Consider the following 72,089-nt stretch of genomic DNA (forward strand, 5'->3'; position numbering starts at 1 on the left):
GCCTCTTTTTTTTTTTTTTTACTAGAATGAACGGCAGCGTGGAGACACACTGCTTGATCTCTCGAAGCGTATTTTTCCTTAAAGCCTGGTTATCTGCGAACGAAATCTTTGGATTTTACACCCCTCGCATCTAGCCCCCATTGAAATATGGCTGCCATAACAACGCATAGAACCCATGTCCTTACGCCTTTGCTGCACAGCACTTTAGCTCCAAGGTTAACACCGCAGTGAAATGAAGCTTGCGTTAAGCAGTACCCTTTTTAATGTGCTGGGAGCATACTGCTAGCTGGCCTGTGGACCATCTTAAACACGTGCAAACTTCCATTGGCGTCATTCACGAAGGTGCATATCGTAATTGTACATTGTAAAAAAAAAACTAAATAAAGCGGTAGCACAACTACAAGATTGTCACAGGACAAGATGCCGAAGTGCACTGCGCCGTTCTATACGCCTCGTATTGCCTTCTTATCGCGCTGCGTTCAGCATGATGCACAACCAATTAGCCGAATTTTGCACACTATTTTGCGATTCGCCACGTTTGATTGCCCGTGACAGAGCCAGACGTCCGCTTACCGGGTGAACATGAGCCATGTTTTGAAAAGGTTCAAGATTCCTCTGTGGGAACTGAAACGACCGATGTCCGCCGGCCCTCACTCGAGCGACCCGTCGGGCGACGCAGTTCTTCACAGCGACTTAAGCCGCGACGGTCGTCGTCACTGCTTCGAAGACGTGGATCGCAAGATAGCCTGTCGCAAAGGGTGAGATAATAAGGCAAAAGTTCATGGGAACATGCAAACTTCAAGAGAATAATAACTTTTAAACATAAGTTTCCGCTGCAGGAAGCATTTTGTCAAGCAGGCATGTCTTCTTGGAGCCCTGCAACACTCTTTTAAGTAACCATGCAATGAATGCAATAGAAGAGCTTTTTTTTTTCTCGCGAATTCAACGCCACAGAAGGTTTCAGAATCCGTCTAGTGTGAGTGAAGGTACAAAGGGTATCGCATGCTGCAGTTTCATTCTCTCTTCTCTCGTCCCGATGAAAGGGCTGGAAGCTAAGTAGGGAGGGGTGGCAGGGCCACAGAAAAATGTCAGGCACGCCTCATGACCTTGAACACTTTTTTTTTTTTCCTTCGAATGCACGGCTTCTTCAATGTGATCGTGCGCGCACGCGTGGACAAGTAGCGGCCTCCCTTGGCGATCTCTGTAACGAGTGAGCGCGCCATGTTCGAATCAGCCAATTGCTGATAAATGGGCCGGCTACGTGGGATTTTTGGGCATATTCCGTGATTCGTCCAGAGTAGGGAAAGCACTGCAAAAGAGTGGCCACTTGGGCTGGTTGGTATTGCATTTTTGAAGAGAAAGCAATTTTTAGCTGACCATAATAATTTATTGTGAATTACAGGCCGCGTTCTGCGCTCTAATATTGGGCTCGCGTGTTCTCGGGAGCCTCTACTACCTGCATTAAAGAAGAAAACAGTGTTTGTTAAAAAATTAGCTCAGACACATTCCAGTGCTCAAGGCTATCTTGTGCTTAATAATGGGACGATAACACATACGTGGACTTGAAGGACAAAACATGTATCAAATTCTGACATATTGAGGCAAACACGCGCGCTTTCGGATGCTTGCATACATCTCGTAAATAGCAGAAACAACAAGAAAAAGACAGACAATATCATTGAGCCCTACCTCAAAACCAATCATCATTGATAGAGGTACAATAAACAAGCAATAACGCACTGCGCAGCCTCCATATTTGTGTAAAGCGCCTCTATCAATTTTCGGTATATAAGGTCGCAACTTATCACAAAAACTTAGTTATAACAAACGGTGGTTCACGTGTGGAATGCTACAGTATATATGTAGGCTGACGTGAGCATGATTCATTCTCTAGGCAAGCTTTTAGACGTAGCGAACGTCGTTTGCGAGATACTTTGCGTGTTCCGAAGTGAATACAAATAAGAATACCGTCTAAGCGCACACTTCTATATTTAAAACGACAACATTGCAATGCGAACGAGGCAGAATTGACGAGGCGACCACCGAAGACCCGGGCACGGTTGCTGGGGCAGGCGTTCTTGGTGCATAAACTGATCCTATCGGCGAAGGTGCGGGATGCGATAGATAGATAGATAGATAGATAGATAGATAGATAGATAGATAGATAGATAGATAGATAGATAGATAGATAGATGGATGGATGGATGGATGGATGGATGGATGGATGGATGGATGGATGGATGGATGGATGGATGGATGGATGGATGGATGGACGGACGGACGGACGGACGGACGGACGGACGGACGGACGGGTGGGTGGGTGGGTGGGTGGGTGGATGGATGGATGGATGGATGGATAGATGGATGGATAGGTAGATGGATAGGTAGATGGATAGGTAGATGGATAGGTAGATAGATAGATAGGTGGATAGATAGATGGATAGGTAGATAGATGGATAGGTGGATAGGTGGATAGATGGATAGGTGGATAGATGGATAGGTAGATAGATGGATAGGTAGATAGGTAGATAGATAGATAGATAGATAGATAGATAGATAGATAGATAGATAGATAGATAGATAGATCTTGAGATTGCATTACACGAAGAATCGCTACGCATATATTAATGTCTCATAAATTTGTTTACGTGTGTCATATCATCATGCAACAAGCATGATAATAAATACCACTTTACGTCCCAAAATTATGATATGGTTATGGTGCTACATTTCGCCTTCCATTGGCACTCATGCCCCAATATTGTATAGACACAAGAATGGCCCATTGATAGCGTGTCGCTGGTCTGTAACGATGGTAAGCTGGAAAAACGAAGAATAGCGCAGGAGTGTGCTGTCTATCACTCCAAACGAAATGCTGCTGTTTACCCAGTTATCTTGCGTGTGCGTCACACGCCTGATTACAATTTAGCAAATTAGCAATAAAGAATCTGTAGTAGTATTGGCTGGAATAAGCTGAAACAGCTGTTTTTTCCAGTTGGTTTATGATTAGGAAAGATATACCAGATCAAAATAATAAACACATTTTTTTACTTGTTTCGGCATTTCGCGCTGGTGAATGTCTCTAACTGTGGCTTGGGTTCAGCAAAATGTGCTTGAATATTGCTCAACTTCATGTTGATACGTTGCGTGTGTTACATATTTGATGCGTGGCGGTTTACTTACACTGATTCCTTGAACGTTTTTTTGACAAATTCATTCGACTTCCCATAATATTCGGTTTTGAAGCTATTTTGCCGCTGTTTTTGTGTTGCCGCTCATATTGGTAACCCTTGTACCAACTAATGGCCTACAACGCAGCCCTTCAACATAGAGAAAGAAGGGGGTGGAGGGCACAGTAAAGAACACTTGTCCCTTTTTTCTTTTTTCTTCGTGCACTGTGTGAAACGCCTCATGCACTGATGCCAACTCAGCCAAGCATCTACTCCAATATTATTTGGGGCCCGACGTCCTCAAAAACACAATACGATTATGAGAGACGCCGTAGCCGAGGGGTATTTGCACAACTTGAGGTTCCTTAACGAGCAGATATTCTAAGCTCACGGGCCTTAAAAACTTTCCCTTCATTCAAAAATGGAGTCACCATAGTCGGGTTTTAAACCCGCGACCTGCGGGTTAGCAGTCCTGACATGACATGTTGAGTTTAACGTCCCAAAACAACCGTATGATTAGGAGAGACGCCGTAGTGGAGGGATCCGGAAATTTCGACCACCTGGTGTTCACTAACATGCACCCAAATCTGAGCACACGGGCCTACAACAATTCCGTCTCCATTGAAAATGCAGCCACCGTAGTCGGGATTCGATCCCGCCAGCTGCGGTTCAGCAGCCGAGTACCTTAGCCTCTAGACCACCTCGGCGGGGCCGGGTTAGCAGTCCAGTGCCATAACCGCCAGAACGCCGTGGCGGGGGCAAGCTTCTACTCTTGTACCGCATCAAGCGGTCCAGGAGTACTGTCTAGATAATAATCCAGAACAAAGAAGCCAATTTCAGAAGCGATATTCGTTGCATCACCTGCCTTGCAGCCATCCTGTACGGTCGACCAGCTCTCGGTGAGTGTCGGCAAGCGCAGCGTCTCCGGCGGAACCCTGACGTGCGTAATGCTCGGATTCGTGATGGTGTTGGTGGCCCTGACGATGTACATCGCGAACCACTTCCTCAAGCCACCGATCGTCGCCGACCGTAGCGTGTGCAGCACCGACGACTGCGTCCGCCACGCTCTTCACATCCTGCGCCGCCTTAACACGTCGGTTGATCCATGCGCGGACTTCGGAGCGTTTGTCTGCGGCGGGGGTAACGGCGGGGAAGCCCAGTCTGGCAACAGCGGCAAAGAGCCTGATGAACAGATAGGAAGCGTAGGCGAGATCGATCCGGCATGGAGGTGGGTGCATTACCACTTCTGAACCATGAATATTTCGAACTCCACGCACCATTTCCATCTCGCATAAATCATTACCTACTCTGATCCATATGTGGAACAAAGAACTGACTAATGTCGTTGAATGGTGTCGCTTAAACAACTTAATTTTAAACCCGCTCAAAACTCAGTTCATGGTTTTTAAAACATCACAAAAAATGCTACCTTTCATTCCACAAGTGTTCATTGACAATCATTTCATTCCTGCGTCTAACTGTGTGTGTTTTCTGGGCGTAAAATTAGACCCTCATTGAAAGTTCACCAATCATAATCTTTACGTCAAACAAAAAACAGCATTTGGTATCTGATCACTCATCAAATCTCGTCCTTTTTTTTTTCACTTGAAGCCTTATTGTCTTTATACTTTGCCCTCATAAATAGTCACATCACCTATAGCATTACATCATGGGGAAGTATACATATAACATTCATATTTCGTCTGTACAGCACATTCAGAATCAGGCCATTCGCATTATTACCAACAGTTCATCTTATTTTAATGCTACCCCACTCCTTCAGGCTAACTGTATTCTTACTGTGTCTGGCTTATTTAATTTTCACTTAATCATATTGTTATATAAACAACTTAACAAACAGCTTGTGTTTGATTTAATCGACGCTAGTTTACTCACTAACACCAATAGCACTAGATTCGCCCACAGTCACAACTTCCTTTTACCTAAATGTAACACCAATTATGGCAAAATGACGTCCGCCTTCGCGGACATTAAATTGTGGAATAACCTGCCCTATACACTAAAATCATCGTCATCTTTTCATGCATTCAAACGTGATCTTAACAACTTCATCTTGCATACCAAGGTTGACAACGATGATTACTTAACGATCCTCATGTATCCGGGCATGAAATTGGAAAGACTTTGCAAATTTAAGTTATTGCTTTATGGCATGATTATGTTTTACTTGTATAACTTATTACTATTGTTCCTGTGTCGCATTCTGACTGCCTTTTTGTTTACTTGATGTTATTTTATGTAAGTTCACTGTTTACTTTTCACATGTGTTGCGTATTTAACGTGCTGTTATAATTAATAATTTTATTGTTATTGTTAACCGAGGGTCCCACTGCAGTCGCTTGACTTTGGGACCCTCGTCTGCATACTACATTCTACGAATTTTGTATTTTGAATGATTGAATAAACTGAATGAATGAATGAATGAACTAATAACTAAATGAACTAAAAAGTACGCCAGATTTTGTGGAGGGGTATTGTGTGTTGCCGCTGTTACTTTTTCCTCAGGTACATATATGGACCCAAACAAATACAGCCGCACAGCGCATGCAGCGACTATCGGCAAAACTATCAGCAGCATTGCGGTTGAAATAAAAAAAAATCTCAGAACACATTGACGCGTTCCATCTATCAATCAATCACTTGTGTAGCCTACACTAGAAACAGCAATTTCTGCCTTTCAGTTAATTTATACACTTTTTGAAAGAATAATATTGAAGGCTGGCTCAATCATTGGTTTGTTCTTCAATCATCGAAAGTTAAGCTTCTTTAATAAAGTGAATTTCTTCAATTTGGTTCATATGTGCACTTTCGGTAGCACAAATATGTATATTACACACGACTGGTAAACGAACGAGTAGGATGAACTATCTACTTAGCGTGCCAGCACTGCAGTGCTACATGTTGTTTTATAAAGTTCCGATCATTGTATTGCTACTTAAAAGCATTCAATAATTTCCTTTCCTTCGTGAGCAGAAAATTTTTAGTGCAGGGACAGCTCGTAATATGGCTAGTTTACTTTTCGGCCCTATTATCGTCCGCAAAAATCTTAGGAGCACAATCAATTACAGAAATCCGCATCTGCGCATATTCCTATCTTGACATCTTTGGATTTCATTTACCTTCCCTGTTTTTCGCTGCCACTAAAACAGACGTTTTGACCGTGAAAGTACTGTCTTTTACGTAATGCCGAAGGGGAGGGGGTTGAGAATGCCCGATATGTGTTTGACGTAATTCCAGTATAATGAAGACGCTAAGTGATGGTAATGCTGCTGAAGTAACGTGTGCCATTGCGTAAGTGGGTATTCCGTCTGCTCAGCGTGAAAGTAGGCACGATCCACACAGAAGTGACGAGGAAATTCAGAGCTGTTGGCCAATTCTACGTTTGCTATGCATCCTTTTTGCAAAGAGCAGTTTAACAAAGCAATGTTGACAGATCTTGGCCACTGGTTGCCAGCCGGTTGGTAGTCCATGTTTATTTATTTTTTTTATCACTTATATTTGCTGCGGTGCTACTCCGCCGACCCTCGGCTCAGCTGCTTGGGCACATTAGCCCCAATAACACATCGGCTGACTACAGTTGAAAAAAAGAACAAAATGCCAAATCTTCTTTATGCAATATCCTTTATCTTCAGTTGTCTTTTATTATGACCTCTACTTGATTATAGCTGAATAACAAGTGATATTGCAGTGAACTCTTTTATGACATCCATGGTAACCTACTCGATTTTTATTCGCAGGTTAGCGCGGTCCTACGCTTATCAGGTGAACAACATCTTAGGCACTCTTCATCAGCTGGTCCCCATCAAGAGGACTTCGGAAACAACGCTGAAAGCACTCGCTGCTCTCTCTCTGTGCCTGCAGAGGGAACGCAAGCGGCACTCCAATGCGTTCGCGGCGTTCATGAAACAGCGAAGACTTCCGTGGCCCGCTAGTCCATCGAAAGCTATCGGGCCTTTCGATGTCGTCGACATTATCTTGGACCTCAGCATCAACTGGAGGGCGTCTATTTGGATCGATGTTCGACTATGGCACTTAAAAACGCGACCAGACAAAGGTCCCTTTGTAGTACTCGATGAGCCCGGTCACGTACCCCTGATTCGAATGGAACAAGTAAGCACGCTCAATGCCGCCGAGTACGTGAGTGCAGTTGAAACAATGGCCCAGTTCATCGGAGAGGTCAGAAATAGCAGTGATACTGAAACCCCGGGTGTTCTGGATGGCGTGGCGATAGATCAGTTGAAACGAGACGAAACGGACTTCCGTGACGCTCTCTTGTACGCACTGAGGGAAGATGATTCGTACGACATGCTGGTACCGTTGCATATGCTGCTGTCAAATCTGGATGTCACACTCGAGGAGTGGATGGCACTTCTCCGGAGATACTTGGCACCTGCTGGGCTCAACGTTACCTTCGACACAGCATTGTTGATACTGAGGTACCCTCAGTTTAAAACCGTCACTGGGCTGCTAAGCAAGATTTCACCGCCGAGGCTGCTGAACGTCTTGGGATGGATGTTTGCCTACTCGTACTCCTGGTTAGAGAACGCTGACTTTGATGACCTCAGCAATCAAGACGGGCAAGGCCATGGCGGCTTCTCGGGCAACGGCTTGTTCGTACACGTACTCTGTTTCGCGGCCGTGCACGAATCATTTGGCGTCGCTCTCGGGGCAGCACTGTTGCTTCACCACCTACCAAGTGAGGAACGACTCAAGGTGACAGAGATTGTCAAAGCTACAGCTGGCGCTATAGTCGAAACAGTTCACGGCTCTCAGAGTGTCTCGAGCAGTACGAAAGCCGACGCGGAGGCGAAAATTTTGTTGGTCGCCTCTCGGGATTTGTGGACGCCCAAGCCTTTGTTCCACCTCGACCATCTAGACGCCATGTACACCAATTTCCCGTCTACGCGTGCCGAGAGTTTCTACGTGTCCTGGTTAGGGTGTCGAAAGGCTCTGAGGCGTTCGCTGTCCAATCGCTACCACGGGACTGTGATGACGGCCAAACTGATGCGCTATGGCGGCGACGTTCTCTACTTGTACTCTCTAAACATCTTGCTCCTCAGCATACCTGCTGTGTTCCCGCCCAACTATCTAAAAAATGGCAACTCGATCATGGCATACGCTGGCCTGGGATTCCAGTTGCTCAGGCAGATAGTCAAATGTGTGGACGAGCGTGGAAGAGTGCTAGACTACGACACTAATAAAAGGATGAAATGGTGGGAGGAGAATCGCATGTGCAAGATCGATGATGCTGTGTCATTGAAGGAGCGAAAAGAAATCAAGGACATCTTTGCTCTTGAATTAGTCTCGGCAGTGGCACAGACTGCCGCGGCCTCTGACAGCAAACCAGCGCGGCTCAAGCACCTCGAGAAACTGACGACCACGCAAACGTTTTACGTGAGTTATTGCAGCCACTTCTGCGGGGAAATCGGAGAGCAAGAAATGTGCAACCTTGCGATGAACAGCTCCAGATTTGCGGAAGCCTTTCCTTGTCAGCGGCGTGGCGCAGACCCGCAGTGCCTGTTTGTTTAGCACGATATTAAGACTTTCGTAATTTGTGTTCCAGAAACGGTGTTTCCATGCGTTTTTCTCTTTTATTGCTAAGATTACAGTTGCTGGTTTTTTACTCTAAACTATAAGAATTTAGTACAAGCAAGCGATCTGGCTATAAGTAGATTAATTTTTCCTTGGAAGCTGGTAATGTGCAAATACTCATACCTATTGTTTTGATTGTTCTTCTAACAGTGGGATTCTAGGAAGCTTGCTTCTATCCTTTTATTGCACGTGGTCTTGTACCACACACGAATTTTCCCTTCACTTCACTGTAGCTGACAAGCACAATTTTTCGCCATGTTGTGCATCACGTAAAGCGTGCTACGTCGGCATAAAAATAGCCTCATACCTAATATATGTTTTTATTCTTCGGAATAATCATGACACTGTCCACATGTCACAAAAGGAAAATTCTATAGAAGCGTATCTTGTTTGGCGCATATACAATATAAAGCGCAGCTGGCTTCAGCCCCAACATGTCCGCTATCACTATGCACAAATTGAGGTCACGAAGGAATGAACGTTTCATGCACCTCAATGTTGCCCTATTTTTTAAATGCGAATCATTTCTTAGCGAACTTCGCCGACTTTGAGCATATCTATCTATCTATCTATCTATCTATCTATCTATCTATCTATCTATCTATCTATCTATCTATCTATCTATCTATCTATCTATCTATCTATCTATCTATCTATCTATCTATCTATCTATCTATCTATCTATCTATCTATCTATCTATCTATCTATCTATCTATCTATCTATCTATGTATCTATCTATCTATCTATCTATCTATCTATATCTATCTATCTATCTATCTATCTATCTATCTATCTATCTATCTATCTATCTATCTATCTATCTATCTATCTATCTATCTATCTATCTATCTATCTATCTATCTATCTATCTATCTATCTATCTATCTATCTATCTATCTATCTATCTATCTATCTATCTATCTATCTATCTATCTATCTATCTATCTATCTATCTATCTATCTATCTATCTATCTATCTATCGAGCCGCCTACGACTTTTAGCTGTCCTGGCCGTTTCGATAACGCTATCGATATTAAACTTGGTATGGCATAACATGACTGCATGACGAACATATTCGACTAGTCATAACATGGAAATCATGACATGTATGCCATGATTGTCATGATTTACATTTTATTGTCCTGCATCACTTGCGGGGATTTCATTCGCATGGCATGTTGCAAAACTGGTATGGTATGACATGAATGCATGGGGAACACAAAAGACAGGCGCTAACATAAAAATCATGGCATACGTATTATTTAACAACATGACTACAAGCCACGCTCATGATGCGCTCGCGGCCGTATCGCAAGCGTCACATATACCAGTTGTGGTATTACGGTACGTGAATGAATGACGAAGGTATGTTACTGGTGAAAACATGATAAACATGATATGCGTGTCATGTAACAATATGAATACATGCTACGCTCATGATTCGCTCGCAGCCGTTTCTCTAGCATCACATGTACCAAACTCGGTATTACGTGACGCGAACGGACGACATAGGTAAAGGACACATCGGAACATGATAATCACGACACGTGTGTCATGTAACAACATGACTACATGGCGCACTCATGACGCGCCCGCGGCCGTTCCGCTAGCTTTACATATGTAAAATTTGATATTACGTGATGTCAGTGGATGACGAACGTTTGTAACTGATGCAAACATGATAATCATGAGATGCGTGTCATGTGAGAACATGACCGCATGCCACAGTCAAGGCACCAATACATTTAGACGCGACGCGGTGTGCGTGCTCGCCAGCATTCATTTCATCGCGTCACGCCAGCGTTGTCACGCAAGGCGCCGGTCCTGCCATATACTGGCAGGCGCGCGCCGTGCTTCGTTGCTTTGACGCATGCGCGTTGCAGCACGTCCGGAGTCCCTCCGTCACAAAAGGAGGGAGACGCAGTGTTGTCTGTGTAACGCATCGGCTCGAAATGCAGCATGTCGCATTTCACGCCGGTTGCCGCCGAGCTGCGCCGACGGACGAAGGTCGTGCCGGTCGCACCTGGCGTCGAACTATAGGGTGCTTGCTTTTCGCTAACGCAGCGTTGCTGCTCCCAGTGTGCGCACTTCAACGCTACATTGGAGTATATTGCGCCCTTCGTGATGCAGTCGTGGCCGTTTTGATAGCTCCACATATGCCAACTTTGGTGTTACGTGTCGTCAATGAATGACGAAAGTATATGACTGGTGCAAAGATGATAAATCCTGACACGCGTGTCATGTAAGAACATGACCACATTCCATGCTTTCGTGACCGTTTCGCTAGCTCCACATATGCTAAATTTTGTATCACTTGACGTGAATAGATGCAAAGGTGAACGACACATCCAAGCATGATAATCATGACGCTGAAATCAAGTACGGCATCATGTACCTGCACGGCGTAACGTCCTGCTGACTCGAAAGTGACATATAAACATTTCTCATTCATGCTTCGCATATCATCGATTCCCACTGTACGTGGTATCTGCCAAATTTCTAGCTGCGAAAACAATACTTATGTTTCACAGTGGCTGTGTTTTGCGTCAGCCGTAAACAATGAGTTCACGTTATAGCTTTCACATACACAAAAAAATCACAGCATATTCACGGATGATGAGTGGGGCGAACCGCTGGAGGATTTCATAGCTAAGTCATAAACCATCGACGAATATCGCCCACTACGTCTTCAAAGACGTGACAAACACTGTATGTATTTACACAAGAAATTTTATTATTCGTAAAATGTAGCTCTACCTCACTTCCGTTCCCCCTCGGTGAAGTGGTGATACGGTGATGGGGTGTAGTGGGATGTTGCAAGGATGAAGTAGTGGGCAGTTTGCAAAATTGTAACTACAAGCGTTCACTTACAAACAAGAGATGAACACAGTGGGACAATCTATGGTTGTTTAACGCGCGTCTGGATACAAGTACATGACCTTGCATTCCATTTTGTCTATATCCCAACAATAATTGCTTTATGGTCATTGAAGTGATAGATCGGTGATGTGGTGTAATGGAATGTTTGCAATGACGAAGTAGTGGACAGTTGGCAAAGGTGGAACTATAGGTGGTTACGTACATACATACAAGGAATACACAGACCCACGCCTTTAGGAGCTTCGCCCCCAAAACATGTCGCAAAGTGCGGCTTCAGTATATACTGTCTGTTCTTTGCCTCAGAGGTCAACTTCGCGCTACCAAGCTTTCAATTTGTGCGTTGTATGCAAAAGCAGTAGAATCCCCGACTCCATGCGCTGTCTTCCTCTGTCATACTAAGTATATTGCTCGCGCGCATAGAGTCATTTCTATAGGTGCTTCAATAGGCTGCATTTATATTACACTGCATGTTTTTTTTTCTGTGGATATTCGATATGCAACTTATCGCAATATCCTACTAAGGGCTAGTAACCCACTCCTGGAGTATCTAATTCGTGCTCTTCCGCGGGACCGAACAGATCAGAGTGCTTCATCTGTGATAAGTCGCACTCGTCTGCAGCGTTCACAAGTGCCGCGCCACGGTGGTATAGTAAAATAGTCGGCTGCTGACCTACAGGTCGCGGGATTAAATCTCGGTGGCGGCGGCTTCATTTTAGATAGAAGCGGAAATGCTGTAGGCCGGTGTGCTCACATTTGGATGCACGGTAAAAAAGTTGCGGAGCCCTCCACTACGGCACCACTCCTAATCATATGGTGGTTTTATGACGTTGAACCCCACATCGTAATAACCAGGGTTGACAGTATTTCTAAATAAATAAATAAATAAATAAATATCAATTGACCAAATCAGTGTTCAGAAGCTTTCTTTCGTTCTTTGAACTTGGCATGCGCGGGGCGTGATGACAGAACTTGATGACGGAAAAAGGGTGCTTCGAGTGTTTTGTAATGGCTAGCACTTCATATTTCGTGGGAGTTGGGTGGCAAGCAGGAAACAGTACCTTGATCCTGTATTTCATGGTTTATAAATGCGTTCCCTCGAATGCAGAAAACAACGCATGCGGTATACAGCGTATATTTTATTGCCATAAAGCTTACGTGCAATACGTAAACAATATCAAGATTTCTGTATCAGGTCTTTCCAGTACTAAATACTCTAAGAATCTTTGATATGGTGTGAACTTATCCAAGCCATTCACAGTAGTTTCCCATCCGAAGTTCTAACTTCTCTCCCCGTGGTTTATTCATGGCAATTATTGGGTGTATTATTCGCAATTTCCTGATATTCGGGGCCCATATGTTCGCTTCTTCATTTTTAGCGAACCAGTGGCAAGTAGTAGGGCTTGCCCTGTTCCCGTGGCATATGGCGAGGTATTTTCAGTCATACAAGATGCCCAAATAAGGAGCCTGCTCACCAAGCTTCTTGTGCCCAGGGCATGTTCTTGTTCTTGTTCGCCTATTGACCGTGGCGCATACCCACTATGAAGGATTGGCCAAGAATCGAGTGGTATTAAACATTATTGTTCTGGTTTAGAATGTCCTTTGGCATGTACGCTAGATGCACAGCTGTGCAACGTACCCAATACAAACCCACTGCAACTTTCATAAAGTAGTAAAGCATCCTCCGTGACACTATGGCATTCGTAGTTCTCCTGATAACCGAGGTACCCACTGGACATTTGTGAGACATTATGCGCGATTTATGCGGCGGAGAAGGCTCGTTGACAGGTGGACATCGAAGTGAGAGACCGCGAAGCAGACGCGGCCCGTAAGCGGTGGCAAGAGGACGTCCATTTGTAACCTGTATTGATATTGTCACGTTTCTTAAGACAAACTTGGTTTATTGGGTTCGTTGAGTCGACTAGCCAAGCAGCAGCTCAGACAGATCGTCTTTGTCTTCTTCCACTCCCGGATCTCACCCAAGCATATCAGGTGGCATTAGTCCCCCCTTTGAAAGCATCGACTCGATGCTCGTAACGAAAAAAAAATGAAAGCATACACACGCAGATACAGAGAACCAAAGGAGGGAGAGTGCCAGTACTCGCAGCGCAAATGAGGAAATTGCGCCAATGCTTGCGCCAAGCGCAAAAACAAAAGGCATAAAAACACAGGAGAACACGAACAGCAGCAGCAGCAGCACAATGTCACGGCTCGTCGCAACACGTGAACCACAAGGGCTACTGTGTGAAGTACGGCTTCAGCCTAACGACATGCACGGTTTCGGGCCGAAGCTGTGGACAAGAAGACGCTGCGCCGTCCGGAAATACCTCGTAGGTAAGATCGGTGACACGTCTAAGAACCTTGTACGGTCCAAAATAACGGCTTAGGAGTTTTTCGGATAAGCCTGGTCGCCGGACAGGGGTCCATACCCACACTCGGTCCCCAGGGTGGTAGGTGACGTTTCGATGGCGGAGGTTGTAACGTCGTGTGTCTTCATGTTGTTGGCGACTGGTGTTTATGCGAGCTAGCTGACGAGCTTCTTCTGCGTATTGAGTGTATTCCTCAGCGTCTGGAGCGATTTCATTGCTTTGGTCACACGGAAGCATAGCATCGAGCATGGTTCGCACGTTTCGTCCGTAAACGAGTCGGAAAGGCGGAAATCGCGTTGTTTCTTGCGTTGCCGTATTGTATGCAAACGTGATGTACGGAAGAATTTCGCCCCAGGTTTTGTGTTGTACGTCAACGTACATTGACAGCATGTCCGCTATGGTCTTGTTAAGCCTCTCTGTCAGTCCATTCGATTGCGGGTGATAAGCCGTCGTTTTTCGATGAGTTGTGCAGCTCAATTTAAAAATGTCCTCCATCATTCGTGCTGTAAATGACGTCCCTCTGTCCGTAATCACGCATGACGGGGCACCATGCCGTAGGACGATTTGGTGCACGAAGAACTGCGCGACTTCAGAGGATGTGCCACGGGGTAACGCTTTTGTTTCAGCATACCGAGTGAGATAATCTGTCGCAACTATAATCCATTTGTTCCCAGAGGACGACAAAGGGAAGGGTCCAAGAAGGTCCATTCCCACGAGGTGAAACGGTGTCTGTGGTGGTGCGATCGGCTGGAGCAGGCCTGCGGGTCTCACAGGCGGAGTCTTGCGACGCTGGCACTCACGGCAGCCTTTCACGTATCGATGTACACTTGTTGATAGTCGTGGCCAGTAATACTGTTGGCGTACTCTGGCGAGAGTTCGCGAATAGCCTAAATGTCCTGACGTGGGCTCGTCGTGGCACGCAAGGAGGATCTCGTCCCGCATTTCGGTAGGAACAACGAGTAGGAAGGCTTTGTCGCTACCACGGGCGTTTTTTTTGTAAAAAATGCCTCTTCTTAGACAAAAAGAGGACAGTTCGCGAGCAATGTGTCGAGGGACCTGAGAGTTCCGGCCTTCCAGTGAATCAATAGCTGGGCGTAATTCGTCGTCTGCCCGCTGTTTTGACATAAATTCCGAATCGCCGACTGCTCCGAGAAAGGCATCTTCATCCTCGGAGCCCCTGACAGCCTGCCCCACAGGCGCTCGAGAAAGCGCGTCGGCATCTTCATGTTTGCGCCCTGACCTGTACACAATCGTAATATCGAACTCCTGCAAACGCAAACTCCACCGAGCGAGACTGCCGGATGGATCTCTGAGATTTGCCAGCCAGCAGAGCGAGTGGTGGTCAGTCACCACTTTGAAGGGACGACCGTAGAGGTAAGGCCTAAACTTGGTCGTCGCCCACACGACTGCGAGGCATTCTTTTTCCGATGTAGAATAGTTGGTCTCGGCTCGAGAAAGAGTACGACTGGCGTAAGCTATTACATGTTCAACGCCACCGTGTCGTTGTACAAGGACAGCGCCAAGTCCGACGTTGCTGGCATCTGTATCAATTTCTGTAGCAGCGTCCTCATCAAAATGGGCAAGAACAGGGGCTGTTTGCATTCTCCGCCGTAGCTCTGTGAACGCTGCATCTTGTTCTGCGCTCCAAGTAAAAGGCACGTCATCCCGAGTGAGTCACGTAAGAGGTTCAGCTATCTTCGAGAAGTTGGCGATAAATCGGCGATAATACGCGCACAAGTCGAGGAAACGGCGTACTGCTCTTTTATCTGATGGAACAGGGAAGGCGGCGACAGCAGCAGTTTTGTCTGGATCAGGTCGCACACCATCCGCACTAATGACATGCCCCAAAAATTTCAGCTCTTCGTAGCCGAAATGGCATTTTTGGGGTTTCAGCGTGAGTTTAGCTGTGCGAATGGCGTCCAGAACCTTTCTCAGACGCTTCAGATGTTCTTCGAAGCTCTCGGAAAAGATGACCACATCATCGAGGTAGACAAGGCAGCTTTGCCACTTCAAGCCAGCGAGAACTGTGTCCATCATCCTCTGAAAAGTGGCTGAGGCAGAACAGAGGCCGAAGGGAAGAACACGGAATTCGTAAAGTCCGTCTGGAGTCACAAACGCAGTTTTTTCTCGGTCTCGTTCATCCACTTCAATTTGCCAATAGCCACTCTTTAGATCGATGGACGAAAAATACTTCGCGCGTCGTAATCTGTCGAGAGAGTCGTCGACCCGTGGAAGCGGGTAAACGTCTTTTTTCGTGACGCTATTAAGCTTCCTGTAGTCAATACAAAATCGCAGCGTTCCGTCTTTTTTCTTCACTAGAACGACTGGCGAGGACCAAGGGCTGCTGGATGGTTGAATAATCCCGTCATCGAGCATATCCTTCACTTGTGTCTGAATAGCCGCACGTTCTTTGGAAGAAACGCAATAAGGCTGCTGCCGGATGGGGCGGACGTCATCGTCGGTAATAATTCGATGCTTGGCGAGGTGTGTTTGATGGACTTTGGAAGAAGAGGCGAAGCAAGACCGAAACTCCTTTAAAAGGTCATGAAGTGCAGCCTTTCTCTTGTCTGACAGCGTCGAATTAATGTCGATGTGGTCTAGGAATTCTTCATCCTCATGCGTTTCCTCGGACGCGAAGCACTCCGTGACGTCGGCAACAGGGTCTCCATAGGCAACGGTGGTTCCGCGGAAAAGATGCCGGTGCTCGTAGTTGAAGTTCGTAACTAGTATTTGTGACTGTCCGTTACGGACACGCACAACACTTCGGGCAGCACATACACCTTGGAGTAGCAGAAGTGATAGGTTGCTTTCAGCCACCACGTCACCGTCCCGGAGGTCTTCACAAATGACTTCGATGGGAACAGTCGCTCGGGGCGGCAGCGTCACACTGTCATCAGCAACACGCAGCGCAGGTCTACGGCAGTTATCAGCGTCTCGATCTGTTGCGCCTTGAGTCGAGAAGGTCACGATGCGTTCACGGAGATTTATGATGGCACCGTATTCCCGAAGGAAGTCCATGCCGATAATCAGCTGACGTGAACAGTCGCGCAGAACGAGGCAGCTGAGCACAAACGTTGACGCACGAATTTTAACTCTTGCCGTACAGCGACCCAGTGGTGTTACAACGTGTCCTCCAGCAGTTCGAATTCGCGTTTCATTCCACGGCGTAATCACTTTCCTGAGATCTTGTGCTAGCCTCCCGCTGATAATCGAATAGTCTGCACCAGTGTCTATCAATGCATTGACCTGAAAACCGTCAATCAGCACAGGTATGTCAAGTGACACGCGGTCACTGGGTTCAGATGTGGATTTCGGCGTTCCTTCGGTACTGCGATTATTCTCTGGTTGAATGTCTTCCGTGTTGCGTGCAAGCGTCGATGGGAAGTCTTCCGCACTTTGAGTACCAGCGACCTTGCCCCCGAAGGCCGCTGCCTTCAGTTTTCCCGACGAGGGCTTGGAGAGCGTTCCCGTGCCGTCACATCGAAACGTGACCCAGTGGCTGCGGGTCTCCTCGGAGATCGTGACCGTGATTGACGTCGTGTAAAGGGTGCACGCTGTTGCGCGAGATATTCTTCGATGTCCCTCGGCCTTTGACAAATTTGGGGACGAGGTGAATTGACGGAAAATCCACGCAGGCCAAGTTGCCGGTATGGGCATTCGCGGTAAATGGGACCAGCCTCACCGCAATGATAGCAGAGGGGTCGTCTGTCCGGCGTACGCCAGATATCAGACTTGCGCGTCGGTGCACGGTGACCATCGATGTCCAAACCAGCGTGCGCCGACTGAATCGCGACTGACGGCATCATTGTCTGGATCGGGACGTATGGAGCTGTCTGAAGCGGAACGTGCGGCACTGTCTGGATCGGGACGTGCGGCTCTGGCTGGGTCGGGACTCCTTGACCAGAACGAGGCGTGGCAGATCGCAAGGCTTCCGCGTACGTACGACGGCGACTGTCAGTAGACACAGGAGCCGTTTCCAGATCAACCGACATCAGCGGAAAACGATGGGCGTGCAACACCTGTTGGACCTCGTCACGTATGACACTGGTGATAGAACCAACATCGATTGGTCTTGTCCCGTACATCTTTTCCGTTTCTTCCCGGACGACAGATCGGATGATCTCGCGAATCCATTCGGGGCTCTTGCTCCCAGGGGTGGCGAAAATTTCGGGGGTTGAGGCAGCATTCACTTGACGGTCAAACAGGGCAGACCGTTGGTGCAGTACTTGCTCCATTGTTGCCGCTTCAGTAAGGAACTCAGCAACACTCTTAGGGGGACTACGCACCAAACTAGCAAAAAGTTGTTCCTTCACACCACGCATGAGGTGGCGCAACTTTTTTTCCTCTGCCATAGCAGGATCCGCTCGCTTGAAAAGCCGTGTCATGTCCTCAACGTACATCGAGACGGTCTCGTTTGGCATCTGGATGCGTGATTGTAGTGCACGCTCCGCTCGTTCGCGGCGGTCGGGACTCCTGTAGGTCTCCAGAAGGCGACGCTGGAACTCGCGCCAAGATGTCAGAACATCATCCCTGTTCAAAAACCACGTCTTGGCACCGTCCTTCAGGCAAGTGTACACGTTCCGGAGCTTCGCGGCATCATCCCAGTAATTTATCGCGGCGACACGTTCGAACTCACTCAGCCAGTCGTCAACATCTTCATGCTGCTCTCCATGAAAAGGGCTAGGCATGAGCGGGTTCTGGACGGTGCAGTAGATCGGCGTGGAAGGTGTCCGAGCTTGCACGGGATCTTGTGTCGAAGTCATAGTCGCTGCGTCAGTGGTTGGTGTCTCAGGTGGTAAGCCTCGTTGGCGGCGGCTTACTCTGTGAACAGGAGTGTCCACGGGTGCAGGGCTTGTGTTCCGGCTGCTGGACGGGGTCTTGGGCATCGGGTGGATCGTAAGACGTTGTACCCAGCAACTCCACCAGTCTTGTCACGTTTCTTAAGACAAACTTGGTTTATTGGGTTCGTTGAGTCGACTAGCCAAGCAGCAGCTCAGACAGATCGTCTTTGTCTTCTTCCACTCCCGGATCTCACCCAAACATATCAGGTGGCAATATTCCCTTCTTCAAATTTCATTTGCAGCCTCTAATTCGAGATCTCATGGCCATATACTTCACTCACCACAAAATTTAAACTTCAGAGGAAAACCAATCTTACAGCTTCGTAATGAGTCATGTAATCCCTGTATATATTTCCATCAATATGTTATGATTATGTCCTGTGAATATATAGGTGTATATACAATCATCCCTATAACTACGTGTCACGTATTTGTATGATAGTCAAGAACTTGTACAGATGATTCACGGGGTTTTCCGGTTAGTTCCGAGCAACCTCCTTCATCACAGTTCACTTCGTAGAGATGGCAGCATGTCTTGCTGCCGCCTGGACCACGCACAACTTCGCAGTAAAAAAAAATCACCCAGAATAATCTTAGTCTATACATCGAATCTGAATATCATGAAGTAAAACTGCCTTGCCTATGATGCATAGGAAGTCAAATTCAACTTAGAGCTTGCAGACTGCTGCATAAGTTTCTATGATCGATTCCTTTTTGACAGTCCTGCGCTATTAGACTACGTGAATTTCATCACAAAGCGAGTTGTCAAAGGGAGGGGGGGGGAGGTGAGGTTCTGTGGGTTAGTAGTTGCTTTGTGGAGTCCAACTATTCAGCAGAACTGGCGCAACTGCAGTAGATTACTAATGTGTGAATACAATCATTCTCGTAACTAAATACACGAATGGCTTAGGCCGGATGCTTAGTTGAAGCGAAGGGGATGTGCAATCGGTTAGTCTGCTTGTGCTTAAGACAGCACGGTGCCGTCACATTTTCTGATTGTGTGCATGTCTACTGGCTATTTCATTGTTTTTGAGGGCATGTGAAGACGTTTTTCAAGATTATAGCAGGTATGATTTCCTTGAATTCGTTGAGGTTCAGCGCAAAAAATAATTTTGTATGAATTCAAGGATGCTGCATGGGGCAGCGGCTCGCGCTGAATGCTGCGAAGTAACAAAAACTTGCGATTATTCAGGCAAAAGAAGAGAACATGCAACAGCGCTGCTTTTTTTAAATCTATTTGCCATCACCGAACAATCTCTTCGTTCGCGATGTCATTGTTTTAACCTACACGTTGCAGCGTTTCTATGTATTCAAATTATTCACAATGTTAATCAATCACTCTCTAACATGTCTGAATGTCCGAGCTAGAGAATAATTCGTCGTAAAATGTAGCCATTGAACAATGTTTTACATAAAGTAGAAAAGGCCAGCACTGTTGAAAACAGCGACGAAAGTTGGTTCTAAGGGTAGGTGCGACTTGGTATTGTTTGTACGTGGCATAAAAGACCTTCTACTCATCAAGGAGGGCCCCTACGCCTCGTGCGTCGGTTTCAACATGGCGAAAATTATTAGCCTTAGTCTACTGGCCCTTTGTGCGTTGCTTCTTCCTACATATGGACAAGAGGTGCAACCACTATTAGCGAACCTAAAAACGGGAGGAGCAGGTGGCGGATCTGCAGGTTCGGGTTCAACATGGCTGCCCAGACCAGGTTTGGGAAGAGGTAAGCATGAAAAGAGTTTACAGTGGCAGCCCTTTACTTCGGAGCACTTTGCTTTGGAGCTTTGGAGCTTAATACGACCGTAGATATGAAACTGTCCTTGGCCACTACTGCCAATCCACCCATTATTGTACGGGAGTAACGTCGAGGAATTCTGTTCGACATTACGCCAAGCAATATGTGTTTACACCCCATGCATCACACATATCATCTGGGCCTTATTAACAACATCTATTAGCAATGATGAAACTAACACGTATGATGAACGTATCTTTCTCCTGCTAGTGATACTCAGAGGAAGCATCGGCTCGCGAGCCCGTATGCCGATACAAAAGAATGACCTAATGTTCTTATCAGCACAGACTGGACAGATTTCAGCATTTCTTTTCGCATTAAACTCAAGCAGACACAACGTGCGGTGATTGTTGCAGACATCTTCATTGTTCAGGTTGTCACTGTAAAACAATATATTTGGAGATGATTTTTTCAACTTAAATAAAATGCTCATCTATTTGTAGATCAGCAACATGTGTGATGTCAAAGCCTCTAACGGGCACTTCCAAAAATAGTTTGGCCACTTACAAAGTATAGACTATATGCAGCAATATATAAAACACAGTATGGTTATATCTTTTTTGAAAGTGTGTCGGGACGTAACAAAAGCAGATCCAACAGTTCCTGCCAGTGGTTATGGGAACACTGACCGCTGTCTTAACTGACAAAGTAGCTCTTAAGCCCAGTTGGTTAAATGCAGCAAACGTTGTAACAGCAGTAGCAGACAGGGACATTCAAGACACGCTTTAAAATGAAGAAGTGGGGCATGGGCTTGCAGCATGGCCCTAGAGATTTAGAGAAAGAGAAGAACGAGGCAGGAAAATGTGGAGCAAGCCCCCATCGAGTAAACGTAATGTTCCCGACTTACGACTAATATTTGTTGCCGACATCCAAAACCCCAAATTTTAAGAAGCAAGGACCCGTGGTTGTAGGTCAGGAACACAGCATTTTCTCAATGGGCCTAGCTCTGTATTTTTTCACTTCGTTTTTTTCTTTCTCTGGGTCTCTCGGGCTTCGCCCCAAGCCCATACCCCACATCTTTATTTTCAACAGATACAAAGGAATTAGCAATAATTTTCGCCCCAAGCTTTATTCTCAGAAAAAAAATCTATACCTAGATTCTAACAAAAAAAATCAACACACAAGTAAACTCCCTGTGTTCAGAAAGTCCAATTCAAATGCAGGCAGCACGTGTGTAATAACTAAAGCCCGCTGACTCACCTATTATTGGGCCTCGCCATGGATTGCTTTCAGCAATCTCACGAGCACTTTATACTCCATTCTTACAAACAAAAATGTGCTCTTTAAAAAAATCTTTGCACAATCACCATAATGCACTGCCGTGTCAATGTCCCCATGTTTGCTGCATTCCTGCTCTTAGCATATCAGCTTGCCACTCCAGAATTCGCCCGACTGTGTCCCTGTTTTTCGTTGTCATTCTGATAGCACTTTCCTGCATGCATGGTATAACTACCATATGCGAGGTTTACAGTTGAGAGAGACAAAATGTTGTGCTGTTCTTACCCTAATTTTATTTTTCATTGATCCTCAGTTGTTTTATAGAGGCTATGGTGGTCAGATACTGATCCAGAATAGCAGAGCTCAAGTCCAGTCACGCCTTTTGATTGCTTTTTATTTGTCGCCTTTTGTAAGAGGCGGAATACGAGGGGCTCGTGTGCACATACTAAGGTGCTCGTTAACAGACCACAGGCAAGCGACAGCTATACAGCCCTACATATGGAGCATCTCAAACGAAATCGTACTTTGGTCACGTAAAACACCTGAATCAAGGGCTTTTTTCTCTCTCAGTGGCTTTTCAGTCACCGAGAAAGCAAAAAAAAAAAAACTTTTATGCATTACGGTTTTTCACAAGAAATGGTAAAGCAAGCACACTTCGATATATGCCCGTATATTTACTGATCTACCTCAAGATATCTTTTCAACTAGTTCGAGAAAGCACTGGAAGATGTTATTCTTTGAATCATGAAATGTAATTTGTTATTCTGAACCACTTCTAGGAAATATGACAGTGGTCTCTTTTCTGTTCTTCTTTAATTTACGGCCGATGAACGAGCATTTGTTTCAGTGATTAACCTGTTCGCTGGAGAACGTTAGGAAAAAATTTAAAATGAATGTACGAATAAACTTTCTTTAGAGCCCCGCCATTTCCTTCAGACGAGGCGTACATATATAAGAAAAACATTACCATATATATCTTGTATATCACCAAGAACTGCGATTAGTGTTTGTTTATTCACGTACTCCGAGAACCGCCTTTTTGAAAGCATGCATGAAAAGCTGCTTTTTATAACGTCAATATGAAACGTGGATAGTTCTCTTACTACGTTGTACTTAGCCGTGTACTTTGCCATCCTGGGTACAATGGCGTCCGGGCTCTTAATGCTTGTGTAACGGATGTTGCCTGCCCTCCTCAAAACTTGATCTTGTTGCTGAATAAAATATCTATTTCAATATGAATAGCTTTATTAGGTGGGGCCGTTGTCTCATCGCTGTAACCGGCTTTCCCGGGCCTATGCACACAAGCCTTGGCAGCCCCGGACAGGCCCGTTTCTCTGTACTCTTTCTAGATGTGAATTTTGAAGGGAACACAAATATAATAAAATTATAAGTTATTATTATCAATATTATTATTCGCAATGTTTATTATCATTGGTCACTGACAAAAGTTTTTCAATTCCAGGTTGCCGGCGACGTCGGGAAATTGTGAAGAGGTGTGTGAGCAGCAGCTGTGGCGAATACAAATGCTCGGATCTCCACCGCTTCCGCCAGAGAGTGTGTACAGCTGACTGCCAAACCGGGTGCTTCTGCGCATGGCCCTTCTTTAGAAACAATGACGGACGTTGCGTGCACTTCTGGCAGTGCTATACTTACAGACGTCCCAGACGGCCAGCACTGTCTGGTAGCATAGGCGGCGCAGTCGGACCGCAGCCTGGCGTGGACCAGGGTGATGGTGTATCGGGTGCTGGGTGGCCCACCACACAAGGCTTTGGGCCTGGTGGTGCCTGGGGCGGCCCAAGTGGCGTACCGAGCAGTGGCTGGGGCTCAGCATATGGGCAATATCCCGGTGCCTGGGGTGGAGCGGCATATCCTCAATATCCTGGTGGCTGGAGCTCTCCAGTCGGTAGTGGGGTTTTTGGAGGGGGCAACGGCGGTTTCGCAGTTGGCAGCGGAGGCCTCGGAAGTGGCCCCGGTAGTTTGGGAGTTGTGAGCGGTGGCGTCGGAGGTGGCAACAGTGGCTACGGAATCGGTAGTGGCAGCTTCGGAGTTGGTGGCGGTAGCAGCGGGGTTTTGGGGAGTGGAGCCGGTATCAGTGGAGGCACAAGCGGTGGCCTCGGCAGTATTACTGGCAGTGGGGCTTTCGGAACTGGCAACGTGGGCGCAACCAATGTCAAAGTTCAAGGTTGATGAGCAACCGCATTTATGAGTCCAGTGACCGTCACGAGCGATTCTTTCAGCGAGTTGTAGTGCTACATAAAATAAATGATGTTGTGGTGCAGCGTAAAATAAACGTGTTTCAAAAGCCTCTTTTTTGTCGTCTGAAACTGTATCAATGCAAGATTCTCAAGTGGAAAACGACCAGGGTCTTGAATTCAGCTGAGATTTTAAGCAAAACAATATATCGTGAATATCATTGAACATGATGTACGGGGGAACCCGGTTGCGAAATAAAAAAAAAAGAATAATGACGAGGTAAAATACTAAAAGCTAGCTTCAAAACTAAAGTGCGAATTTCCAACATAGTTAGACAATAGAGGAAATGAGTATATACACCATGTTTTAACACAATTCTGCAGTACATTTGAGTGTTGTGTGGTCGTTTCACTAAACGTGCGCTTTTATTAGCCACTGCGCTTATGCCATAATCGGTAGCGAGGAGTCGTAAGTTCTACGCCTTGTGACGAACCTTTTCCTTCTATCTCTAGAAAATGTTATTGAATATTTTATAACGTCATATACATGACAAAAATACTTCAGTAGAGATGTAGAGGACACGGCTAAAACACTTCTGCGTTAGAATTGTATTTAGGCAAGTACTGCTGTTTAGTATAGCGGTTAATCAAGACTGGGTTATCACACGTAATGGTTTGAAGGGGGCTCTAGCTATCACCTGCTGCTAATTTGGTGACTGATGCGTTGTGGGAAAGGGGCTCTTTGTAGTCTTATCCGATTTATTTGCAGCCCCAGCGCCACACTACGCGGCTCTGCTTGTGAGTCCTGGAACCACTGTATCAGCCTCCTCGTTGGCCATAACAAGTGCGAAGGCGCCCAGTCAATAGGCAGAAAGCTGTCACCATGAAACTAAAACAGAATCAGTAGTGCTTTCAAGGAAAAGTACCTGTCTGTGTAATTTAAAACAGAGATCGTTTAAAATCACAGTGACCACAATGAAAGCCATTGTAAGAGGAATGCAAATATCCTGAGTCAATTCTCATTTTTCTCATACAAATCTAGCAGCATGGCTCCCTCAGAGTACTGCTTCATTGCTCAGAGTAGTTCATTGCTTTTCACTGGAGTAGACCCCCGAGTGACCCTGTAGGAACATTCTTCTTCCTTCTCCAAGTATGTGCTGTCGAGCACTTACTTCCAGGTTTCCGAATATTCTTAAAAACCCGAAAACAATATTAATAGAGAGTTCTGGTTTATGTTAATAGGTCTGTTGAGTCCGTAAAATCCCTGAAAACAACTTTACTTAAGAAAGAGTGAACTAACCATCAAAATCGCAATAAAGATAACTTGTTGACTTCCCGCACAAGTAATGAGTAGCTCGGATAGCTGTGATACTTCGTGGAGCAGATGTCAACCACGCACTTTTTTTACGTGACCTTTGAGATCCGCTTCAGTAAACTGTGAAATTGTTGGTTTGGGTTCAGGTTGGGAGTTATCTCGAAAACATATATTGGAACATAAACTCACCTATAGAGAGGGTAATTAACTTCCATATTACCTAGGAAAAACAATCGAGTTGCTTTAAGGAGTGAAAGCAAGAACGAAACAATTATTCGTTCTTTCAAATAATAAAAACAGCGAGGAAGCTTCTTTCGTTCGTTATTTCATTCGAACTGTCAACTTTCCTGCCATTTTTCTTAATCAAATCTCTATAAACTCTTAGCGAAAGCTAAGAGACGCTTATTTGAAGCCTACAAGCAGGTGGAGTCGTTTCGCCATCTGGCGGATCTGATCCCCATCACACACTTTTTTGTTTGTTTGGCCTCTGAAATCAGCTCCGGGAGTACGTGAGGTACCAAAGTGAGCCAGGCAATGCGCAGCAAGGTCCTTCGCCGCAAGATCCTTTCGGCGCAAGATACACCTAGTCGGACATTTCTATTCTTTGTGCAAGTAAATCGATGGCTGGTTTATGTAGGCGCTACCACATCTATGAAGATGTCACGCATCACTATCAACACGTGTTTCTTCATAGTACAGTGAATGCGCCTTAATTGTGAGCATGTAGAACAACGCACATCCATCAATATTTGGCGGGCATTTACACTCTCGAGAAAGCAAAGGTAGACTGAACTGTGAGCGCCTAGTTTGGGCTTCGAATCTTTCAATTTGGCATACCGGCCCATCTGCCCAATGTGGGAGTAGCCAAAGATAACATGTACCCTATATACAAAACATCTACGGCAACCGGATGCTTTTTTTATGTGTGTATGTTGCTTCAGAATTGTATCTCTGTTCACCTTTCGTCTGTTGCTTGCTAACTGTTCTTTTTTTACCAGAACCTAACCTATTCAAAGCAAGTAACAGACAAAATGATTTTATTGCACAAGTAATTATACTGGTTTTTAAGAAACACTGCAGCCGGCAGTGGCTCGGACTGCAATTTGCTAAGCTAGCGCCAGAGACGACTAGATACGTAACAAGAAAACCACAACGAAGCTTTTAATTTTTTTCCTTCTATGTGACCCATTAAACAATAGACTCGTTCACAAATTCAGTATTTTTATCTGAAGGGCATGGCATTCGTATTTGTTTAAGTAATTTGACATTTTCTATCAATCACCGCCCACAGAATTGCCCTTACGAAAGGTACAGCCGAACATTTATAGGAAGGGAACAATGTTTCCCACAAAGAAGAAAAGGCAGCAACTGTAGAAAGCAGTGGCAAAGACATTGGCGGAAGGTACATGGGGCTTGGTATTGTTTAAACGAGTAATAAAAGCCCATCGAGTGGTTTACAAAGGCTCCGTATTATCGCACGTGTTCTGTGCAACATGGCAATAATTTTCAGCGTTAGCCTGCTGGCGCTTTGTGCGTTGGTCTTGCCTACAAACGGACAACAAGCGGAACCGCAATTGGCGAGCGTAAAGACGGGAGGTGGAGGTTTGGAACCACAAAACCCGTGTACACAGTTGCTGCCAGGACCAGGCAGAGCTCCAGATTTGAGAAGACGTAAGAAAGTGCATGTTTCTATCATCTTAGTCAGATAACAGTCAGTCAGGTTAGTTACTCCCCATGCAAGTGGTAGTCACAATCATATTGTCTTGTTGATGACATGAAAATGAGTTCAACCAGCATTCCATAGCGTTTTATTGTAAATCTTTCTTCTGGCACTTTGGTCTCTCACTTTAAAGTCCAAGTATACCGAAGGCTGTGGTGAGGAATGAAAATGAAACTTGCATATGAAGTGCTTGTCTCCTTAATTAAAGTGACTATTGGTGGTAAGTTTAAGCAGATAGTAGTAGTACACAGGAACAGTCATTATTGACACTGAGTTACGACAAGTTCATCAACTTTGTGTGCTTCATAGAAGTTTATACAACAAAACGTTAGCGTGCACACTTTTCTCGTTCATTTCGTTATCACAGTGCCTTAATTACGACGTTTTGTTAACTACAAATTCGAAACAACGCCACCTTTTCACCAGACGCATAAAATCTTTGCTTATTTGCACATATATCAGCTTTGGTGTCTGCATCCAGCGCAACGAAAAAGGGAGATAATAAGTAAACTTCGATACTGAAAGCGCATTATTTTACCGATTTATTCTTCGAATGTGTACGTGGCTTTCCTGCAACTCTTTTCAAGATGTGCAGAGACGTTCACTTTGCGTTATGTTGACGCACGAATAAGAAGTTTTGAACTCTTCAGAGAGCCCAAAACGTGGTGGTGGGACCCGCATTGTTTTTCTCCCCATAAGTAAGGCCCACAGTCGAGCCTCCACCATGACGATGGTGGGTCGATCAAGTTCTTTGATTAACTTACTGAGTTTGGTAATATTTACATGGAGGCATGTTTCATATAAATATTCACTTACAAATCTTACGTTGACATCTGTTCAATCAGCTTCTTGCGTACGTGTCATTTTGTCACGCAGATTTTTTAACGCGTTTACGGATCTTCTCAAAATGCCAAAGTTTTCTATTTTTCGACAGTGTGAAGAACGTTTATCAAAGCACACACTATAACAAGATGGCGTGATTTGTCCCAACTTTAGGTATGTGGAAATCAGGAAGACCAGTGGAACGTTTCAAGTAACATTACTCTCAAAACGTACAGGTAGATTCCTTCAGCATTAAGTAAAATCGAAGACCTATGTTCGACCTATACCATTTTCTGTGTCTTGATTTTTATGTAGGCACCTACTTCTATGAATAAGCGTTTAAAAATCTACTAGAAATGATGACTATTCCACGTTTAGAAAGTGTTGCATGTAAGTGATGCGATTGTGTTCATAAAGCTTCACGCTAAACTTCACTAATCCGCGATATCAAATTTCAGGTTGCCCACGCGGTAAGGTCTACAAGGAGTGCGTGAGCAGCACCTGTGGCGAGTACAAATGCAAGCACCTTTACCGATTTCGAGAGAGGAAATGCACAGCTGACTGCCGGTCTGGTTGCTTCTGTGCATGGCCTTTCTTCAAGAACAATGACGGACGCTGTGTGCCATTCTGGCAGTGCTACACCTACACATTTGGCAGATGGTTCGGACGACGTCCTTCAGTTGGCAGGAACCAAGGCGGTGAACAACCTGGCAGCTCGAGCTCAGCTACTGGACCCGGCCCTTCTGGTGCAGTGTCAGGACCGCAGCCTGAGATTTCCAATAGCGTGGTTAGCCAGTTGCCTGGTGCGTCAGTCCAACTGGCTGGTCAGAGGCCTGGTAGTCAACCAACCGTACCAGGATTGCAGTCTGAAGGCGGTTGGAACAGCATGAATGGCTTAGATAATGGAGTTTGGAGCGGTGGGCCTGACGAATACCTTGGAAGAGTTTGGGGGGTGCCGACGCCAGGATATGCTAATCGTTGGAGCTTCAGCAATGGCAATGTAGGTTCTGGAAGTATGGATGGCAACTTCTTAGGTGTGAACAGTGGCCCCTTAAATGGTATTGGTGGCGCCTACGGGAATGGAATTGGTGGCATCGGAAGCGTAACCGGGGGCTTTGGAAGTGGCAGCTCGGACTTCCCAAGTGGTAATACAGGCTTCGTAAGTGGTGCTGGCGGCATCCCAAACGGCAATAACGGCATTGGAGGAGGAAACAGCATTTTCGGAAGTGCCGGAATGGGCCTCTCAAGTAGAAATACGGGCTACGGGACCGGCGTTGTTGGAGCTGCCGCTGGCAACATGGGGTACTCGTCCAATGATCTCGCAGTAGGTCTGGGTGGCGTCACAAGTAGCAGCGGAGTTTTTGGACCTGGTAACATTGCCCCAGGCAGTGCCAAAGGGCTTGCATAGAGCAGCGCATGGGAATGTCACTTCTGTTTGTGTTGCAAAGGCTCCAATATATGATAACAAAACTGGCAAGAGATTTGGCCCGCTATAAAATAAAGCACGTGATTACTTCAACATGTGTGTTAAAAAGTAATGTTTTTGATTACTAAACGTCTGGAAATATATTGTTCTAGTAAAGAAAACGAAAAAAGTTGTGCTCTATAGCTTTCGTTTTAAAGTCTTTGTTCGGATGAGGATGGTGACTATTCATACATCGCCAACGCTCTCGAAGAAAAGATGTATTGCTCTATCAGGGAAGCAGACACTGCATCTCTCTTTTCGTAAAACAAAAAAATATTCATACCTACTGTTCTCGCCCCATTATGGTTTCATTGCGAACAAGAAAAAAAGTACAATTTTTGCAGACACCCTGTACAGCATAGTATAGGGATGTCGAACAAGCCCGAGTGGCCCAATCTTGGATGAACAGAGTGGACAAGCAACTCTATAAGGCTAAGAGGGGGCGTCGCTGAGGACCAGCTCCAGCTCTGAGGACCAGCTCCAGCTCTTGGAAAGGGCTCGGCCATCGGTGGCTAGCGACGGCTACCAGTCATGAGGAAGTCACCCATCTCTGGGCGAAGAGAATACGCGCCTGGTTGCACAATAAAGCTACATTATCTTTGTGAGTTACACAGAAGCTGATGAAACTTCCAGGTAATCAAGGTTGATGTCTGCTAAAAGTAGCTTGGAGCTGAAACTTCGATGCATCCTGCCATGCTGCACATTGAAGTACCGTATACTCATGACAGCTTCTTTGTGCTGTTTCTATTGAAATACTAATGTTGATTCTGGTGTAAGTGTTACAAGCAGAGAGCTAAAAGCATCTGTTTCCGGCCACGAGTTTTCTCTACACAGCTAATCAAAACAATTCGATGTACCAGAGGCCGAGACACCGGCGCAGCCCGCAGGCAAGAACACACACTGTGGAAGCAGCGTGTAATAAAATACGAAGGCACACTTGAACACACGTGTATGCACTATACGAAGATTTCGGCAAACGTCATTGTCTAACTTTTATTTGCAAAATCATGTTTGCAGTGTGGCTCAAGCAATTATACCCATTTGTATCACATCAGTAAATGACGTCGTTATGATTTATGTATGATACCTAAAGGAGCAAGAATAAAATTACGGAGTTATTTTGCTCCTGCTTCCGAGTCTGCGAACTATAGGAACGAAAGTAGAAAGCATTGACACGAAATAGGAATGAAGACAAGTTAGGACTGCTTCGTTACAGCATGATGCCGAACTCATGTGCTAACTGTTGATTTTCATTACCAATGTTACGCCTTGAGAACTCGTGGGCTTACACTATGATTAGGGTGATGTAGTTGCGCTGCTAAGCACGCTCTTACAGAAGAGTTTGTGCCCAAACTCTTATTGTGACGACTGATTGAAAAAATATTGGTTGCGCTGCGGATGGGGTCAGCCGTTTGGAGTATCGTTTGACCACTTTGATGCCTCTTAGAGTACCGTTAGGGATGGACAGACAGACAGACAGACAGACAGACAGACAGACAGACAGACAGACAGACAGACAGACAGACAGACAGACAGACAGACCAAAATTTTCGCGTCGAAGGTCCCTATGAAAGACTATCGTTTTCAAAAGATTTACTATTCGCATCGCTACGCCATGTGTAAAGCAATACCACTTTATGGGAAGTCTTGTGAAGAGTGGCCTTACCAAGGGAAGGAGGGGGGGGGTAACGTGTTCGAGCCCACTCGTATTTTTCAATTTTGAATGTGTACCAAGCAAAAAAAAAAAGAACATGCGCGAGGATAAATGAACGCTTTGGATCATCAATACTTTGCGAGCAAAACCAACCAATCACTGAGAAATACATATTTTTAAGGGATTCGTACATACTTTATGCATTATAGACACAGGTTCCCAACACTTTGAACGTCACATTTACGTAGGCCTCACATCGACGTAAGCCGCGTCCTCCAACTTGCGAACTACTGAACGCATATAATGTCACGACAATGGGTGCAATATCCGCAACAGCTGCTTCTCAAAACAGCAGAGGGAGAGATCTGCTTACGCATTCTCGCCGTCGCAACGACATTGCTTCCGAACCTGCAATGATAGTTCAACGTTACTTGCGAGTGCGACGTAAGCACAGGTAATGCTAAATAAAAAGAAAACTATATGAGCAGAATAATTGCACCTATTCCTAAATAAACCTACTTTCTTTTCGGTGGCTCAGCAGTTGGAGACGCTAACTCCGTGGTGTTTAAAAGTGATAAAAAATAATGCTGAAAATAAACGGAAAGTTGACACTCTTAGAATAGCAGCAAAAAACAAGCATCGCGAGGGGAGAGGACAATGCAAAAATACAAAGGGGAACTCGAAATGCAATGGTTAATTTTACTAGCGAGAGTATATAAACAGGGCATAAAACAATGCAAATAACCATTGTGCGCCAGGACAGCACGGCGGTAGCTAAATTATCTATCATTTACGTTGTGTGCCTGAGACAAATATATGGAGAGGGCAAAAAGAATGGCAGAGAGGTTAAAGATGTTTGCGCTTGGTTGGCTGCGCTTCACGAGGGGTAGGGGAAATGCAGAGTAATATAACTGACAAAGAAAAAAAGAATCATAAAAAGACGAAAAAGCAATATAACTATTAGTGTGAACAGACGCACCTAAGCGTATTCAGCGGGTAAAACATTTTTATTTCTAAGACAAGTTATGGTCTGTTTTATGGCCGATCCCCCTTGTGGGTGGTGCGAGGCATATAAGGGCCAACCAATCAACCAACAAACCTTAAGGCAAGGTGTCTGCAGGACCAACGCTGGCAGTTTAGCTACGCTCGTAGAATTCAGTGGGGCTTTCGGACCTTTGGGCACAGACAATGTCCTGGTCCAAGGTGTCAAGATTTTTTTATGGTGGCAACCTTCCGTTGGGATACTCAAGTTCGGCTCCTAGAACCCATTGTTTAGTTTGGAAGGATAGACAGCAGCATTCGATTTTCTCAATCGCTTCCCCACACTGTATACCACTGGTACGCGTGACAGAAATTGACTGAACGAAATGTGGCTGAGCGAAACATCTCAGTGACGTCATTCACGGTCGTTTCCCGGACTCAAGCTGGGGGGTTTATCGACAGCATCGTAATGCTATCTGGGGGACAGTAAAATAATGCATAACCTCTCAGCGCAACAAGTCCAACGTCGGTGTTTGTACTGGCGCCCTTGGTTGTGAGCAAAAAATCCCCATCTCTTCCTTTACTGAAAGTTCGAGGAAGCTGCGAATAAAATACTCTTAGACACAAGGACACATATAGAAATCAGTCTTGATTTTATTAATGTTACCATATACTTACACTACCAGATCGTACACCTATCCTGGGGAAGTAGAGCTAATTTAGATCGTATATTATTGCGATGCCCCTCGTTACTGGGTAGCAATCAAGTGAACCCGGCTAAGGGGTGTTTTGTCATCAGAAGCCCACGACGTGGTGGTAAGGCAGCCTATTTGCCTAAATGGGCAAGTAGTGGGCATCTCCCAGTACTAGTTGCAGTAGTCGTATCTCCCAGTACTACAAATAATGTTGCATTAAGCATCCCTATGAATGTGATGTAGCTGGAGAAGTCTCTTTAACGCAGTTCATGATGATTGACTAAAGCGTAGAATCACTGGCAGGCGTCAAAAAATGTCTATGGAGCAAGGAGTCGCTACCATAAAGTCCCGCACCTTACCAAGTGTTCAGACATACCTATCAATCAGTAGCAGCTGAAATATCTAAAAAGCGAAATGCTGCGTCGGTTCGAGTGTTGACCTACGAAGGAGTAGTCATTCCTTCACCGATTCGCGAAAAGAAAATTATGACACAGTGGGCACTTAAAAACTGTGTTTGAAGTAGGTACTCAATGATACATTGAAACGGTGCGTGTTACGTGCAGAATCACGTAGAAATATCACATAGCACATGGGCATCTGGCAATCAGCTCTTTTCGAAAGGCGACCGCTGTTGCTGGCATCGAACTCTCTACATTCGACTCCATGGCAGAGCACCTGCAAAATCACTGTGCCGGCGTAGATCAACAATATTTGAATATTGGTTAACTATTTGAGATTAGAAAAAGTCCTAACACCATGTCTGAGCATGATACTTGTCCGTCACTGCAGAAATGAGTCAGTGGTGTCACGCTTCTGATTCTGCTCTTAATAATGCACCACAGACTCATTTATCTGGCTCTCTTTCCGTATTCTCGTATGACTTGTATCACATGAAAATGGCAGCGAGTGCGTCTGAATGCCACCAGGCAGATCGCTATCTGGTTGCGCTCAATTGGGTCATAGTTTCGTAAGCGTTTTGATTATTATATAGCGAATCGTCCACATAAACGCTGCGTCATGCACAATTGCTTTAGGTACAAAGCATGCGAAGGAGAAAAAAAACGCAGACTAACAATGTCTGCAATTCTATGTGTTGCTGTTCACGAAACACAACACAAAAACACGCGAGATGGTGTCTTTATTGTGTGAAAACCCAATGCCCGTGGCAGCGCTTCAGTAAAAGACTGCTCTCTTACCTACCTGCGTAATGAATGAAGCCACAGAGTGAGCTATTGTTTATTAAGAAATGTCTTACTTTCGGAGTACGCACTGAGAAGCACGTGAACGCAAGTAAATCTGAGAAAGAGGACAGCTTTTACACTTTAAAGGATGACCTGTCACAAGCTGTATAATGCGAGTTTTGCTGCCTGCGAAGTGCTGCCCAGAAGAAAGGAATTTCGGGGACGGCATACTTTGTTGTTTGACGAATTGTTGCAACGCATGCCGGCTGCGCGGTTGATAGTGAGCGCGAAAGGCAGCTTCACGGCAGCCACACGGCAGCTTCAATATGCACACAGTCGCGGCTTTATATACTCTGGTTGTAGTTCTTCCGCATGTAATTACGCTGTCCGCTAGGGCGACAGAAACACCTACACCAAGTTTGACATTGCCACGTGGTAGTGAGACAAGTAATGGCCCACGGAGCAATGCGGAGTTTCCGGGTGGCCGTCTTCCAAAACCTGCATTGACCGGTGGTGAGTTGGGGCCTGGTGGCAGCTTGCCAAGTTCTACTAAGAATGGTAAGGCACCGCATGGCGCGTGTTCCATTCTTCGGCATTTCTGGGAATGCCCTCTTTCTGAATCAAAATCATTTTTCTCACTTCTAATGTGAATGCGTAATTGGAATATGGATGTCAAAAAAGTATAGTTGGAGAAAAGCCAAATTGCAGCCGGCAGGGAAAGAACTTCCGGTGATTCGAGTAATGTAGGGTAGGCCCCTGGTGACGAAATTGTCTTTTCACGCTGGTTCATTTATTTTTCACATACACATCAAAATTACTAAAGATGCATAAAAAGTAAAACTAACACACCCTTCGCCTTCCTTGCTCTCGTTTTGGGTGGTTTGCTTTAGGATTGTGGTTAAAAAAGAAACAAGCCCTAAAAAATTTGCTTCTTTCATTGAATGAACAAGAGGAGGTCAATTTTATGACCCCTTTTTGTTTATTAACCACCCCTGTAATGAGAACTAACATAACTTTTTTGTTCTGAATACGAGTCATTTAAACTAAAATGCCTCTTTTTTCGATCTATCATTGCAAGGGTCTGGTTCTGGCCGACTGGATATCGTAATGTAGTATGCATGAGATCATCGGTCAGCTGCCACCTCGTAAATAGAATACGTGTTTCGTAATGCCAGTAGGCAGAGAAACACATTCCCCTTTCCTACACGCCGTTATGGCTGCTGGCGGCGCTGACTCACACGCAAGTGTCTCTGAGTGCCGCTAGTTGCCATGTCGTATAGCTCAGTCGATAGAGCATTGGACGCGTTACTCGATGGTCGCAGGTTCGGCCTCTGTCTGCAGCGAGTTGTCTTTTCTTCCAGTTGACTTGTTTCACATTTACATCATAAATACTACAAATAGATCCTATACACATCTTTTGAATTTTTTGTGTTTCCTAGTAACCAGTGACTTAGAATCGGAGAGATTGACGTAGTTGAAGAAGCTGACGTTTTGCGCGAGCTGCCAGTCATATGGCTTGGTGGTCTCATTGAGGCATCGGACAACCATTCTCGCCTCAATTTCGTGCACACGCTTCTAAGCATTGCATCGAAAACATTGCCTGATTAGCGAGCTGTTATAATACAGCTAGATATTATGAAAAAAAAAGGTGTGAGCTTTGCAAAAAAAAAAAAAAAATAAGGCGGACAAAAATGGCCAAGAAAGTTAGATGGTTTCAGCTTTAAGATAAAGTAGCAATTAAAGTGGAAGCATGCTTCTCAGCTGAATCCAAACCGGGCATATTTTCTGAAACCACATCTTTGTGCTTTCTAATCTAAGCTCGAAAATACTAAAGTAAGTCTAAATACTGATAGATTGTCTTATATAGTGTGCAATTGACCAGGTGAGGTAGGTGTTTTGCATTAAGTTATTAGGCAGACGCTTAAGTTGTTGAAGTACTACCCGTGTGTCTAAAATCGAAAGTTGTTTGAAATGCAATATTGTGTTCTGGATATGGGATTTCGGTGTGTGAGGGCTTTCCATTCACTTGCAGCGAGGCGCCCGACCACCGCTGAAAGCACGATTTGTGCATGTACCAAACTTTTGGGGATGACAGCAGCGCACAATGACATTCGTGTTTCTGTAAGAGTGATTGAAATGAAAAAAAAGGAAAATCGTGGCGGACAAAATGCTCATGTACAACCGCTGACATTTTGTATGATATAACTAGTACAATAAATAGCTTTATTTCAAGCGTTTATGTTAATCAGCAGCAGTGTACTGTACTTGTGAGCTACATAATATCTTATATTTTTTACGCTTTTGTTTTTGAACATTGTCTTTTGGCTGTATGCAAGCTTTCCTTAAGTCAAAATGGCTGCATCGCATATTCAAGTGGGTCTTGCGTCCTTGTGACACTCTTTGCTTTATTGGTTATGCGTAGTTAACCAACATCTGCACTGATACCAAAATTTCGTTTCAGTATTAGGCTGGAAATAGGATTGAATAGAAGCCCTTAAAGCATTTGGGTCGAACGATGATAGATAAAACATTAAGGGCAACGCATTTTTGTTGGGGTATTTCATTTCGTCAGTTAAACAGCGGGATTCTTTATTTGCAGTCTGCGCAGTGTTCCAAAAATACAAAAGCTGCCATGGCACCAAGAGAAGGCATTGCGGTGACAGAAGCTGCAAGACTCGGTTCAACCTGCGTCGACAGTGTAGCAAGAAATGTGTACCCGGGTGCTACTGCCGTAGCGGTCTTTACCGGAACACTGACGGCAGCTGTGTTAGTTTCTTTAAATGCGGAAGTTGGATCAATTCACTGAAAGAAAAGTTGCAAACAATGTTCAAGGGTCGGGCTGAGTAGTCCTCGCAAAGGAATTTGTGCATCGGACTTCATAACCGCTCCATGATTATTTGTGGCAATGCGAGACAGCAACAAGAGCTGCTTTTATAAATAAAAATGCTAATTTAACACGTCAAGCGCTGCAAGTGTTTAATCTCGTATTTTGTTATGTTTATTTTTAAGATTATACAGAAATGTTTCTGGCATGAGTACGAAGAATAAGTTCTTTGGGTCAAAGCAAGTAAAATTTATAGCTTAAAGTCCGGTTTACTTATATCGTGCTGAAATTTCTTCACATTATAGTGCTTTACAAAATTTCGCAAGCCATGTACTCATAACAAAAGGGTAAGTGTACAAGCCACTTGTTTTATGACCCTGTAGCATACCTGCTTTCATGTTTAACGACTGTTGATAGATTTTGGATTCACAATATTTTCGTTGGAACCGACAATAAAGTGCTGCTTTCTAAGACTGCATACTATTCCGTTTTGACCGGAGAGTCTCGAATGCAAATTAAAATATTCCAGACAAAAAATTTGGAGAATTCATTTATCTTGAAAATTAGTGATATGCAAAATATGCGGATAGAAGGTCACTTTCATGCAATTTTATTGAAAAAAACGCAATGAAATCACACTAAAAGCATGGGCAAATGTATGCTACGACTTTTGCTCAACCGACACACATATTTTATATACCAGTTGTTTAATGTTTTGTAACAACGCCAGCAGCAACACAGCTAGTACCAACACCATAGATGGTAAGCAGATTGGTAGCGTTTGTACATGCGAGGATGGTAGCCCTGGATGGTGCTATGGAGAGCAAATTCAGTGGAAGATGTTCAACTACGATGGACATTAACATGACGTAATGTCTGTATAAAGAGGTACTTACGGTATTTTTTTATGGAATTAGATAGCCAGCACTGCGACCACAACTGACCTTTCACCAACGTTACGTCAGCATTGTCTTTTTCCAAAGCAATTCCAAGACATACCGTGGCTCTGTGGTGGGACGATTGACTGCCACGGAAAATACTTTGGTTCAATTCCTGCTTGTACCCTCATATTCATTCTTGGCATTCGTCGGATCGGCGTTGCCGCTGTCAATTTTTCTCAATGCTCTCGCATTGAAAATACTGCTGTTTCTTCCCCCCGTTTCTTGGTGTATATAAACTTTCAATTACCTGTGGCACATACCAGCATACTGCAGCTCTTGGTGTAAAATGTGAATAAAACTTTGCCTTCAACTTTTTTTCATAATAAATTGGGAAAGGAACCTCAGACAAAAGCTATAGAACTCTATGTTGAGCGCACTTGAACAAGCAAGAAACGATGATACAGAAGCAAAAAGGACAAAGAAACGCTGGCATACGTAGTATAAGATGGTTGGTGGTTGTCGCTTCGTCCTTTCTGTTGTTCCCATGTCTTCTTTTTTATCACTGTTTCACACTCATAAGGCCATACACTGTGGCTCTATGCGCTAATCTTTTAAATTACATAGCTTAGTTTATTTTTTTGCCTGCGGTACATGTTATCTACATCAGTACACCCCACTGACGTTACTATAGCGGCTGCTAGTAATAACCTGATAGTGTGATAGTATTGCTCTCGGCACGCAGATCTTTGCGAGAGAATGGATGGCTGAGAAGGAAATGCTCGACAAGCCTATTAACACCATGCGCCTTGAAATACATTACCAGTGACTCACTCTACTGAATAACGTTCACCACTTCTTATCCTCAATGCACCAATGCCAATATAAGACAAATAGGCATCTAAAGCATATTTTCACTGTGACCAAGCACTCACAAAGCAGTGAGCAGTGTGTGAACCATACCAAGGTCATTTTGGTTGATCTGACTTTGTTCTTCGCTATGGCTAACATGGCATGACTGTCGGCTGCTGAAGCCCCAGCTTAGTTATTTCAGGGACCGTATAGCTGATTGATGAAGTTTATATCAGCGGCATAGCAGCGGAGAGACAAGAAGTTGCGACTACATCAATCTAATTTAGAAAATCTCTTTTCCAAAGTGTCGTCTGTTGCTTTTAGAGAACAAGTAAAACGATGTTTTTCTGCTCATACTGCACCCCGACTAAGGCATGAGAGAACTGCATAGTAGGTAATTGCAATGATACCCAAGATAAAGGTAACATCACACTTATGAAGTTAGGGTCGTCATGCGATAATACTATCCGAAGAAATTCACGAACTCTCTTAGCTGTGCAGATGGCTAAGACGAGGAACAAGGCAGAAACGAGGCGAAAGAAATATATACTGCAGATGACATCATTGGCGCATTCGGTCATCAAATATCGCTGGCAAAAAAAGAGGGCTTGAAAAGTGGACGCTGAGTGGCTGGATAAAAAGCGAATGGTTATTAGAACTTTTTTAAGCCACATGGTGGGGAGAAACAAGAAAAAATTCATATCATTTGCTTCAGTTATAAAATGTAGTTATACATTATGAACTCCTATGACGGAACAAGGTGGTGTTTAGCATGATTGATTTATGAAACATTGCTGACACTTCGATTTGGTTGTTAAAGTTCCGCTTCAGTCAATTCTTCATTTCTACCATACTCGTATCAAGATAACATTGACATCCAAGCGTTTAACCAATTTCAAGTGCGACCTTGTCGGCTGAGGTAAAACCTTCTACCTTGAGGTCGGCCGCCAGGTACTCTAACCAATGTTCCACCGTGGCATATGTACATCATGTGTATTTTGATACTGCTAGGTGTATGGAAAGGGCTCAAATTTTCCCTGCAGTGTTTTTTCGAGCGCTCGCAGAACTCAAACCCTAGAAGATAAAAAAATTCTGTTTTTAGAACTAAAAGAAAATTGTTTTATTCACTATACTATATATGTGGTGAGCAAACAGATATCAGTGCTTCTGAAAATAAGAACAGTGCAAAGGAAAGGAAATCAGTACAAGAATCAGATGCATATCAGTGCTGTTGTGTTTGTCGCTTTCCTGGTCATTTGTCTTTTCAAAAGTTTTATTGAAATTATGACATGCCATCTTGGAGAAGTATCCACTTCAGGCCTCTGAATACCTTTAGGCTGATTTGTGTTATGGATTGTATGTCAAGAGTTCGGTGAAACTTCGTCTGGTCAGGTATTGGGTGACGTGAAGTATGGTCACTGACCACAAGCCTGAGGAAACGACCTGACGTTTCGAAACCACCTATGAGCTCTTTGTTCCCCGAGCTGGAATAAATGTCTTTGTCAGTTACACTATAGAGGTTGTTTGCTGTTTGGCTCGAATTTCATACAATTTTCAAAGTTATCATGAAATGGCCACCTCACCTGCTCGACGGTGTGCCATGTACGTAAGCACAAAGTCTTGTGTTTCATGTGTCATGCGCATCAACGCTTAACATACAAAGGTTGAAGTAAAAAAATAAACGCTTGGTCAAAGGAAATATGGATAAATGTTATCGTTTTTCTCGCTCAGAATATCCAGCGCGAAGACATGCGAAAAACTGCAATGTGTTACAGCCCAATACATCTTGTAGCGCTTGCGTAAAAGACGGTTCTCTCACCTTGCTGCGTCATAGAACAGCTTCGGCTTGAGCTATTGTTCTTCGGGAAACGTTTTACCTTCGGCCATCGCACGTTGGAAGGCACGTGAACGCAGGTAAAAGTTAGAGTCAGCTTTCAGACTTTAAAGGATGACGTGCCACCAACCGTACAATGCGAATTTTGCAGCAGAAAAAATCTGAAGTTGAAATGTTGCTGAAAAATAAGCTGCTTTGCTTTTAATGGTGTCATTTTGCGACGCCTACGGCCTGCACCATTCAAAGTGACCGTAGGAGGAGCACTGCAAAGTGACTTCGAGATGACCAGATTGGTGGCTTTAAATTTTTCATTTCTTATAGTATTTGCGCTTACTAGTAGTGTGATAGAAATTTCTAATGTGAATGCGGCAATAGGCGGCCATGATCCAGCTGCAGCTACTCCGAACAGTGGCGCGGTGCCGGGAACTGGCGGTGCACCAAGTACTGCTGTTGCGATCAGTAACAGTACGCCGCCGCGAGGTGGCACTCAGCCAGGTACTACTCTGGCGAGTAATGTGAGACATGGTGCGTATATTTTCCTTTCTTGAACAATTTTGCTGACCCATCATTTATCTATGACTTTCAAGTTTGTTATCTCCAGCTTTCCTTCAAAAATTTGTTTGATTTTGCATTCAGGCTTAAGAATATTCACGTTTTCCTTCTGCGACCTTATGCATCGAGCACTGAGTTGAGTTATATGACTCTATTTGCAGAAATATTGGAATTCTGTTTGCGTAAGTGCAGTCAATATTGCAAAACTAATATAAGTCCAATCAGCATTATATTATAGCAATCAGAATAAAATGCACTGTGCTCAATCTGTCAGAGTTCTCTTTGGTTGGTGAGTTTACCTGACTTTGACGCACACAGCTGTCTATGAAAAAACTGATTAAATCATCTACAGCGAATAGAGCTACCTCAACAGACACTGCTTTCTGGCGTCACGTGTCCCAGGTATGGAACAGGCTTTGGCATGATTGGTTGGTATCAATACCATACGTGTGTGTAATATGTAAAACATTACTGTTCCCACTGTCTGGCAAAACAGCGTAATTGAAGCGATCAGGTGCCACGATACACTCACACAACAAACGCCACCGTTGTCGTTGCATAAGTTGTGGAATGGAACATAACTTCTAGGAGGTCGTACTTACAGTGGAGGACAGGCGCTCTTTTCAATCTTCCTTAAAAAACGTCTACACTACTATGTATCTCTCGTAGGAAGCTCAGTACTCTAATCAAAGCACACAGACATGCAACATCTCAGTAGGAACACTAGGTATCTAGCACACTCTACCAGTTTGAGCACAAGTGCTGGAAGGCAGGATGTTGTTTCGGGATGAATGAAGGAAGGGTTGACGCTTATTTCCTGCTCTGGTTATTCTTGTAGCGAGCTGAACACCGTACTTTTGCGAAGCTCAGAATCTTTTTCAAATGATGAGTGCTTGCGCTCTGAGCTGAATAATGCTACTATGATTACAACTAGCTGCCTAATGCAGCTGTGTTGCCTGGTCATTTTTGCTACTTTATCGAAAAAAAAAAGTTTTAAAAGGCACAGCGGAGACAACGAATTCAATGGTTCAGCTCGGTTGTTCTTGCACTCGGCACATTACGTCAGCTAGTCCTGCAGTACATATCTAGAGATAGTGAATGTGTCATTTTTGGTCAACAGAACGAGAGCAGTTATAGTGCTCATAGTTCTTGCACAGCTGTACCGCATTAAAATCTTTCACTTCATATAAAGTTAAACATTTACAGATGCACTAGCATTTAAGCCTTCCAACTGGCGCATCATAGCTATAACCAAGTACTGAATACGAGTGTTTTGTAGCTCACAAAAACACGCATAACGGGGCGTTAGACTCCTTCTACTTGCTTTGCTCCTACAAGTCACCTACTGTCCTCGTTATCTACAGCAACTTTTTCTGAGTAACCAACAATCCTATTTGTTTCTTTGTCATGGTTGTTGAGGCATTGGCAGTGTGCTCTTTCAAGCATGTCTCGACTCAATATTATTATCGGGGACGAACGCACCTAGTTCCTTTGTAGGGATATGCTGAAGGTTCTTGTATTATTGCCTTTTAGTGTGTTATAGTACGAGCAATTGGCTTGCCTACACGCCTTATTCTTGTTGTTTTATTGTGCTTGTCTTCTTGTGTTGGCGACCAGTAAACATATTTCCCCGAGTGCTGTGGGCGTAGCCATAATTTTTGATTGAGTTGAATCAGATTTCTATATAGTTTTAATGCAGTGTGAATGAAATTTTTAAAAAATATTTCTCGAGTAGTTCTCGGATACATTAAAGCAAAATTACAAAATAAAGTGGCATAGGCTCACTAAGCATATTAATACGAGATCGAAACATTTGCAAGTTACAAACATGGTGAAAGAACGTATTTATACCTAAAGGGGCATGCGGATTTTGTGCCGCAAGACTAACAAAAAGCAACGATCTTCTGAATATTGCAGTTAACGTTTCTATAGCCCTATTTCTCATTCTGAAATCTCTTCACTGAAAATTACTTTTAAAGGCGGCGAAGACGCTTTGTTGCTCTTGCTGAAGTAACAAAAGTTATTATGCAAATAACAGAAAGAAAAACTTTCAAATGTTATTGTTTATGTTAATCGAAAGAAGCATTTTTCCACCTTGAACATTGCCTTTTCTACAAGGTTTTCAATTCTGAAACAAGCCTACAGAAACAAATGCTTAAAGTTTATACGAAAGCTTTCGAGGGCATGCTTCGATTTTTGCCGCACGTGTCATTATATTTGTCCGATACTCGCTTCGGAAAAGCGTCTTCTGTGTCTTACGCGTCGTGAGGACGCGAATGTCTAAAGTTGAGATATTTAGTGAGGTGTTGTTCACCCTCGTTCTGTGTTCTTGAGTCGAAAATCATTTAGTATACACTTGCGATTCAGCTTGGCAGCAGAGAATAGACACTGAAGCTTCAGATTAAGGTATACAATGCACAACACTCATCGCAAAAATCGCAGACGAACGTCTCTGGCTGACTGTACTGCTTATCAGCACATTGGTCCTCGTGACCAAGACAGTCGTGAGGCGACTCTTCATTATCGAGATCAGGCATGCATGGCGTACTTTACAGCATCAGGTACCGCGCCAACGCACACCGTGACTGAGCTTACCACTGCATGTCGATGCAAGGCCTAACGTCGCTGATGGCACGGATTGATGAGACGAATACGATTTTCGAGGGCAAGAAGATCACGGTGGTGTACATGAAAAAGCGAAGGCACACCAATATTCCTAGTCGTAATTAAGCAGCCCATACTGTCTCCCGCTGACTCCTTTGAACCATATGTTGGCGTATAGCACATCGGTAACGCATCCCCGCAGACATGGCCGCCGCGCATCGACCACTCGGAGCACCATTGGAAGGTGATAGCAGTTTTGTACGCAGGTGGCGCTAAAATTAAAACTAAGTACGCTGCACGCTGATGTAAAGCCGTTATATGCACACAAATGTTTTGCTACTTACGAACAAATATTTTTCATTTTGTGGTAGTTCGAATATATCTTATACTCAAACATTCGCGCCAATCGAATGAAATAGCAGACGCTATTTTAAAATTTCTTGAAAGCTCCATTATTCTCAGATCTCTAATTTTTATTTTTGTGGACGTGTTTAAATACTTTTACTAAGGAAATTGTTTTCGTTTATCTTACATCTTTGTTAGCTGCACTGTCTTGGTTTTGACCAATCATTCATCTTGGGTTGGTCCTGTTCATATCGGCCTGTTTTGTAGGCTCTGTACGAGCTGACGAAAAATAGTTGAGCCTGAAATGTTGTTGCAAGCAGCGTTATGACAAACGGGCGAGCCTGCATCAAGGCGGCACATACGTTCTTTGCCTTTCTCTCAGAAACGTCCTACGTGTGCTTCTTTTATTATTTACTAACGTCTCTGGGTAGGCACACAACTGTCAGCTTGAGTCCAAAAAACTAAAGCAAGAATGAAGATAGGGAAGGCAGCTGGAAATGAAAAGGTGTGTGTCGCAAGAGGAAGCTTTGTGTTCAATCGAAGAAAACAACGATATCATTGCTCTGATGATCGATAGAGGAAGGAATGGAGATGGCCGCTGCATTATTACTTTTGCGAAGGTGTAGCTCCATTTAATTCGATGAATTTGTGCAAATCGGCGCGCTTTCATAGCCTCTTAGCTTGGAGCTGAAAATAATGGGAAAGAACAAGGGGCCAGCGCGACCTCTTGGTGTCTTTTATAAACTGTGTTTACAGTATGGACCCTCCACAGGGTCCATACTGTAAACCGTGATATAGCGATGTTCTTCGTTTCATCGCCATAAGTGCAACACAGAGGGCGCTGGAGTTATAAATGAAAAGGATTATATGGTAAAACTCTTCAAACCGATGAAGAGAAGTAGTCAGGGAGAACAGAAGGTTTGAGTGTGACTTCCGATAGATGCATTAGGAAGCTGCTTCAGAAGCTTCCTTCTAATTGTTTATACATATCGATAGTACTTTTCTGAAGTTGTGAATAAAAGGAGGCTTTCTGTCTTGTGTTTATACTAGAATGAGCATGCTGTTATGTACAGTAGTAAACAGAATTTCACTTAATAGATATTCTTAATTTCCGCAGAGAAATCCCGTGTCCGTGCATCCGGCATTTCTATCTTATTGTCTGCATGATTTCCGTCTAATTTAACACTTAGCATTTGTGCGGTCAAACAACCCAGCTAGATGAGACGAAATCATTTGTCTATCAGCATTCAATGCGTATCGCTGGAAGCGACACACAAAGAATCAATAAAACCTTCGTTCCACCTGTGGCATTATAACTTTTTGTTTATTACTCGTATGAAAAAATGATTACATGTTTTTCCTTTGCAGTCTGCGGAAGAAACGAGAAATACGAGACTTGCAGAAGAAGCAAGAAAAGCTACTGCGATGAGAGAACGTGCAAGACACGGTTCAACCTGCGTCGCAGCTGTACCAGTGTGTGCCGCCGCAGGTGCATTTGCCGTAGCGGTTTTTACCGAAATCATAAAGGCCGTTGTGTTAGGTTTTTCAAGTGTGGAAGCTGGATAGACTCCGTCAAAGAAAAGTTGCAGACAATGTTCAAGGGCCGTGCTGAGTAGCTTTCCCTACTTTAGGCGTCCGTCTGTGTAACTAATACTTACGTTAATTTGGTGGTGATTACGAACACCTGCAATATGCATCTGCATCAATAAAATGACAAATAATACATCAAACACCATTTGATGTATTGAACTCTTTTCTTCGAGTTGTCTCATTCAATTGTTCCGCTGTTTATTGGTTATTTATTACGCAAATGAACTGCCTGTTGACAGTGAATGATTATTTGATAGTGGGCAAATTAAAAGTCAATAGACAAAGTTTTTCGCTCAAAAACTGTAATATTTGTCACTTACCATCACTTAGAAGTCGCAAAGCCTGTACGTACTTATAAATAATAGTTAATTATTGAACGAAGGTTTAGTTTTCACAATGTAGCATGATTGTTTCAAGTTAAAAGCTGTGTCCATTGATAACTGCTTTTGGAGACGTGGGGGATCAAGTGCTGCTCACTATATGCTATTTGCGTTAAGCGGCACACATTGATACACAAGGAAAACATTTGCGAAGACCACCACGAACTGGTCCAACTCAACACTTAAAAGCGAATATTGTTTTTTTTTTGCCGCACCATACCGTGCGCCGGGAGCCAGGGAGAGCAGACGAGAAACCGCTATCTCATTATCACAGATGTGCATGTTGCACGTGTCTGGAAAGCAGTTCATTTCCATACACGAAATGAAAAGAATGAATACATTTCTTGTACACGAACATTTATAAAGCAACAGTGAGTGTAGAGCACACATTTTCAAAATAGTGGAGGATTTCTAGCAATGACACGAAGGACACGTTAGCGTCCCTACCTATACAACCATAATTGAGTCATTTATTGATGCTTTTATTCTATTGAGTGGTGGAGCAAAATTTTAAATGCGCTCATGGGCTCAAAGCTCCAACTGCTTGTAATATGGAAGTATTTGGGCTATTTTGATTTTCAAAGCACACCAATCACATTATGGCACGTGCTTGCTCGAGATACAGCTGAAGGCGTTCTTGTATCCTTGAATCTGCGAAAGCAGTACTTCCTGAACATAAGCAATAGAACCGACGAGCGTGTAGAAGTTATAGCATCGGACACTAAGTTAAGCTTTGGCACTAGGTGCAGAGGTGACATCCTGTGTTGGAAGATTTCAAATATTTCATGCATTTTATATTGTTTACATATCTTTAGGTAAGAGCAATGCAGTGACGGTACTCAGAGTTAAGAACTATTTAAAACGTAGCACGAAAATGTTCTACAAGCTTTATATTATTGCATAATACGAGATAACTGCGTATACAACGTTTATTTTTGCTGCGTCTAAGAAATGACATATTGTCAAAGAGTGCACCGACCGTACAAGCTCTTCACCGTCAACCCCATTTTTTCAGTCGGTATGGGCTATATGAGATAGATGGCTGCCAGTGACGGAAGTGTGATGTTGGTGGTTTGAAGGGTGCGACCACGAAGAAAGAAGTATTTCTCTGTGGTTACGGCATAGAGATGAAGTACTGCCATGTAGTAGAACGAAAGCAAGCCTCAGTTAGACTTGCACAGTTCCAAGCTCTATTTTCTTCAGTACCGCCTAGTGTTTTCTCAGAATCGATAAAGGAAGTTTTAACAGTTGAGCTTCTTACGCTGAGCCCCGACGCGTGAAAATAACGCATTATCATCGTAAACCAGCGTGTGCTTGAATCATCTTTACTCTCATCAGCTTGGCTTCTCGAATACGTTGACAGATTAGTCGACCTTGGCGGACAATAACCGTGAAGAATGAGAAAAAAAGTACGAAGGACCAGAAAGACCAATTAAAGAAAGAGGGCAAAAGAAAATCACAAATTTAAAGAAATAAAAAAATCATCTTTGAAACATGATCTTGGTGCTTGAAAAAAATATTCAAAATAGAACTCTCTCAGACTGACTTAAGAAATATTTCTTGCACTTTAGATTATCTTGCACTCAGTTCATCAAAATTTTTCTGAGCTGAACTCACACTCACAATTTTTTTTCAACCAAACTCACTCAGGCAACGAAATATTTTTTTGTGATGAGATGACGCGAACTCATTGAATTGAGATGACGCAAACTTTTTTTTAAGACGCGAACTGCACCATAAAACATTCTCGCATCAAAAAAAGGAGAAATTATTGGCAAAAATTTTGTGTTGAAGCGTTAACTTAACTCGTGTGCCATCAGCCTAAAGGTGAACATCGTAACTACTACTCGACCTAGACGCACCAGATGACCATAACGTAGTCTTGAATAGTATAGTGTAGCAAGTCTATGGGAGGATTGAGTGAGTGACAGTAGGTGGGGTCGAAGGGTGAGGATATATATATATATATATATATATATATATATATATATATATATATATATATATATATATATATATATATATATATATATATATATATATATATATATATATATATATATATATATATATATATATATATATATATATATATATATATATATATATATATATATATATATATATATATATATATATATGTATATATATTTATATATATATATATGTATATATATATATATCTGGAGGTTAATGACATTTTACACAACGACATTGATGAACCTGCAATGGCTTCTATCAAAGTGCGGCATGATAGCTACTTTTTGACTGTTTTTAAATGACATTCATTCCCAAAATGCGTAGGATCTTATCATCTGCCACAGGTTACTTGGGTAGAATCATCATTCCCTTCTCTCTGTTTCACGGCTCGTTTTATATCACCAGTTTTCAGTAACTTAGCAACCAGAACTAAATCATTATAACTTTCTCATGTTTTTTTTTAGTCTGTCAGACACTCTGGTGGTCAATACCGAATAAAGTGAATGTGCTGCTCTGTCCCAAGTTTCTCGCAATCTCAAGCGGGCTTTCCTAAAAAAAAAAACGTAGGCGTGAAATTCACGCTACCTATTCAGGTGCTTTGATAAAGTGATTTGGCAAGATTATGTGTCCTCATGCTTGCTGTATTCGAATAAAAATGCTTACAAGTAGACGAAGCTACTAGTAATGTCTTGAAGCAGTCCTAGTGTTGTAACAAAATGCTACACCACCGTGTTGCAAGAGTATTTTCTACGAAATAGATTTACGAAATGAGCGAAGACAGACTTACCAATAGGGTTGTCACGTACGCTAAGTGTGCCGTTCAAAGCTGTTTAGAAAGCCAATGTGCAAAAAAAAAGGAGAGAGCAAATATTAAAAAAAAATGTGCTTTCGAATGCTATTTATGTCGCTTTTAGAGGTCTCGCATTGGGGACCTCAGAAAGCAAGTGTTTCAAACAATGCGCAGGGTGGTTCAGTTCAGAAGTTTCACTGCAATTTCTCGTCCGCGAATTATTGTCGCTGGTGAGAGCACAGGACTAGTTGATGAAATTCGCAGGAGTTAACTGTACTGCTCGAAGTGTTTCCATACCTACAAATATTTTGCAAACTTGGACGTGATATTTTTTCTTGTTTAACAAGTCTTTAAATTGCAACGTGTGAAGAATCATGTGCAAAAGTAGAAGGATAATTCACTAAGTGAGCTGTCAGTGTGAGGTTTACCGGATACAAGGTGCACATTTACGCTGCTTACTATGTCATATTTACCAGACAATCAGCAGTTCACATGTTGAGACTTTCAGTGGATGGGTAACATCTAACCTGAGACTAGTAAGAACGTTCATACTCCCACACGTAAACTAAGAAAACGCCATTTTTATGCAGTATGAAAGTATGTTTTCAACGGAATATTTTAGACGTATATTTACCAATGTAAGCTCTGGTATTGAAAAGCAGTGAAGAAGCGTTCTGAAAAACGCGTTTGAAATCGCTGAACATGCGCAATAGGGAGTTATAAAGGGGAAGCGATATGTCTCGTCAACGTTATAAGCTAACGCAGCAAAATCACCCCCTTCCGAATATGAAATGCTGTTCGCTAAAGCAGTGTGACTTATATACCTATAAACTTACTGTTCATTGCCAAATTAAGACCGACTGTTTGGAGAGAGTGTAGACAAAGAACACAATATGGCAGCGAATACGGTAAGCTTAGTTTATTTCTACTCTTAAGTTTGTCAATTAGATAAGCACTAGACAAACTAAAGTAATTTTACATATAAATGTTGCTTGGTATATTTGTGCTGAAATAAAATTTTGTCCTGCATTTCGTGTTATCAACATGAAATTTACTAGTAATATCGCGCCGTACAAGCGCCCATTGCCAGCGGGTTCCAGACATGTGATTATCGTAATGACTTCATGGTTTAAAACTGGTCAATCACTACAAAAGGCACACACGCTACTGTGTCTATTCTTTTAGATTTTACGTAGTGGGTGCATGGCAAGTTTGAAAAAGTTTCATGCAATAAGTGTTTAAAGTTCGCACTAAGAACAGGATGTCGCAATCCCGTTCAATTCCTAAAGGCGAAGATTTTAGGTCCACTATTTCTTTTTGCTCCTACCAGCCCAAAAAGCGCTGGAAGCTTAATTGCGAGAATTTTCTTCTCAAAGTGTTCTTTGTGAATTCGACAAATTTAAGCGGCGATAAATTTTTGGAGCAATAACCTGGGATGACTACTCGGAAAAAAAGCCCATGTCTCGTTAACGTTGACAGACTAACCACAATGAATAAAAATTGGGGGACCCTTAAGCTTCTCCTTTAAGACTTGAACGCAATAGCGAAATCTGGCCCCTCGTGCGCCCTTCAACCGCTAAGCGCATACTTAAAAATATGCTTTGTTACACACACAGACACACACGCACACAGTAGATTGTACCAGCGCACGTGCGCGAATGGTAATGCAGGTTTTTGATCTAAATCAAGAGTAGCATGACCTCCAAAATACTCGCCACGCGCTTGCCATCTCGGAGGCCATAAAGTGTCTTAAAATGCCTCACAGATGGCAGCATATATCTAGCGTTTGCGGCTTGCTTGATCAATGCCTCTGGAAAGGCATGATGTTTTCCGCTAGATGAACATAGTTGTCCATTTTGAGAGTAGTATGACAGCTCCTGTGTTTTTAGTGGTGATGGCTGCACTATCCTGGCCTTTTTCGACGTAGTTTGAGGCTTTCCAAAAGCACCTACATATCGCCAAACGGGCCTTGTTTTCGTCGTGACACCTGTCGAACAAAATGCGTTAAAAAGGCCCTGATAAACTTTTTAAGTAACAATGAAATGAATTCACTAGAAGAGCTTATTGTCTCACAAATTCAACGCCACAAAAATTTTAAGAATCCGTCTAGTGCGAAGAGAGTTACAAAGGCTGCAGTTGCATTCTCTGTTCTCTCGTCCCGACGAAAGCGCTGGAAGCCAAGCAAGAAGGGGTGGCAGAAACACACACCCGCGCCTCATGACCTTGAGCACTTTTTTTTTCTCTTCGAATGCGTGTCTTTTTTTTTATGTGATCACACAGGCACGCATGGACAAGTAGCGGCCTCCCGCGGCGATCTCTGTAACGAGCTTTTTATGCTCCCGGACGATTTTTCGCTCACAACCAATAGGGCCGACGGCGGAATTTTTGCGACACGAGCTCTCTAATGCTATCGCGTTAATATTATGGGTGAGATATTACGTGCCCTTCAAAGCGAGTGTTTGAATGGGTTGGTAGTGCTTGTCCGTACACCTAGGGCTGCATGCAAAAAGCAAAAAAAAAAATGCTCCCAACGCATTTGCAGATTGTTGCACGTTTCGACCACGTATTTTGATCGACAATGCGGCAAAGAATTGAGTTGTTTGTTCAGAAAAAGAATGACGGCACTGCTCTTGAGAACCTCCAAGACAAACTGAAGAATTGTTGGGGAACAAAAGAACTGCTGAAAAAAGGGACACTATTGAGAGCAAACAAGAACTGAAGTACAAAACAAGTAGAGCATGTGACAAAGATAATAAATAATAACTTGGAGGCATGAAGAAAAATAGCGAAGCGATGCGAGGACGAACAAAAGCAGGTTATATTTGTTTTTTTTATGCTATAGTTGTAGTTTTCGTATATACAAAAGGTGAACGTTATGTTAGGACATTCGTAGCCCACCAGTTGTGGCGACAAGCTGGGAATGTAATGCATGATGCTCCTAATCATTCCAGTGCTCATCGGATTGCCAACATTTGTAGCAGGACTGTATCCTCAGCCAGAAGCAGTGTTAGCTGCCCGACGAGAACGGAGATCTATTTTTGACCCATTTATATCAAGAAGGTGTACGTAAACCATTGCCAGTTTGCAAGCATTCAGATACTACAATTTATTAGACTTCCGCTATATCTCCCCGCAGACCTAACCGTTTCAATGGGTGACTGGCCTGAAGAAATGCTCGTGTAAAAAATTGGAAGATCCCACGTCCTGTGGGAATTGATGACATGTGAAGCATGAATGAGGAAATTTATATGTCGTTTAATATCAGCATAACTTTACGGGAGCGACTCACATTATGTCGTACATGACTCTATGAAATGATTACCATGTTTAGATGTGCCATTTACCTTCGTCGTCTATTCACGTCACGTAACACCAAATTTGGTATATGTAAAAGCGCATTATGAGCGTTGCATGGTGACATGTTCTTATATGACACGCAGCTCATAATTATCGTGTTTGCACCAGTCTTGCACCTTCAGCATCCATTCACGTCAAATAATACCCAATTTGGTATATATAAAGCTAGCGAAATGACCGCGAGCAAACCACGAGCGTGGCGTGTAGTCATGACTAGTCATAACATGAAAATCATGACGGACGTCATGATTTCCACGTTAATGTCTTTCACTTGTGTTCGCCATTCAGTGATATAATACCATATCAGTTTTGCGAAATCTCATGTCAACGAGACCACTGCAAGAGCCGCAAGATCACGAAATGTAAACCATGACATTCATGACATACAAGTCATGATTTACGTGCAATGACTAGTCGCTTATGTTTGTCATACAATCATGGTACGCCATACCGATTCTGGTATCGATACCATTGTCAAGACAGCCAGAGAGAGAGAGAAATAGAGAGGAAAAGCAGGGAAGTAAACCAAGCTGGGCTCGGTTTGCTACCCTACACTTGGGGTGGAGGAAAAGTAGAATAATAGGAAGGAAAGAGAAATGAAGAGGAGTAAGAAAGAGATGGATAAATAGTCAGCTCGTGACTATCCCCGTCTCACGCTGTGCTGTCACAAGTACTCGTGAAGTCCAGTGGTCCTTAAGAAGCACAAGAGGGCTTTCGTGGCTTTGCGTGTATGCGAAACTGACGGCCAAGGTCCCAGGGCCTTCTTTTCTATAAGCGATCGTGAATCCAACTGACAAAGCTCTGCTTCCATAATACATCGTTCAGACTGGTATGCTGGGCAATGGCATAGAAATTGCTTAAGCGTTTCCTCGCAGGCGCACATGTTGCATGTCGAAGTGCTTGCCATTTTAAGGAGACCAGAGTATGCATTCGTAAATGCCATGCCCAACCTCATGCGACATATCACAGTTTAAGCGCGTCGTGGGAGCTCGGATGGCAAATGAAGTTGCAAGTTTGGGTCCATCGAATACAGGCGCGTGTCGGAGAAACCCGGCGTATTCTATTGTAGGAGAGTTATACGGCGAGCAAGTGATAGTAGTGGTCTTGCAGCGTCCGTTCTCAAGAGTTGTATGGCTGTACGAAGGTCTTGGTCATGAGCCAATCGAGCAACTTCATACGCGCGGTCAGTGCAGACAATTCCGCAATGACTCGGCAACCATTGATATACAATATAAGCCTCTGTAAGGCTCACCTCGTGTCGCAAAAGATAGCCCATCGGTTAGGTTGCTGAAGAATGTACTTGACCGCACATTGAAGTGCTGTGAGCTCTGCTGCTGTCGACGTCGTGCTGTGAGAGAACTTGTATTGAAGCAACACATCACCAGATGAAACAAGCACTGCTCCTGTAGAGCTGTTGGCATTATTGGAGCCATCGAGGTAAACATGTAGGCGGTGAAAGTACGTTTTGTCCAACAGACGCAAAGTCAATTGCTTCAGGGCTAGCGGTGACATACATGGCTTCTCGACGATTCCGCGAACCGACAAGCACACGTTAGGTTGACGGAGACTCCATAACGCTGATGCTGAACGCAAGTTTGAAGCCAGGCGGTTATATGTCATGGTGCTTCGTCACAATACCACAGAACAATACCAAATGCAGCCAGGAGAGCTCAATGTCGCAGGCGAATAGATAGATAGATAGATAGATAGATAGATAGATAGATAGATAGATAGATAGATAGATAGATAGATAGATAGATAGATAGATAGATAGATAGATACGCTCAAAGCCGCGGAAGTTATCTAAGAAATGCTTCACATTTAAAAGACGACGTGTAAATGAGAAATATTCTAGGGGCTTTTCTGGTGCTCTTTAGACGTATTTATCTGTACAAATTATCAGAATGGTTATAATATACTGTCTCAGGAGGCAGTGATGCGTTGTCAGCTAATTATATATCTTATGTTCCTGACGTATGCAACGCTCCTCCTGTTATGCCTGGTTTCCAGAAAGAAATAAAAAAAAAAGATACGTTTGTGCAAACAACGCGAAAATAACTTTGAAGTATCAGTGATCTATGTACAGAAACGCAGTGAAAGAGCCTTAATATAAGTGATTATTATTTGGAAAGAAATAAATGCTGTTAATGTGTAAATTTATCATTACGAATGAAATTTCATGACTGTTCGTTTCCTCTGCTTTTATTTACTTTTTTTAATTTCTCCGGGGATTTCAACAAATGATCACGTCGCCAATGATATAAACTATTCAGTCATGAACATTCACTGCAAGACAAAACAAACACCCTTCGTTAGTGCATTACTTGTGTGTACTAACTGTCGTAAACAGTGTTGCATACAATCTGGACCGCAGTTTCAGGGGTGGGCGTTGCTAAGGAGACACAGACATTTGTGAAAATGAAGGCATAATATGGAGGCGAAAGTTTATCTATGCGAGACACAATTGGTCATCACATGTCTAGCATATCATCAGAACAAATAGCCCTTTATGAAGAGTCAACCCATTGGCATTATTTATGAATGCGTGCCCAGATGAGCTGACTCATGTTGTTCTCACTATTTTACACGAAGCTGTTCTAGCTCCTCGTAAATTATCATCATCGCAAACTAGCGAAGGCTTTCATTACCCTTTTCTTCAAAATCTTCTTCGCCAGGCATGTAGCAAGGTTAACACACAAAGAGAAGAAGGGTGCAAAAAGAAAGAGTGAGAAAAACACAGAGGCAAAACATAGAAACAAAAAGCAAATCTCGGCGAAAAAAACTTTTTGCGCGATGGCGGGATTTTAAGCTACTACTCATCAATCCACGGCACCCGTCCTAACCTTTCACTTGTCCTTTTATTGCTATAGCAATTAAATGGACACTCTCAGCTAGATTCTATCTTCGTATCTTTGTCTCTTCTATCCCGTCCTATCCCCCCTGTCGTTTGCGCTGCTAAGCACTTTCTTCGTCTACCGAGTTAGTAAGAGAACGAAATTGTAAGTAAGTTAGGGAAGAAAATAAAATAAGCAAACACAAACGAAAATACCAAAAGAACGAGAGACGTTAGAAAAAGAAAGGGACGAGGAGAGAAAGCGAGTACTAAAGAGAAACAAGAGAGCCTCTCAGTTTTAAAGAGTAACAGAAAAATAGGTCGCTGAGACAGTGAAGACGCCGCCACGTTTTGCGCGACTTTGGCAAACGATCTCGCATGTTTTATTTCTTTCTTGTAGATTGCCACTGGAACGAAAGATGGAGATGGTGCCAGAGCCCAGACTGCGGCGAGGCGAGATGCGAGTACTTGTTTCACGGGTGGCCGAAACGTTGCAGATTTGGGTGCCAGTCCAGATGCTTTTGTCGCCGAGGCTTCTTTCGAGACCTCAATGACGCATGCGTTGGTATTTTCAGATGCCTGTTTCACCGTAAACTCTACGTCACAAATACCGCAAACTCAGCAAACGCTGCGAACATCACGAGACGTCCTGAATGAAGCTGATAGCATAGTGGAAATAATCACGTTGCCGAATGTGTGCTTGAAATTTTCAGAATAATAAAATATTTCACAAAAATGTCGCAAGATTCTGCTATGAAAATTCAGCATTACACTACTTTACAAAGAAAGTACATGGTTTTTCGCGGGCAATGCTGAATGGTCACCAGCTCCACTGCTGCAGTTGAACCACACACAGAATCTTGCAGCTCTTATACTAGGAAGAAGTGGTAATTCTTGAAAAGCTTGTCATAATCATGCCTGTTGAATTAACTGCCAACACTTCAGTTCGTGACGGCGAGGTGTACTATGGTATTGTGTGTTGCTTGCATATGATCTCGTATGGTCAACTTGGCTCGCAGATGCATTCAAGTGCCCATGAGTGGGCACAAACGCGCATATGGAGGCTCGCACACAAACCAGGCAAGGTATGGGGCTCAGGTGAAGTGCGGAATAGCGCCACGTGTTCCCCATAAAAAAGGCGCCGGGCTCAGTCAAAATCATGACCACGAATTGTAAAGAATAACATGCATAAAACGGCGGTATCTGCTAGCGATGTATAATTGGCCTGATTGATAGGAACAAGAATCGTAGCTTTCTCAGTGAGTGAAATGCTGTTTTTCAGAGCATTTGAGAGTAACGTTATTCTGGGAGCAATTACGCCGATACTCTGGGCGAATTTTCTGAGCCTGGCATCCTCGCTGCACGGAGCGTGCATTCGAAGACAGTCCCACGCGCGGGACCTGCCATTGAAGTTCTATAAGAGAGGAAACGCCCTGCTTGTCTTTTGCCTGGTCAAGCAGCATGCAGGGGCGCCGGTGTTGGTAGGGCTTGTAAATGGCGAGAAAGGGGTTGCTACATTGCTCGAGCAGCAACTGCGAGCTTTATTGAAAATGAAGTATTGAAAACGGAGTATTGAAAAGGGAGGATTCGAAGCTGAATGGTTGCGCCACCCGCGACCTCCGACGGTAGTGTAGCTCTCGCCGACTGATTCACTCTCTACGACCACCTGACGTCATACAGCTCCCGCCGTGGAGTGCCCCATCTTCGGACTTGTTCGACCGACTCCCAACTTTCCTACCTCCTTCTTCTTCTGTCGCTTACCTGTCCTACTTCTTTATCAATATCTTTCCACTACACTTTTTATCCTTCCTTCCCCCTTCCCTTATAAGGCACTGCGCCGTATAACCCACGAGGCAGATAAAAATGAGGCGCCCTTTTCTTCTGCTCTAGTATAACTCAATAAAATATTAAAAATTGGCCCCGTATTTGCATGTAATCTGCAAATCTCGTCGAAAGACGATAGTATTGCGTGTGGAGAGAGGGAACAAGACATTTATTTGACGTTCTGCGCAAGAAAATCGGTGAATGGTATTGTGGAGGTGCTGCGTTAGAGTGCCTCGAGCATTCAGCGGAGGCAAACGAGTGCATCGAGTCACGTCACACGAGAGACATAAGCGCCATCTGGTAGTTGTCTTAGAAAACAAAACGCGTGGCTATGAGACGGGTGCGTGCACCCATCTCAGAAGTGATAAGGTGTAGAACGCAAGGTAACGGGTAGGTGCCACCACCGCTTCGTCTTATCGAGGCGTTGGAAACACTCGCCTTTCCGATCAAGCGTTGCATGGTCAGCGCAGCGTGATAAGCGCTACGGTTCTTAAAATTATTTCTGTATGCTTTTTCTAGTAAGAGACGCACATGCAGAATATATACGTGTTGTTATGATGCTTCAGACATGCGCAATAATTTCTTTTCAATTGACAATCGCACAAGCACGAACGCTCAACCTTGAGCAACATAGGTGGGCGCTGCGGATCGGGTCGGCCGTTTCAAGTACCCGATGCCGTTAAAAGTAGGCAAACAACAAACAGACAAATGGGCAGACAGACAGACAGACCAAAATATTTGCGTCGAAGGTCCCCAAGAAAGACTATCGTCTTTAAAAGGACATGGTTGTGAGTTCTGGAGGGAGCGTTGTCGCAAGAGACGTCAGAAGGTAGCTCGTGCACACATGTGCATGCTCTTACCGCCTATATCGCGTTGAGACAACAGAACAACACCGCTTCGCTCCATGTACTGCCGTTATGCTGTTACACCAGCATGATGGAAGAACGGGATAGTTAAAATATATTGCGTGGTTAAGAGAGTGTAAAAGACGAAGATGTAAAGGATTCAATCTCCCGGAAAAGCATGGCTCTCGTCCTGTGCAATGAACATTTAAGGGTCCTTGGTCATGTTCACTCTCGTTCACGTCTTTGTCTTGAGCGCTTCACCAACCATTGAAGCATTATCTCAAACCAATGCTAAATAGAATTCCACGAGATCGACAGTTGGCTGCCAGAATCACTTCGCGTAAATTTACGATTTGTTCCTAGCACTTGAAGCGCTCCGGCTATGCGGTAAAGGTTGCTTCTTTTTGGCGCAACTTCTTCAGCTTGCTCAGTTTATTGGTTTGTGTTGCATCCGCCTCTGTATGCTAGAAGGAATAGTTCCTAATCCAGAGCGTGCAGTTAAAAGTACATTTGCCTGGTCCTCGGACTCGAAATTCTGATCTAAATAAAACAATCTCATTCTATTAGATATCAGCACTATACTGGGTACCCGGCTGATCACCTCTCGTGGTATTCATACCAAAAAATTTTCACCTGAACCAAAAGGTGAAACATTTGCAAACTAGCACCAAAAAACTGTTTGCTAAACTATATCGCATATTTTAATGTAAATGCACAACACAGCATGCCGAGTGAATGCAATTTTTACGTAAATAGGGCAGTATTTGCCACTACATGATGACCTCGTGGGCAATGTTCGCAATTTGTGAAGCTGAGGGTACAATTGCTACAGCAATACTTTGTGGACCTCTTTGTAAACCTCACCTATTGTATTCGCTAAGAGCTCGCAGTGTAATTTAGTGGGTCTTTATCTGCGCTTTTTAACAATTCCAGTTAAATGTATCTGGTAATTGTGAGCGCTTCACACAAAAACTACCTTAAGCAGCCTGCATATACTTCATTGAAGGCTTCTGAAAAAAAACAGAGCTGAATAATAAAAGCGCTTTTTATAGCAAAACAGGCATCAAGGGCATGAGCATCTTTACGTATCACTCTCAGAAAAAAAGAAAATAACATGTTGGGCCCTTTACTCCAAAAACTGTCTCGCATGGAGACTGAATTGGTGATACGGGTTCACAACATTCTTTTAAATATGCTTTGAATGGATGATTAACAATGTTCACACGTATGAATTCTCTCCCCATATCAAGATGGTGAGCGTTGAGTATGGAGTTGAAGTCAATCGTTCACCAGTCATACGAACACCAAGACAGACCCACCAAAGTTTTGCAAGTAATATTGGATTCTGTTCAAGCTTAGTGACTTTTCGTGTTTCCTTTTCTTTTTGTTTCCTTCAGTGATCCTTGACCTCTGATAGTGTCACAGTGCTAGAAATTCCATTGTGTCTGTGCTCTCTAGTTTGTATATACGTCCCCTGAAGTAGTTTTTTATGCCGTACAGTTGTACCCACCTGAAATGATGTTAATAATGTAAAGGGGGTTTATTGAAGGACTCAGCAAGTGGGTGGTAGCTCTAAAGGAAGGCAGGCGAACCCAGATGACGGTGCTTGATCGCCGATCTCCTGCCTTTTTCTTGTGCTGATGATAGCTGACCTGATGGTATCAACGTCTGTCTTATTCACTACAATTACCCCCGGCGAAAAAGTTGAAGCCATCCTGGCGATCTAACACGTGGGGACAAGCGGGTCAAAGTACGGCTTCAGACGGTTTACGTGAACGATATCACGTCCACGCCGACGACGGTCGCTCGGTGGCGTGAGGGGTTCAATGACGTAGTTCACGGGTGAAGTACGCTCGACCACGCGGTAGGGACCATGATAATTGGAGAGTAGCTTGGGTGATACACCAGGGGTGCAGGGCGGTACATGAAGCCATACAAGTGCTCCAGGAACGAAGGTTGGTGCAGAACGATGGTCGTCGTCATGGATCTCCTTCTGGCGCTGTTGGTCGGATGTACTAAGCCACTTGGCTAGCTTGCGGCACTCTTCTGCGTAACGAGCGGCTTCCGAGACAGGCTTGTATTCGGAGGGATCTGGCGAGTATGGCAGTAAAGTGTCGATGGTGTGTGATGGTTCGCGACCGTACAAGAGAAAAAATGGGGAAAACCCGGTAGTGACTTGCGTAGCGGTGTTATACGCGTATGTAACAAATGGGAGAACAAGGTCCCAGTTTGTTTGATCAGAAGCAACATGCGTAGCGAGCATGTCCCCCAGAGTACGATTAAACCGCTCAGTCAAGCCGTTCGTCTGTGGGTGGTAGGCTGTACTCTTCCGGTGAACCATATGGCACTGTTGAAGAAGTGCTTGTATTACATCGGAGAGGAAAACACGCCCTCTATCACTGAGGAGTTCTCGAGGAGGACCATGACGAAGCACAAAACGATTGAGTATGAACGTTGCGACGTCTTGTGCTGCAGCTGTGGGGAGAGCAGCAGTTTCAGCGTACCGTGTTAGATGATCCACTGCCACGATAGCCCATCGGTTGCCTGCCGTTGTTAATGGTAGTTGTCCGTAGAGGTCAATTCCTACTCGGTCGAATGGGCGGTCTGGGCATGGAAGTGGCTGCAATGAACCTGTTGCAGGATGTGGCGGGCTTTTCCGCCGCTGACATTCGTGGCAGCCGCGAATGAACTGGCGGACGAAGGTAAACATTCCGCGCCAGTAATACCTTTTTCGTAGGCGCTCGTAGGTCTTGAAAACACCGGCGTGAGCACATTGCGGGTCGGAATGAAACGACGCGCAGATAGTAGAGCGCAGCGTTCGGGGAATGACTAGTAGCCATTTCCTACCACCTGCTGAATAGTTGCGCCGGTACAAAAGGCCATCCCGAAAACTGAAGTGCGGAGCCTGGCGGCGCAGGGTTCGAGTGGTTGGAAGGGTCGGTGCCTCGGATAACGCGTCAAGAAGCGAAGCGATTTATGGGTCATTGCGTTGTGCAGAAGAGATGGTGTCCTCGTCAAGCGCTGACAACGTGTTGTCCGAGGAAACAGATGCGATGTCCGGGGATAGGGGAGATCGTGACAGTGCATCAGCATCGGCATGCTTGTGGCCGGAACGATATACCACGCGAATGTCCTATTCTTGAAGCCGAAGAGCCCAACGGGCAAGACGACCCGATGGGTCCTTAAGCGAAGATAACCAGCATAATGCGTGGTGGTCCGTTACTACATCAAAAGCACGGCCATAAAGGTATGGGCGGAACTTGACAAGCGCCCAAACGATCGCCAAGCATTCCTTCTTGGTGACGCTGTAGTTTGATTCAGCCTTGGTAAGCGTTCTGCTGGCGTAGGCGACGACATACTCGGCGAATCCAGGCTTGCGTTGCGCGAGAACCGCACCGAGGCCGACACCACTGGCATCGGTGTGGACCTCAGTTGCTGCCGTGGGATCATAGTGACGCAGTATTGGTGGCGAAGTGAGGAGACGACGAAGGGTACGGAAGGCTTGGTCACACTCAGAAGACCATGACGAAATATCAGTGGTGCTGCCTATAAGTTTGGTCAAAGGCGCAATGATAGAGGCGAAGTTGCGCACGAACCGGCGAAAGTAGGAGCATAACCCCACGAAGCTCCGTAACTGCTTCATAGTCGTTGGTTTGGGGAAGTCGGCGACAGCACGTAACTTAGCCGGGTCTGGAAGTATACCGTCCTTTGATACGACGTGCCCGAGAATCGTAAGTTGCCGAGCAGCGAAGTGACACTTCTTGAGGTTGAGTTGGAGCTGAGCATTCCTCAGGCACGTGAGGACATGTTTGAGGCGCTCGAGATGTGTTCCAAAGTCTGGCGCAAAGACGACTATATCGTCGAAATAGCAGAGACAGATTTGCCATTTCAAACCCCGAAGAACCGAGTCCATCATGCGCTCGAAGGTGGCAGGCGCATTGCAGAGGCCGAAGGGCATGACATTAAACTCATACAGACCGTCCGGTGTCACGAAGGCTGTTTTTGGTCGATCGGCATCTGCAAGGGGGACCTGCCAGTACCCTGAGCGCAAATCTAATGATGAAAAAAACTCGGCACCTTGTAAAGTATCAAGGGCATCGTCAATCCTGGGTAAAGGATACACGTCTCTTCGAGTGATCTTATTTAGGCGCCGGTAATCCACGCAGAAGCGAACGGAACCATCCTTTTTTTAACGAGCACTACAGGTGAGGCCCATGGACTTTGTGAAGGTTGAATGACACCACGTTGCAGCATATCGTTCACCTGTTCGGTAATAACTTGGCGTTCTGCAGCAGAAACACGATATGGTCGCTGTCGTAGTGGTGCATGGGAGCCGGTATCGATGTAATGTAGAGTGGTAGAAGTGCGGCCAAGTGAAGGTTGAAACACATCGAAAGATTCGCGGTACTGGTACAGCAGTTGGAGGAGTTCAGATCGTTCAGATGGTGACAGTCCGTCTGCGATCGCCGAATCGAACACTTTTGAAGCCTGTAGATGAGAGTGCTTAAGAGCACTGACGGCGGCGAGGTCACTTTGGGATGATTCTTGCGGCACGTTAAAAATTTGTCCGTTATCAATGGGCTGTACGCATCCAAGAGACTCGCCTTTAAACAGTTTGATGGTATGCGGAAAGGGATTGGTAAGGCAGAGAGCACTGGCTCCATTAGAAATTGAGAGGGCTGAATAAGGGAGCAGAAGTGGTTTCCGACTTAGAAAGAGGCTTGATGGCTCGAAAAATGCTACTTCATCACGCATGCCGTCGGAGACCACAGGGAGCAAAACAGCTGTTGTCGGTGGAATGTCAGTGTCTTCTTTGACAACTAGCTTGTGCGCGGCTTGATTAGTGTGGTCGTTGGGCTGGTCGAAGAACGGAAGCAGTTCAAGTTCGGAACGGGCACAATCTATAACGGCACGATTACGGGATAGGAAATCCCAGCCAAGTATGATGTCATGAGAGCACGAGGAAAGGACGATAAACTCAACAATGTAGTGGTCCTCCGCAATTTTGAGTCGGGCAGTGCAGGCGGCTATAGGTCAAACAGGTTCTCCATTTGCTGCACGTAAGAACATATCAAGTGGCGTGGTCACCTTTCGGAGCTTACGGCAAAGTTTGGCGTCTATAACAGACACAGCGGCACCGGTATCCACGAGAGCGTATGCATGGGCGCCGTCTACAAAAACTTCGACGATATTTGACGGCAACGTGCGAGGACTTGAAGATTTCGATAGCGCAGTTTTTGCCCCTTTAACTGCGACGGCTAGTTTCCCTCATTTTGAGGGGCTGGTCGTGGACGCATGGGTGACAAGGAGCGTCGATTGGGTGAAGGTGAGCGACGAGACGAAGTTGCTGGATAGTCACGGGAAGACGTGTTTGACTGACAATCCGAACTTTCATGACCAAAAGGTGGTCGGTCCATGTAGTTGCTTCGTGGTCGGACGTCTGTGTAGGCGGGCACGCGACGACGGCAGTATCGGGAGATATGGCCAGGTCCGCCGCACGCAAAACAGATCGGCCGGTTGTCACGCGTTTGCCAGGCATTTGCAGTAAGGGGCGCCGCCCACGCGGCATACGGCTGAGTCGAGGCTGCGGTAGCGAGGTGAGGACTGAGTAGGAGCGGTGACATGCGGCAGTACATTGAACGGCGAGGGCTGGTGTGGCTGCTGCCTCTTTACTGCGTCAGCATAAGTAAGAGGCGCGGCGACAACTTGCTGCTGAAAGGGCACTGGCGTAGCCTCGGCAATCTGGTCCTGAAGTGCATGTCGGAGCATGGGAGCTAACGGTGCCGGTGGTTGCTCTTGCTGCTGCTGCGGGAGCTCTTGGCGCTGACAAAACGGCAGGAGGGAAAGCTGACGTGCGACCTCCTCACGCACAAAGTCTTTCATTTGTGCTAGAAGGCGGGAGTGGTCGGGTACGACGTGCAGTGCAGCGAGTGGTTGGTTAGGCTGAAATGGACGACGGGTGAGAGCTCGTTGCCGTCGCAATTCGTCGTAGTTCTGGCACAGAGTTACCACTTCAGACACTGTGCCAGGAGACTTCGCCAGGAGCATTTGAAAGACGTCGTCATCAACACCTTTCATAATGTGCTCGATCTTGGCACTTTCGCTCATTGCGGCATCGACGCGCTTGCAGAGATCGAGTATATCTTCGATGTAGGCGGTAAACGTTTCGCCAGGTTCTTGTGCCCGTGAGCGCAGGCGTTGTTCGGCGCGCAACTTCCGCATGGCAGGGTGACCGAAAACCGAGGATATTGCCTGCTTGAAAGTGGCCCAGTTCTCGAACTCGGATTCGTGGTTTGTGTACCACAGTTTCGCCACATTAGCCAAGTAAAAGTTGACGGTGCTCAACTTAGCAGCGTCATCCCACCTGTTTGGTCCACTGACTTTTTCGTTGGACGACAGCCAGTCCTCGACGTCCTGGTCTTCGGCGCCCGAAAAGATCGGGGGGTCTCGCTGGTGAACCGGGCCGGGGCAAGTAGGAGCCGCGAGAGGTGCTGTCTGTTGGGCACCGTCAACTTGCTTGGTCGACAGCAGGGTGCGGGATCGGAGTTCCAGGGTGTAGGTGATGCAGTTACCCAGCACGATCCACCAAATGTAAAGGGGGTTTTTTGAAGGACTCAGCAAGCGGGTGGTAGCTCTTAAGAAAGGCAGGCGAACCCAGATGACGGTGCTTGATCGCCGATCTCGTGCCTTTTTCTTGTGCTGATGATAGCTGACCTTATGGTATCAACGTATTTCTTATTCACTACAATAATATCAAAAAAACTTCTCTGTTCAAATATCCAAAAGAACACTATTCCAATTAAAAGACATAGTGGGCTATTTGTGCACTTCAAAAATAATATTTCCTGTGTCAAAGGAGAAAAACTGAGTGATCCATGACCACAAAATGACAAGACAGGGCCACATGCAGGTTATCAAGCAGTTTTTGTAGTTCGCCGAAGTGGCACTGTTATTTCTTATGCTTAGATATAATTTCGCTTCTTCTGGTACGCTCGAGGCAATATGCATATTTGCAAAAAAAGACACTTATACATTTATTACGAATATGGCAATGTTAAGATTAGCTTTAAGCTCAACTTCATATTTAAAATACAGGTGTTTTGAAGTTTATTTACTACAGGACGAGATTGAGGTATGCTTGGCTGTGCTCGTAGAGTTAGTTTTGTAAGCAGCAGTTTGCCTTGAAAGCTTTTATAAATGTGATAGGTGACTGTGAGAATACTAGAAAAACAAAACGCCTTTTAGGGGCGCTTAAAGCACGTTGGGCTATCTTTGCCCCAAACGCTAGCGGCTTGTTGCACCAGGATTAAGAGTCTCTTCCAGCAAACGCTTATACTCTCTTTACCTTCCACGTTTCTAGATCTCCTGCGCAAGCAGAGAGAAAGATGGGAGGCAAGATAGACCTGTCTCCTATCATCCTTCGTACAGGTTTCGCAGCTAGGGCAGACTTTACGGTGAATCAAGACTACTGGTCAGATGTATTTGGCGCTTCGCTGCACGTCTTTTAAAGCAGCGTCGCGCGGGTAATTTTCTTGTGGACTGTTGGCTGCGTAAAAATAAGACCATTTTGAGCAATCGAACATGCACTAAGAAAGAAGCTTTGCCTTGTCTAGTGAGCTTGCTTGAGCATGTCACTTCTGCAGAAGCGCATCCTCATGGGGCATTGCTTGTTTTCGGCATGAAAATGAGGTGAACGTTCTAGCGGAATTTCTTGTCTTTCAGATAATTTGGGAGTGGTGTTACTTGCTCCTAAGGTGTTGTGTACATTGAAGTCTCGCAGTATATAGTATTATCGGAAGAACATTAGAGAGCAAGAAAGAAAGTACCTAGATTGATTAACCCTACTTTATTGGTTGCCATCACTGAGAAGAAAGAAAAGATATATTGAACTTGTACCGAGCTATGGAGCTAGCATTCTGTGATTTTAAAACTAGCATGCTAGAAATAAATAAACTGTTGGCAGTACACCCTCTCGTCTTCTATGCTGCCAGGTGCTCTTGACGACATCAAAATCTTAAGAATGCTAGACACACATGCCCTTTTCTTGACTCATCTAGGTTCTATTGGCATGGAGAAGAAAGTAAATCGGGCGCAGAAGACACCACCCTAGCATCAAGATCAAGGTGCATTCCAGCCCCTGGAAGGGCCACCTGATTCTCACCTTGTTATTCACTGTCGATAATACGTATGCAAAGCCGTCTTTCAAGGCGAAACCTTGCAGGTCCAGCCCTAGGAGCCGACAATTAGGTAAGTTATTACTACTACACAGATTTGAAAATTACGAAAAAAATGGTCAAGACATGTCAGCCAACAATCATTTTCTGATGTGGCATCAATTTCGTTAATAAGTAATACTGCCATAAGCTTTAAAGCTGCTGACATTCTGGCTACATTTAAAGTGACTTTTACATTACAGTCCGGCTGTACTTCTTTCTCAAATTATTATTCATTCGAGTATTATAAAGATGTAAAGCTAGAGAACAGGTGCTTGTGTCTGACATATTACGAAGCAATATATAAAGAAATGAAATTATGTTGTTTAATTTGATGTTTCTCAATCTCAACCAAATGCTCTAAACATTGACGCGTGATCCCTGATGTAAATGGCATAGTTGTCATGGGACGATGAAGCAGAAGTTACATTAAGACAAAGCTTCTCTTCACTTTTGTTACAAGAGTGGTCTGTGAAATCTTATAAGAGTTGCTAACTATTGTGAAATACTGTCTATGCGAGAAACATTTTTGTATGCTTTTCCTTCGTAAACTCTTTCTTGACGCATTTTTTTTGTAAATTTCAGCATAGCTTAGAACACCTGTGTATCAACCTGCTCTAACGTCACAAATAAAACCATTGAACAGCCAGGTAAAAAAAATATCGTAAGAAGAAAGCAGTACTTCGAGATTAGTTACGATATGATTAAATACTGCGTGGTTAAGTTGATGACGTATTACTGGTACCTTATCTAACAAAGGGCAAGCAAATAATATAGCGTTCATATACAACGACGTATTATAAGGCTTAGTAATAGTTTTGTGTTGAATTGCGAACTGATGAAATTGTAAGACGTTAAAAAGCTCTCTGCCATGCTATTGACCTTCCCTGACGCTGACGACAAAGTAGAACACAATGGAAGAGTGGAGGTTGAAGAATCGCTGGTTGTGACCTGGTGAAGGTACGTGACCTACTTATTACGTACATGTAGCTCGATTTGTCATCCCCCATTATCATTCTCACTTTTTTTCGCAAATCACAAGTTAGTCTATGATATTCGACATTGTGTTCATCCACTATAAAAATCTGTGAAGATGAGCCTGGTATTAAGCTGTGATTTGGAGATTTCGCGATGGCAGGGAAGATTACGCTACTTTTTTTCTTCATCATCGTCATAAATGCTTTTCTGAAGAATGTGAAGGCGCACCAAGAAACTGCTCTCCATGCGCCTGCTCGTCAAGGAATTCACCCCTTCTGGAATCAAACGCAACACTTGCGACCAAGACCCCCAAGTACGTGTTATTTTACTTTGGATGCACGGACATCTGCATAATCCTCCCTTTTTAATTGTACAAGCATGTTCTTGTAGCTTTCATTGCATGTGCTAATGCCCTTGTAAGTCCAATACCTTAATTCATGCTGGGAGTATACGGGAGCAACGTACGATCTTTGGTATCGATAGTAAGCGTAAATGCGAACAGCAGTGAGCTCACTCAGGTTTTGCTGTAGTTCACATAGTTAACATAATATAACTAATAACTAATACATATAAATAATTAACATAATAACATAACATCGTTAACATAATATCTGTGCGCTCGCCACTTTCAAGACTACTGACGTGACCATTGCGGGTAAGACCGAACGGAAAGCAGTTTTGGTTACGACTATTTTTTTCATGGGACTCTCAACGTTGCCTGATATCTCGTCTTTTTGCACATCAGTACCGTGTTTGCTCAGTTAGTTTGCCGGTGTTCCTTCAAATTTGTGTCCCTTACTAGTAGTCATGAACAGTTTACAAGCGCATTCGTTACGCAGTGTTCAATTACTAATACGGTAGTCTTGCGGAGAAGGCCTGCACTGTATTACTAGCGCCTGAAAACGTACTGGCGCAACTCACTGCAGAGCAATAGTTGGCTGAAAGTTTCAGCGTGAAGTCGGAATTTCAGGGGTGGGCGGCTACCCTAGGTGCCCGAGTTCTAAAAGCTTCAAGGTATCTATTCGGTACTGCTTGTAGTGTCCGCTGGCGTGCACGTGTTGGGTCCTTAAAGGTGCCCGTATAAACCGGTTTTGTGGTGGCTTCCTTAGCTTTACACTTATTATTGCTCTATTTGCCGCCTTTTCTCAATTATTATTAGCCACTAAATTTACAGTTTCCTGTTGTTCTATTGCACAGCGATGTTGTAAGCTTCATAAACAAGATAGAACAGATGTTCGTACCAGTCGAACTGGCCACCCAAGCCACACGATAGCTGAACTGCATGGCTGAGAGCACTTGTCGTTTTTCGCCACTAGCTAAACCATGGCGAGGCCAGAGCACGCGCTTGCCAAACACGTGAAAAGTTGCGCTGCAACAAGTTTCGTGAGTGGAGATAGTCTTGTCACAAAAATATTTCTTGCCAAAGTTCTCAAGGAGCCCATACGCCATCGCGAGCTAAAGAAACACACGTTCCATTATAGAGCTTCCTCAAACGAACTCAAGCGGGTTCCTGCGCTCCGATCGTTCAACGACCATAGGAATGATGGGTAGAACATGGATTTGCCTAGGCTTCGCACTTGTGGGCGGCGAATTGCATTTGTGGCTTCGTTTATTGCTGTGTTTCAGTTTTGTTTCGAAGGAAAGTAGAACCATTTTGAACTTCGTGACTGGATTTAAAATGGTAAACCTAAAAGAATAGAGTGGTGAGGTGCAACCGCCGAACATTTGCTATTTTTTGTTTTGTGATAAAACAGCTCCAAATCAAACTAACACCCATGGAGCCAGGTGTACGAAGATTAGACGAATCCCTGCACTGCCCATCATTCCCATCTTCGCTGGGCCGCCGTGTGTTGCAGCTCCCAAAGGCACTAGCACCAGAGTTCTCTTTAGTGTGTATTTAGGAAGCTCTATGCGTTCCATCAATTACGAAATAAAATGTTGATGGTCGTTGAGACACCAGTCTGAACGGCACTGCAGTCGTCGTCCACGAACAGATAGCCCCAATATCATCGACCTCACCATCCTCGTTGTCGTCATATTATGATGATAATTACCACACCACATGTATTTTGTTATTGGCGCCATTCTAGCAAATAAATTAATAAACTATATTGAGAGCTATTGAATGGAGTAAAACATCAGAACTACTCGCATGCTTTTATGTCAGCTGATGTCACGTGGGTTCGATGGGCCTCATCGGAAGCTGGCTCCGCTAGCGGTCTCCTTTGTCTCACTTTGTAGGTACGTCGATGCGTTCATAGAGTAGAATACCAATGTTTGTTTTTACATTTGGCTCATCAAGAAGAGATATTTTTTACAAAATACTACGGCTTTTATAGCACCGAGTCTTCCAACACTCAGTCCCTCGAAACGGTGCCAGCATTGCAACTGTCGCCAATAAGGAAGGTGTCCGTTCGCCACAACATGCTCTCCCCAGAAAGGAGGTAAAGGGTTGGAAAACACATTATTAAATATACGAGACCGAGAAGACTGATTAGGAGCACCAGCGTTAGATAGATTCAGTGTGGTTGGTTAATCAAAAAAAAAATGTACGTACAAGACTTGCCAGACAGATTGCCGTCTAGCAGAAAACTTTGCAGAGCTTATATAAAGCATTTCGGACAACAACACACGAAGGCCAAAGCGCTGATGCATTGTCACATTGCCTGCCTATCTGTTTGATTTCTTCAATCAGGTACCAAGCTCCACCAATTGGCCCATGTGTCAGTTTAGTAAAACGAAAAGCGAAAACTAAACAATATCGATTGGTCACGAAAGTGGACAAGTACTGCAGAATACACGATTCGGTGCATGATGAAATGGCAAGTTTATAGCGCAGCACCATTTGAGCGTGAAGAAAAAGAAGCCAGTGAATACGGGAAATACAGATTGAGCGTTTATTGCGCATTGTTTCACCCCTGATGCCCCGGAATGAGTATAGGAAAAATTGATCACACACACCAAACGAACATGCGCACCGCGGGCGCTAACTATATGAAACTGCCACAGCTCGGCACGTACAGTGCTGTGCTCAAGCACAATTGACGCACGTAACAAACCCGCAACTATGCACGGGACAAGTGCAAACTAACAACTGCCACAGCTCTGACGTATTTATTTGCGGGCCGCACACTCAATCAGAAAACGTGGCCGCTGCAGCGAGAAAAGTGACCTTCGCACTCTCTGTTAATTCAAGGACAACTTGAGGTGAAAGTGCAAGACATACAAACCATCCTCATTACGCACGAGAAAAGCGCACGGGCACGAGTGACGACATCCTGGAGAGGCGCCCGCGCCTGACAACGAGTGGACTGACAGTGCCGAAAGCGTGCCCTGCGCTCTCTTTGCGCCATATCGTTCGTCATAAGAACACGCTGAAGCAACAAGGCCGAGAGTTTAAAAAACTCGCTGTTACTAAGCTGACCATAATATAGGCTTAAGGGCCAAGTCGATTAGCACGGCGCGCTGAGGTGTGAAGGGTGAAAACTTCGACTCCCACCGAGCAAACAGTTTCTTCTAGGGTTTTTTCAAAGACGATAGTATTTCTTGATGATTTACAACGCAAAAAGTTTTGTCCGTCTGTCTGTACAATTGTCTGTTTGTCCACTCTTAATGGCATTGGGTACGTAAGATGGCCGACCCCATCAGCAGCGCCCACAAATGTTGCCCAAGATTTAGCATTCATACTTGAGCAATTGTCAATTGAGAAGCAATGATTGCGCATGTCTGGGGCACCATAACAACACGTATATATTCTGCGTGTTCGTCTTTTACTAGAAAATGCACACATAAGTAATTCTTAGGCCCGTAACGCTCATCACGCTGCGCTGATCATGCAACGCTTGCACGAAAAAGAGAGTGTTTCCAATGCCTTGCTAAGACGAGATCGTGGTGGCACCTACCCGTCGCCTTGCATTCTACACCTTATCACCTCTGAGGCGGGCACGCGCACCCATCTCAGAGCCATGCGCTTTGTTTTGCCAGAAAACTGCCAGATGGCGCTCATGCCTCACGTGTGACGTGTGATGCGTTTGTTCGCCTCCGCTGCACACTCGAGGCACTCTAACGCAGCGCTTCCAGAATACCATTGACCAATTTTTCTGCGCAGAACATCAAATAAATGTTTTGTTCACTCTCTTTACAGGCAAGATCATAGTCTTTCGACGACATTTGCGATCAACATGCAGATACAGGCCAATTTGTTTTATCTTTGGTGCCTCTTCTTCCACAGTTTACAGCGTCACATGGTTGACTTGGTTTACTATGGCTTTACGCCAGTGAAGCTACGGTGAACAAATGTGAAAACATTCTCGTGTTAAAGAAAATATACCATCTAGCCATTGTATTTTTTGGTAGATTAACAATGCTTGGAAGAGTAAGGAAACAAAATATGCATACATGACCACTGTCTCCGTTGCTGGAGACAGGCTTACCAGGTAACGTCGCTTCGCGTCCAATTCTGTTTTCGATTTTGTTTTTCTGCAGGTAAACAATGCCAGCGTAACGAGGAATACAAGAAATGCGTGAGTGGAAGCTGCCGCGAGTGGAGGTGTAATTACTTGCGTAAAGGTTGGCCGGATGCATGCACCTTGGACTGCGTGAGCGGCTGCTTCTGTAAGCGAGGCTACTTCCGAAATTACCGCCGCAAATGTGTGCTCGGATATCGCTGCTTCCAAGAAATTATACCTTACGGATCGAAGCTGCAAGAGTAACGTCGGTGGTCCAATAACGGGGACAGCTTTTTCGGAAGCATATCTTTCGGCTTTGTTTCACCAAATAAAGAAATTATCTGCTAAAATTGAGTGAGCATGTTCATATTGCTTTGATTATGCTGATTGAAAATAAACCACGTTCACGGCACATGTCATCATCTTAACTTTCTATACTTGTGTATTGCCAGGTTTGCGTTAACCAACATGTTTGCCTACCAGATTTGTACCATCAGGTTTGCCGCTAAAATGACATATAGATTACGCAGCAATATGTATTGACAGTGGCGGGACTATGTGGAAGCCGTTAACTTTTGTATAGCGCCACCACTGCACACGTGTAAGCCCATTTACGACCACTTTCTTGTCTATTTTTTCTCTTTTTACTCTCGGTCTCATCAGAAAATATTAATATTGGGGAGGCCAACCATGCACAGTTTTGAATTAACTGATCACAAGGAACATGGCCAAAGGCTTTGCCGTAGTCTAAGAAGATCATGTAGACCTAGCCACCCCTGTCAAGAACGGATACTAAAAAATGAACAGCAGAAGCCAGTTGAGTAATGGTGGAAAGTCATTTTCTAAAATTATGTTAGTATGTTGACAGTATGTTATTGTCGTCTAATCATTTCGTTATGCAGGTGGCCACAATAAGCTCAAGAAGTTTACAACGTGACAGCTTATGAATATTGTGTGGTAATGTATGAAACTGAAAACGGGTCTCCCTTTTTCACTATGGTACTATGCTCGCTGCTCTAAAGTGATGAATAATTGAAGTGCATTTTAAAGAAG

At 44.3% G+C, this 72,089-nt stretch overlaps 2 protein-coding genes and 1 long non-coding RNA gene across 3 annotated transcripts; all 3 read left to right on the forward strand.

Annotated features, from left to right (window-relative positions):
- The first annotated feature begins 20,300 nt into the window (after positions 1-20,300).
- On the forward strand, positions 20,301-24,191 carry LOC119179599 (uncharacterized). The gene is made up of 2 exons (XM_037430716.2): positions 20,301-20,594; positions 23,347-24,191. Exons 1-2 carry the CDS (start codon positions 20,429-20,431, stop codon positions 24,069-24,071), a joined length of 891 nt encoding a protein of 296 aa, XP_037286613.2. The 5' UTR covers positions 20,301-20,428; the 3' UTR covers positions 24,072-24,191.
- A 2,591-nt stretch (positions 24,192-26,782) lies between these two features.
- On the forward strand, positions 26,783-29,452 carry LOC119179584 (uncharacterized). Its single transcript, XM_037430696.2, has 2 exons — positions 26,783-27,062; positions 28,392-29,452. The coding sequence occupies exons 1-2, from the start codon at positions 26,885-26,887 to the stop codon at positions 29,339-29,341; spliced, it is 1,128 nt and encodes a 375-aa protein (XP_037286593.2). The 5' UTR covers positions 26,783-26,884; the 3' UTR covers positions 29,342-29,452.
- A 21,993-nt stretch (positions 29,453-51,445) lies between these two features.
- Positions 51,446-55,467, forward strand: LOC142766848 (uncharacterized). The gene is made up of 2 exons (XR_012884613.1): positions 51,446-51,600; positions 55,129-55,467. It is a non-coding gene; the product is annotated as an uncharacterized LOC142766848 (long non-coding RNA).
- Positions 55,468-72,089: the final 16,622 nt, after the last annotated feature.

This window comes from Rhipicephalus microplus, chromosome 7 (assembly GCF_043290135.1).
Source record: "Rhipicephalus microplus isolate Deutch F79 chromosome 7, USDA_Rmic, whole genome shotgun sequence".
Taxonomy (NCBI): Eukaryota; Metazoa; Arthropoda; class Arachnida; order Ixodida; family Ixodidae; genus Rhipicephalus; species Rhipicephalus microplus.

What these genes read in the sequence shown, in the direction of transcription:
- LOC119179599 (XM_037430716.2), top strand. Translation starts at nt 20,429, where the DNA reads ATGGCGAAAATTATTAGCCTTAGTCTACTGGCCCTTTGTGCGTTGCTT. An exon ending in CAGACCAGGTTTGGGAAGAG is followed by an intron (nt 20,595 to 23,346) that starts GTAAGCATGAAA and finishes TTTCAATTCCAG; the next exon opens with GTTGCCGGCGACGTCGGGAA.
- LOC119179584 (XM_037430696.2), top strand. Translation starts at nt 26,885, where the DNA reads ATGGCAATAATTTTCAGCGTTAGCCTGCTGGCGCTTTGTGCGTTGGTC. An exon ending in AGCTCCAGATTTGAGAAGAC is followed by an intron (nt 27,063 to 28,391) that starts GTAAGAAAGTGC and finishes ATCAAATTTCAG; the next exon opens with GTTGCCCACGCGGTAAGGTC.